Consider the following 63,464-nt stretch of genomic DNA (forward strand, 5'->3'; position numbering starts at 1 on the left):
TTATATGCTCATTATTGCTATTCGGCCAAAATAGGTTAGTCATGGAGAGCACGAGGTTCTCTTACTCACAGTTTTGTTTACAGACCTTTCCAATCCAACAAGTTGGTAGTGAACGGCTGTTTTTACGTTGAGCTCTACTTCAAGGGAAAGAATTTGAGAACTTGTTTAAACTGCTGCATGCTGCACAGGCGTGGTCGAATTTTCTTAGTTCCCCCATCTCCACACACAAACGCAGACGTGGGAGGGTCAAAGCGAGAGAGAAACATGCTCTGATGAAGGAGCTGGAGACAGATTTTCACACTGCCTCTCCCACATTCACACTGTCACACCAGCAGCATGACACAACACACACACAAACACATGCAGCGGCTCACAAATCCAGTGCATTTATGGCAGAACTGTACTGTGGGTTGTCTCCTTATACTGCATCGTGATTTTATTGATTTCGAGTTACCTTTGCCTTCTCTGTATGCTAATAATCTGGAGCTAGGAAAGTCTGCAAATTTTCATATTATGTCAATGTTCTCCTGCCTGTGATAGGAGTACCTTGTTTTCAGGTTAGGGGGTCGTTATGCCTTCCTGCCTGGCTGTGTCAGGAAGGTTGTCAGTTTGAATCTCATGACCAGCAGAATATTCAATATCTCTGGGCCCCTTGGCTGGCCCTGTGCTATGACACAAAGCTCAGTCACCTGTATACAGGCATGCAGGTATTGAATTCCATTGTACTTGGTACCTGTACTATGACTTAAAAAATGCATTCTATTCTATAAAAGTGAACGTATGGTGCCTGAAGGTACTGCGAAGCAGCTCACTGCAAACAATACACTGTACAGAGGGAGGGTGTTTGCGTTTGACTCAATGTTCATTACCTGCGTCACTGGCAAATGCCAGAGTTTGTCAGACCTAGGCGCGCTAAAACTACTTGATGTTGGAGATGCGATGTGAGGAACTATTTTGCATTGCAGATTCAGAAGAGGAAGCAAAGCTGTGGAAGACGACTCATGAGTTAGATCTGGGCGACGCTGGAGAATTTTAAAGCTATATCAGCTGAATAGCCAGTCCCCACTATGGGTGCTGAAGTTCTGTAGCAGGGGTGGGTGGTCTCATCCGCAAAGGGCCCGTGTGTATGCAGGTTTTAAGGGTAATTTTTTGGTCAGCTGTTTGGACCCAGTATGAGATCTCTTCAGCCAATCAGTCCTCTAATTAGTAAACTACTTAAGGAGTAAAAACCTACAATGGCCCTTTCTGGAAAAGACTAGCAAACCCTGGTCTATAGTCACTGAGATGCAGGACTAGAGAGCAGGAACCCCAAACCTCTCTGGGAAATCACTTTCTGCACATTAAATAAGCCAAAAGGGAAAAATGCAGTAAAAAAACAAAAACCCACAAAAAACTTACTACTATGTGAAGGCCCTAGTTCCACCATGCAACCAATGCCAGTGATGATCCACATTTAATTTTAAACAATAGTGTGTCAGGGGTATTTTCCATTAAAGATTATACTATTCATCTGTAAATAAGCACCTTACAGAATAATTAACGCATTTAGATCTATGGATATGAATTCTGAGAGAGAGAGACCCACACACTGGCATTTTTAATACTGAGGGATCCAAGTATTTGGTAATGACCAAAAAGACTTTTGGGTGCCAATTAAAGTATTTATTTTTACAAGGACACATACACATTTCATTGGCCCAGATCAGACATGATACACCCCCCCAGTCACAACTGAGCCTATAAATTACCAACAAGCCACACCCACCCCCCACCCTATGCTCCACACAAAAAAAAGTCACACCAATTAAAATAATAATTAAAACAAAAAAGGAAGAAATGCAAGGGATAACAGAATCCCCCACTGGTGTGACAAAGGATTTCGTTCAAACAGCAAGTCAAACTTGCAAAAGGTCAATGGAAAATGCTTCGCTGATGCTTTCCGTCGATAAGCCATCCATCTAGAGACGGACATTGACAAAGTGCGTGTGTCACTGTCAGTTGAGGTCCCTTTCTTACACGAAAGCCAATGAATCAGCAAATGGCCCCAAATCGATAAGAGTTCTTAACAGTCAGGATTTCTCAGAAACCAGGATGAAGAAAAAAAAAAATAAGTCTTGCAGTTAGGCCATTGATAGCATATAATCACAGGTCACAAACCAAGTCAACATGTAGACAAACCAAAACGTGCTGGTACAGATCTGCCATACTTTATATACTGGAATAGAAAAGAAAAATAAAAAAATATTCCATCGTCCAGGGGGTAGGAAGAAGTTATTTTTGCAAAGTTAATGGGCAAGGTCGGGGGGGGGGGGGGCGTCATCAAGAAGTATGGCACTTCCCACTTTACACAGCTGGGGTTTGGGGGGCCACAGCCTTGCAGCGCTGCTCCATGGAGCCACTGTGGAAACCACGGGTACCATCAGGCCCGCGGGGGAGGCGCAGAACCCCTGGCGGGAGCCCGTCTGCGTTCTGGATCTTGCGGCCTAGCATCGGACTGCCTGATGGGCTGTTCTCCTGGGAAGCCACCTGGCGGCGCCGTTGCACCCAGGGACTGCCGGAGGGAGTCACACTGCTGTCTGAGGAGTAGTCCGCCCACCGACGTCCCGAATCGGGGCTTAGGCGGCCCTCTGCAGCCAGGGGAGACTTGTTAGTGCACAGGGCGCGGCGCTGGGAGCAGGGGCTGGCCCTCGGGCTGGACCAGGGGCTGGTGCGCGGTGACGCCGTGGGGCTCAAGTGGTTCTGCTGATAGCCAGAGCCACCCGTGGGGCTCAGCTTGTTGCCGGAACGTGCCTTCCGGGCCAGCCGGGGCGAGGTGGGGTTGCTCTCCGTCTCGGAGGAGCTGCAGGCCGAGTCGTCACCCTGGTACTGCAGCTCCCGCACGCGGCTGTTCAGGGAGCGGTTCTTGGCGGCGCTGCCCTCGTCCCTCTGCCGTTCCTTGGTCACCTTCTTCTTTGGCGGCTTGGTCCCAATCAGCACCACCTTCACCCCCAGGCTGCCGCCACCCACTGCTTCGTGAGCCCGGATAGCGGCTTCCACCTCCTCGAACTCCACGATGGCGCATTCCTCCGTGCCCAGCTGGGTGTAGCGGCCACTCAGCTTCTTCAGGTCAGGCGCTAGGTCCTTGCCGGGTTTCAGGACGCGCACAGAGGCGATGGGCCCGTAGGTTCCGAAGGCCCGCAGCAGCACCTCCATTGGATGCTCCTGTTGGGTGGTACCACCCCCTTCGGCTCCTCCTCCTCCTCCATTAGCCATGCCCCCTTCCCCTCCCATCAGGGCTGTCCCCAGTTCAGGCCAACGCCGTAGATCATTCAGCAGCAGCATGCGGCTGGGCAGGCTCTCGCTGGCGAACACGGGCACCGCCGAGCGCCGGCGCACCTTGCGGCCCTCCTCATTGAGCTCCAGCAGCGCAGACTGCCGCAGCGCATGCGCCGTCGTCCGCCAGTCGCGCGTCAAGTGCTTCACCTGAAACGAGAGGCCGTGCAGAGAACAGGAGATTGATGCAAACGCAGAAGCATCCTGTTCGGTGAGAACCGTGCTTCCTGAAACAGACACCACACTCTCTCGAGATCAGCAACATCGCCTGCTGGCAAATTCGGGTTTAGGCGACTCGTTCTCGCAGCGACGGACACAGCTGCGCGTGAAATGCCACAGCACTCGTTTCTGCCATTACTGCAGATGGCTTTCTCAGCAGGTTTAAGGCTTTGCACGCTGACATTAAAAAAATATAAAAAAAAAAAAAAGACAAAAACACAGCTAAATGCAGTATTAAAATGACACCGTAACTATGACGCCAGGAAGTATCAAAATAAGTGCCTTTGCTTCAGAGGGACAAAACCAGCCTGCAGTAAATTCCAATGTCATCTAAGGCTTTAGCCCATTGGTCAGTCTCATGACGGGGGCGTGGCTGTCAGGCGGTACCTTCTTAAAGGAGGTCAGCAGCTTGACGCTGACGTAGCCCAGCTTGTTGCGGCGGACGTGTTTCAGCAGAAAAGCATCGTGCTCGAGGTTCTCATCAGACAGGTAGTACTCGATCTGGGCCACCAGCTTCTGCATCAGCTCTGCATCCGGCGGAACCCAACTCTCCTCCTCTTCCTCTTCTTCCTCCATCTCCCCACCACTTGTGCCCACACCGCTTTGAAAAAGCCCATAAACAAAAAGGTTACCTCAGCCACCAATGTGACCCATTATACCCATGAAGTGCCACACACACAGGAAAACTATTGAACTGCAAAGCAGTTCATTTTGAATTTATCTAATGAATCCATCCACAGGTTTACTACCAAAAAACAATCAAGTTCTAAATTGGACTTCAGTGGATGACTCACCATCCCCCCTCCCCCCCCAGGAAGCTCTACTCCAACTGCCTAGATGGATCCAGTGCATTACCGTACGTCACAGCAGAAAGCATGCCACAGTTAAGCTTTTGTAAAATTGTGTATAAAGGGGAAAACCTCATCCACAGCAGACTGCCGGGAGAACTCCCACGCAGATACCTCAAAAGCGGCACCATTCAGGTCAGATCCGTCCAGCCGTGACTCATGATATACTTCCCCTCAGGTACAGGGAAAATACTCAGCAAAATCTAATTACGCTGAATGCATTCTGTCTAAATAGGTTTTTTTCCCCTTGATTCAACTCAAAGCCCTGACCTCGAAGAAAGAAACTGAAAAGATAGGTTGCGTGCCTGAGATGACTACACTACAGAGAAATCGGAAATGTAATACAAAAATACACGCATTGCACGTAGAGTATTTCGGTACCGTCAGCTATTAATACAAAATGCATAGCAGGACATGACGCAAGGCTATTAAGCAACAAGTATAAGAAGGTGAGGCGGCAGACTTAATTCAGCAAGACCGTTTGGTTATTTACGTCAATGAGGTTAATGTTACATATACTTAAGGTTTAACAATACGAGTATTACAAGTTACACAAATCATAGCGGTACCATAATTCTGCTCATTCAATAGCATGATCAAAATAGTTCTGAAACTCAAGCAATAGGGCAACCTAACCTGCGGGGGATTTTTTGCGATGTTAAAAAAAGTTATGCATTGTTTAAATTACCCGTGTTTATCCGATCTTCCAAAGTCGTCCTCGCTGCAGCTGCCTCCGGCTAAGTCCAGGTGGTTCGTCTGCGCGTCCTCCCCGGGATCCTCATCCTCAGCCGCCTGGATGGCCACCGTTATCCGCACCCGAGTGCCCATCTCTTGCAGCTGACTGTCAGTAGAGACGTTTCGGTCACCTGCATCCGGCGTGGGCTCGGCGCAGTCGGGGATGGCAGCCGCCGCCGCTATGGCGCTCATGCTGCCTGCCGTTAACGCTTGTGCCGCAGCTCTGTCCGCTTCCTCTTCGCGGGCGCTTCGCTCGCTCCCCGTCGCCACCGCCGCGCTTCGCCCGATGCCACCCCCGTCAGCGGCCGAGTTGCGAACGGGAGGATACGGGGTGTCCGCCGATCGTCCCTTTCGACAACGCCGCCGGTAGAGGTGGACGGGGACGACCAGGACGCGCTCCGCTGCTCGCCACAGCTCCCAGATCCTGCCCCACGGAGAGCCCCGGGGCGACGCGGGGCCAGCGGCCGGCGAGACGAGACTAGGAGCGGCGGAGGCGAAGGGGAGGGACGTGTCTTGCGCGCTCACTTCCTGATGTGTAAGAGGCTTTTTCCCTTTGAATCGGGCTCTTGGATTGGGCCATGCCGCCCCCCCACACTCATCCCCACGCCACCAGGGGGACGGAGCGAGCAAAGAAAGGCAGCGCAAAAACACGCATATCAGCGCATGCATACTCCTCTGTGTCTTCCTCTTCTTCTTCTTTCTTTTTGGTTCCTTAAAGACCCAGCTGTTGGCTAAGTGGTTTCTTTATAACCAAGTAATGAAGTAAATCCTCCATTTTAAGTGGCATCAATGGAGTGCAATCAGGGGGAAGCGGTGCGCCAATCATTGTTTTCTAAATCTGTAAATTGAATAATAAGCTCTAACATTCGGGACGGACTGGTGGCCGGAAGATTTCTATTTTAAGGACGAGGAACTTGGAACTGCACTTGAATTACTGGTCCGTTTTTATCTGATTGCGCTGTGGTTTATTATATTATGCTCTTATAGTTTTTATTAGTATTGTGTATTTTTTGGTAACAGACAGTCTTAGAGTTGGACATGACTGATCTGATCATTGTGTATGGTTGCCCTCTTCCATGGTGTGAGATGATACATCCCTTATGTCAAGCCCCCACGCAAAGGCTGCCCACCCACCACCAGCTGACACGGAGCCCCAGCAGCATCAGTGTGTTGTAAATGTCCTGCCCCCCGCCCCTTTTTTGATAACACAGATGCGCCTGGTAAGTCACGTGCAAACATGGCCCATTCAGCCCCCCAGGTTACTTTCTCCTTTGCTGTCTGCATGATGACAGATTACAGATCTGCACTTTTCCGTTGCATGTGTTGTGGTTTCTCTGCCTTTTATAGTGCAGTGTAAAAAAATGAATAAACCGCACGTATCCTTCAGTGGCCGGTGACTGAGTCTGGTGGAGATGAAGCGTGTGGGTATTTGGTGGAGGTGTGTCACAAAAATATCGGGTCAGTGGTAGTTTTGAGTCAATCCATAGTGGCGCTGAGAGTAGAAATCACTTCCATTTTAACAAGAGACCACACCTCCCCCCCACCAGGTGTCGATTCAGGAGGGCGGAGAATTCCCTTCCCACTCTCCTCATCGCATGTTTTTTTTTTTTTTTTTTTTTTTTTTTTAAATAATGACTTTCTGTGTTATGTATGTTCGGTTTATCTCCATCTCTTATCTACAGCTCTGTCTCTCACTCCCACATTCCGCAGCTCCTTTCACTGATGCAGTTTTGTTAAATCCCCGTGCTTTGTGAGGCGTGCATTGTGTCTTACTGTCGTTCGCTGAATGCCGCGTTTCACCAGAGGCACTTGTTACGTTTTCCCTCTGAGTCAGATGAGCTATTTATAGATTTCTATATCCAGGATCGCTCAGGCAGGCCGGTTTGCCTATATGTTACACAATGCAACAGACGCAGTTTCGTTCACGCCGGTGTCTTCGCGGCACATGATCTCTTGCATGGTGATTCATATAATATGCTTAAAGTACTGCAAGACCAACGCGTGGAACATGTGAAGCATAACAGATAACATGCTTATAATTCCTGTCAGAGGGAATGATATAATAACTTACGTAAGTTTAGCATACCGGTGTAGAGTCTATTCACTGTAAAAATGGGGAAAACACAGTATTATATCTACATATTCTGGATGACTGATTCCATACATGCATAAAAGTGAATAGGCCTAATTGTCAATCATGCTGCATTTATGAAGAGTGAAGTTGATGAATGAACAATGAGTTGTACACGTAATTTGTAAGAAACAGCCCTTGACGTGGTGGATGTCTTGTTGATTGGCCGGGGAGGGTTTGTGCCACAACTTCTGTTGACACACTGAGAGGCCGTGGGCGATGTGATATGCCTCATCACCTGGTGACTCCATTTTTGCGCGATCATTATATAGAGTCGCAGTTTTTTTTAATAGCACACAGGTCGACAGAAGGTAAAGATAAATGCCAACCCAGTGAAGAGACTATCATATGTTTAAAAAAAAAAAAAAAAAAGATGTGCCAGCTTGAAAACATGTTATCCAATTATTTTGATACTTTTATTTAACGCAAGATGAATAGTCCGTTATATTTGCCATAGGCCTACTTCATGAACCGTCGCGCTGATCTAATTCCACACTGAAATGGATTGTGTACGACCGTTTCAGACAGACACGATTTAAAAATTTGATTAGCTTAATTATGTAAATTTACTTTCTATTTTATCACGTTAAGCAACTGGAAACTTTACCAGAACAACTTATATTAAATTCTTTCATTGCTCAAGGGACCAAGACGCCCCTAGTATAGTTTGACACGTGCATATATATTCTTACCACATGGCCAGCTGTTTTCATTGAACCGTCTCGTTATATAAATTTTAGCTAGAAATGGGTATTGATTCGCCGGTATATGGATTTAAAATTATTTTAAAATGTCTGACATTCACTCCGTTCAGATTTAAGGCGAGTCTAGGAGTTCGGTTATCATTAGGCTACTTATTGATACACATGGAATTAGCTGCCAGAATTAGGTTTGGTTATTCCATTTAACTATCGGGGTTGTGAAAACAGAATTGTTACAGTTCTAAGCCAGATATATAACGTATAATTTACACAGCTAGGTTATGAGCCCATTACCAGCTTTAATGTTTATATAAAGAAAGATAATAGTCCTACGACTTTGCCATTCATTTGTCAAAGGATTGACGATGGGAAAGGTTTTAGCTACAAAATATTTGATTAGAAAATATTTGCTCAAAAATTATTACTGTTTATTGTTGTTTCAATATCGTTTTATTTTGATTAACAAAGTGAAATATAGGTCTAGATATACGTATTCTATTCGATGATCCAACTACAGTACATCCATCTTCCAGCCCGGAACCAACCCAGGCAGCACGTACGAGAGTTTCAGTTTCATTAAAATATTTTTACCTTCTTGATTTAATGATTCCATAATGATTCGTACTCGCGCCGTGTTCATACCGGAAGATGTTGGCGGTGACACAGGATGTCGCGGTAACCAACAACAAAATATCTCCGTTGCTACGGCAATTTAACCCAAATACTGAGACCATATTTATGCTTAAAAGGATTGAGAAGGATTAAAAAGATATAAATGATGGACTGTAAGACCGTGGTAACAGAAATTTCTGAACCTTGGGTATGTAGGTATATCAAAGATTAAACATCTTGCTTGACTTAAAAGAAATAAACAACATAGAAAAGACAGTATTACTTTTAATGTTTTTAAGTCAAGTTTGTAATGCGGCCTTATAAGCATCAGAGCAGTCATGCGGCTCGATTTCTCAATCAAGCGGTAAGTTTTACCATGCATGTTTTTTTAAGTTACGGTGAATAAATAATGATCTGTATCTTGCATTTTATTGTGAACATTTAGTCACATGTCATCACATTTAAATTAATATTTCAGAAGCCTCCCGGAGAAAGAACACACAACGCCTGATAATTCCCAAAGTTTAAATAATTAAATAGCCTATTTTATTAGACAACAACGACATCTATAGCTAGGCGGACTTAAACTCACACATGCATCTACGTGTATCATATATTAAATATGGGGAAAATAAACAGAAATAAAAGCTTGGAAGACACGTATTCGGGTCTGGGGTACATATTAAGTTACAGTTTCCATGTGCAGGCACCAGTTGCATTTACACACAATTTACCTTTTATTCTAATTCAACTTCCTTCACAATTTTTCCAGCAGACAAACAGCTACAAATTACAACTGGCAGCCTTAAATTCACTTTTACCAGAGAGACATGCCCAGAGACAGGTGAATATATTTCAGTGATTGATACTTTTTTTTTTGCAGTTATGTCAATAATGAATAATTTCAAAATGCATTATAATTATTTGGTCTCTGTTAGAATTTACTTTAAAATACTGACTAAATAAAGCCAACAACAGGAAATAAAATGTACTTTCTAAGCAAGTTTCAATATCTCTTATCCGGCAATGAATTGTATTTATTTATCTTTTAGCTGGACTCACGGTTCCCTAAAGACGCTTCCCGAGAACTCTCTATTGACTCATTGAAGGTGACCAATCTGCGGCAAGGTACCATTTCATCAGTCCCTTTTGAGAAGTGTAATGAAATCATGGCACACGTTGTGGTTTATAATCCCTAGTTGCTTCGTTGCAGAAAGCAAGCGCACTGCTCACAGTGACAGAAGGGCCACACGGGTACCTGCGCTGGCATTTGAGTTTGTGGGCTTGGAGCGAGCTTTTTTGCCCCCTCCTGCTGTTACCCCCCGCAGTTACCCGAGGCTGGCAGCGGACGCAGGCCCCCCAGCATACAGAGCCAGGCCAGCCCATGGAGCACACAGCGTGGGGTCCGTTTATACCCCGAACAAAACCCTTCTCTCCCACCCCACAGGTACGCTGACATCACTCTTCTGGCTATGAAGCATTATGAGAGAAAGCACTGCGATACAACTGTAGTCTGAAAAAGACATTTAAGTTGAGAGAATGATCCATAAACCCCTGGAGACTTAAATGTCTGTGCTGCTCCTGTATCAGGTGATATGGCACCTTTACTGGAGACCTCAGTTCCCAGTTTCCCCAAGACCCTCTGTTCCCAGGATGACTGTTCCCACTACCCAGAGCGCCTGGACCTGGACAGGTAAATGAAGGTCCGACGCTCCTTTGCTTATTGATGTTAATCTGCACAGTTTGGATGATTTACGGAGCTTTTCTCTGTGCCAAAAAACCCGCAATACTGTTAAGAAAAGAGAATGAATATTAAAGTCCTATAAAAGATTGTGCCTTATGAGATAAACATTCATAGTTTATAGTTAATCTACAGCAGTGGTTTTCAACCTGTGGGCCGCGGCCCCCTAGTGGGCCGCGACGGTATTGCAAGGGGGCCGCCAATTATTATTAATAGAAATTGTAATATTGTTAATATAATAAAAAATGTCTAGTCAAAATCAAATAAATCATAATTTGATATATAATTAAATAAATTACCAGTTTATTCAATAAAGACAATTAACAGCCTTGCTTCCGAGTACTTAGCTAACCCGACACAAAAAGCGGGATCGTTTAAATTCTTTTGCAGTGGGCCGCGGAAACGTATGTGTTTGGCTGTGTGGGCCGTGAGTTAAAAAAGGTTGGGAACCACTGATCTACAGTATATGAAAGTTTTGGCGAGTGTCTTTATTTAGGCATATATTAAATTCAGTTTTGACGTTTGTATGGGTGAATGTCCACTTTACATCTAGGAATTCAGTGCAATGTCTGTATTTTGCCTGCAGGCAGCAGTAAAACTGTTTTTAAAAGTAGCCATGTTTTCTGGAAGTTGGAACTGCTGTTTATACGCTAAAGCTTCTGAAGGTTCATGTTTCCACTTAAAGTGTAGAACAGCTTTAAACAATAAAGAATGAGATTACTGGCTTTAATGAGCAATTATGATTCCTAAAAATGTACAGTTACATGCCATTCATCTTCAACTCGGTAACACGCGTCACTCTCCACTGTGACCACAAAGGGCTGAGGCTGAAGTTCTAAACGTGTGTTTTTCTGAAATAGGCGTGGCCTGGAGAGGTGCCCCCTAGTGGAAGGTGGGGAGAGGCTGCGTCTCCTCAACCTCCAGCACAACCTCATCTCCCAGATCCGGAACCTGTCGCACCTGCGGTGCCTCGTGATCTTGGACATGTATGACAACCGTGTGGCCGAAATGTCCGGCATCTCTGCCCTCAGCTCTCTGCGGGTGCTCCTGCTGGGCAATAACAGGTGTGAAGGGGGGGAAAGGGGTTCGCCTAGTCCTCGTAATATCTACCCCATAACTAATTAATCGCTTTATGATGGCATATGTATAATTTAGCTGGACGGCTATTAAAAGCTAATTGCACTGCCTGCTGGGAAGTTGTGCATGTAACTGGCGATTATGGGGGATGCAGGTCAGTCACATGCAAACTCTCCCCTAACCTGTGACTAACAATGAATCGCACATATGACCAAATCATTCATCTATCTGTCCGTCTGTCTGTATAAAGTAAATATATATTAAAATAAATGTTGGCCGGCTGTATGTCTGACACTGCAATGTTACGTAGTGCGTGCCGCAGGCTCTACGGTTGTTGCTATGGGGAAGAACTGTACTGTGTTGCCGTGTGACCATCCCAACCTCACATGCACCTCCCAGTCTTATTCTCACACCAAAAAGTCAGTGCGATTATCCTATTCCAACATGCGTCCTTTTCATCGTACAACCTGTCTGTCGGAATGGAACCCGGTTGTAAGTCGAAGGCAGTCTGTACTGGTTATATATTGACATAATATGTAAACTACAATCCCAAAACAGGGGTACAAGGAAACCTGGTCAAAAGTCTTAGATATTGCTAATTATTTTAGGGGGTTCCTAGTTTACTCTAATAGTCTTCTACACATATCCAAGGATGGTCACCTTTGGGCTGTTGATTTTAAGCAAGATTGTGGAATTTTTACCAGCTTAATATATATTTCCGGAATGTAGTGACACCTAACAAGATGTGTAAAAATATTTTGCTTTTGTTACTTATACATATATAAGCCTCCTTGGAAATCCGATCTGGCTTTAAGTCTGAGAGTCAGAACACAAAAGATTAGCAGTCGCTAATCATGGAGGTGGATTCCATGAGGAATGTCCTCAACTCACTTTGGCCTTTTTCCAGATCTATTAAATGTGGAATTTTAGTTTCAGTGCAGTTACCCCAAGCAGTTACTGATGTCTTTCATGAGGCGCATACCGTGGGTTTGGGTTTTGACTGGAACTGTAGCAGGAATGAAACCCCCACCCCCCACCTGCCTGCCTGATGAAGGCGTGGCGCCTTTCCCGGCCCCCTCCCCGCCTGAGAGAACCTCGCACGCACACCGCACACATTCCTCAGCTTGTTTTACACCACCAGTGTTAATTGTAGATGACGGTGAGGAGGGGCTTTGATTGACACGATAAGCTTCGTGAGGATGGATCTCATGGCTTCTAATACATGTTCAGTAGGTTGCTGAGCACCTCCCAGGGAGAATGTGGCTCCTTTCTGCTGTCTGGCCCCTTCACCAGTATCTCTGAGGGGGCCTTGCTCTGTGCAAATGGGGGACACTTGGTAAACAGTCTGCAGGAAGTGCGACAAGCCGGCCCTTTGGTCTTTTATTGCCTTTCTTTCTGACAACAGACGTGGGCCTGCAATCTAAATATACTGTTTAAATGTGAATAGGTGCTTTTATATGGGATGTGAATGTAAATGTGACATTTTACTAATCGCTGTCTCTGTTTTACCAGTTTGGTTCTGATAAATCAGTTCGCTTTACCGGATATATATATATATTTTTTTTTCAGAATCAAGAAGATTTGCAGCTTGGATAATCTCATGAATTTGGATGTTCTGGACTTGCATGGGAACCAGGTTTGTTCAGCTTGCTGTGGTTCTGTTGCACCTTGACGTACATCATACCTGAATATCCATACTGCCATGGTGCATCGCACAGTAAAAGGGCTCCTTCAAAATTAAATATAATGATATAATGGTTAGTGCATATGCAGTATACTTTCGACTCCCTCTTTATCCTCTGAGTTCCTGTTCTTACAGCTCTTAATTCCATGTGGTTTAGTTCCAGCCCAGTGCCCGGCATGTTGTACAAGGCTCCCTTTGAGCTGGATTATTCCGCAGGCATTGCCAGGGTCGAACCCTGGCTTCCTGACACCCCTGAGCTACAGGAGGCCCACTATGCCATCCCAGTGAGGCCTCCCACGCAGGCTAGCCCACCGCAGCTCCATCAGTAAATGCTGGCCAAGCAGTCCCTATTATCCAGTGCTTCTTTGCCAAGCGGGAGTTCCCAGCCACCCATAGTCTACAATGGGTAGAAATCACATCTATTCATTCCCATTGACTGCTATGGAATCTCTTCAGCAGAGCAACTGATCACAGGCCTGATTTCTGGGTTTGCAAGCTTTTCAGCTAAGGAAGGTTTAATTAAGAAACAAACAAAATGGAGGGTAATTGCACATATTCAGAGTTGCACATCTGTATATGTGTGATCAGAAGGTCGTCAGTTCAAGCCCCATGGCTGAGATTTCACCGTTGAGCTCTGGAGCGTGACCCTTATGTCCAGGTGCTCCAAGGGCCCTGTCTGTTCCTGCTCTCTCATCCTCCCTTGTATGTTGCCTTGGGCAAATGCATCTGCTAAACACGTAAATGTATAGTTTTCCACTTCTTCCCACATACAAATTTGTTTCTTCTTTTTGTGCCAATCAACATTTTGCAACCTGACCTGCCCCAGAAGAGAGAGGTGTAATTGAAACAGTCGAGTGCTGAACAGGAAGTTGTGCGAGTGTGGAATTTGTGGGGACTCAGAGGGTCCCTGGCTGCCGGCGGCCGTCCCACATTCAGGGGTCACGTTTGACAGCAGCCTCAGGAGCTTCTCTTTAGGAGAAAGGAATGCATTGAGAAGCCTGTTCCGGCACTTTGTAATGGGATGTCCATCACCCACGGCAACCTCAGACGGAGATCTCCTCCCACACACTCAGAGGATCTCCTTCCCGATTTCATGTCTCCCTTTCAACGTACCTCAGTGACATGAACAAAATTGTTGGTTTGCTCTGCCAGGGGTTCGCTAATACTTTAATCGGCCCAGTGCTGGTGACAGTCCAGCAGCTCTCAGACTGGCTGATGGCTTCTTGCTGACCCTTGCTACTCTTAGTGATGTGATCAGTACAAATGAGAACTGCATGCATACAGCATCTGCAGCCGTGGTCTGCACTGCAAGATGGTAAATGCGTCACTGCCATATGCCTGTTAGATCTTTAGGAATTGCTGGTCTCCTTATTGTTAACCATTCAGAATATTCAGAAGCACGTTGATACAATGGCAATGTGCAAAAGTCTTAGGCAGTCTAAAGAAATGTTGAAAGGTATTTATCTGGGTAGTATGTACACATTTACTCAGAACAAAAAGTACAATATAATATTAGAACATATGCAAATTATGAGTAACAATAAGAACTAGAAAAACGTCTTTCCTTCTTCTTACTAACATCTTGTTGGACGGCTTGAAGAACACGGCTTCAGTTCCTGACCTCAGGGGCACCTCAGCCATTCCATGTATTTAAGTTTTATCACCAGCACACTTAAGTTAATTAGCTTAATTTGTTTAAAAAACTCAATGAAATATTGATTAGCTATTTGAGATGTATTAGTGGTTGAGTCAAATAATTCATGGGTGTATTGTACGGTTGCTGGAAATACTGGGGTGATTTTAGCAGAGGTTTTGAAATCGCTAAACTAACACACTCTGACGGGCGTAAGAGCACAGTTTTACACCAACACAAAGATTGTTTAAACACCACTCACTTTGGCTGCCTAAGACTTTTGCACAGTACTGTATGTGTGTATTACTGTGCTATTGGCTCTTTATTTTAGAATGAGGGTCCTCTTCAAAGACTGTTTTTGGAACTTGAGTGACTTTAGTGGTCATTGTCAACAGGGGTTTGATGTTAATTGGCTGCCTTGCTGTTACTGAGCAGTTAAAGCCAAGCGGAAATAAAAGACACGTCATTTTGTGCCGATGGCCGGACTCACGCCAAAGATGGACAGAGCAGATGTGACCTAGCATTGTGATAGCAGATGTTTCTATCTTTCTACTGTAGAACATCTCGCCACTTTTGCTTGTGTACAATTAGATGGCAGGAAGTTGGGGGGAGGGGAGGGGTTAGTTTGCCCCTGATTTTCCTTTGTGCACAGGTACATGAAAGCAAATTCCGGAATTCTGTTGGAGGCTTCTATAGTCCCAGGTTCCTGTGTTTGATCTGACTGCTGTCCACTGTGCTGAGCTCCAATGAGGGATTTTGAGTTTAGATCCTCTCAGGTTTCCTGTCTTCCTTCATCATGTTCATAAGAGGCCCTGAAATTCTTATCCTCCAGAAAGCCCAGACTCCATCCTGCTCATAGGGGGACTTGTTCATTTTTTACTAATGTCGCTTCCCATTTTTAATGATTATTCCAGGGATGATGCGGGGAAGCAGAACATTCTGTATTATGAATAACCCAGGATCTATAATCAGAGTGCTCATACATTTTAATCAGTTGTCACTGGAAACACGTTCCCCCTTGTAGTCCTGTGAATTCACCAATAATCTTATTTGTTACACGGCAAATTTGGAAAAGTATCTTTTATATAATGGAACCTTTGTACCAGTGGGCTTTTATCTGGGGAGTAATGGACTCACTCAGGTTGTTCATCTGATGCACAAATATACTAGTTTCATAAATACAAGACTGCCCTCACTTTATGGTTTTTGTAAACACAGCCTACTTGCTGTTCAGCATGGGAACTGTTTTAGTGAAACCTTCAGCAGGCGATGCTGCTCTGTTCTGCTTTACTGGGCAACCAGACAACAATAATTCCCCATCCAAGTCATCATGATGTAAATAATGACCTTTCCCTTTTATTCATGTCGGCTGCACTCATCCTGCTCCCTCCATTCTTTCTCCATAATGACTCCTGGTGCCGGCGCTTTCCTGCAGTCTTCCACCTCCGATCTCGTGTTTGATATATCGCTCTCTTTTGCTTGTATTTCTTCTCAGATCACGCTGATCGAGAACGTCTCCCACCTGTCAGAGCTGCGCGTTTTAAACTTGGCAGGGAACTACATCTCCAGGGTGGAGAACCTGCAGGGCCTGGACACCCTGACTGAACTCAACTTGCGGCGGAACTGCATCTCCAGCATGGTGAGGGTGTGGGAGATGTGGCTGGGTTTTGGGGGGGGGGGGGGGGTTTCTGATCAGAGAGGTAGGCAATGGGTGGGGCTAAAATGCAGCAGCTTTGGAAAATATTCACCCCCTTGAACTTTGGCAAATTTTTGTGCATTTGAGCAGTAGGGCTCATCAACAGCCAATGGTTTTGTCTGTGTCCCCTCAGTACATCCACCCAATCTGCTGTTACTTATCTGTACATTATTTATCATACTGTCTAAATTGTCCTTGTTTTGCATGACAGCCAAAGTAACCTCCTTGTATATAAGTACTTGCTAATAAATAAACAATTATAATTCTGATATATTTAAATAGAACACATTTTCATACGCAAACGTATTCACCCTGAAGAGGAAGGAATATTATCCCACAAGAAAACTTGATTAAAATTTATAATGAATGGAGGAAAAAATGAGATTTCTTTATCATGCATAAATCCCATTTGTTACAATACTCACGTTAAAGCTGCAGATCGCCCCAAAAATGAAAAAGATGAGTTTTGGATGGCCTTTAGTGCTATCTACCCATCTAGGGTGTTCTGCTGGGAGTCACCTAGTTTTGGAGATATCCAATTTTGAAATGTCGGCCTTTTCTCGAATATAATGAGAGTAAATATGGCATTCTTAGTGTAGTGATTGAAGCGCCAAAAAAAATACATTTGGAAAAATTCAAATTTCATTATAAGATAATCCACAGACTTCGTAGTAAACAGTTTAATGACGGAACTATTTCCTTGTACCGAACTCCACACACCAATTGAATCACTGCAGAGAAGATACAAGCACAAACATGCCAGCAATAACTTGTGAACGGCGATACCATTGGTGTATGGGGTTCGGTGAAGATGTGCTAAGATGGGAAGGCCTGTCCACAGGTCAGCAATCTCTGCAGAACTGCACAGACGTCGCCTTAAAGGCAGAGGAGTTAGAACTCATGCCTGAGAAAATACCACATGAAAAAGAGCCTGGATTTCGCAACTTGACACATGACAAGGTCTGCAATCATGTGGTGAAAGATTCTGTGGGTTACTGAAACCAAAACTAATTTCTTTGGCTCAAAGGAAAAACCATGGAACAGTTTGGTGGTACCTCAATGTTATGGGGAACCTTTTTAGTGCCAAAGACAGAGGGTGGGAGTATCTGGAATCAAATAAAGGCAAATTCTGGAGGGGAACCTGCTGCACTGTGCAGTTGACCTTTGGCAGCGTTAAACATTCACGTTCCAACAGGACAATGACCCCAAACATGCTACTTAAAGGTACCTGGTTGATCCACTTAAGGCCCACAGATGAATCCTACTGAAAATCTGTGGAAACATGTGAAGGTTGTGGTTCACTGATCTTGATCTTGAGTAAATCTTCAGGGAAGGACAGGCAAACATCCCTAAATCCAGATGTGCAATGTGCATACAGATATAGCCAAAAAGATGCCAAGTCCTGCTTTAGCTGCTTCTTCTACACAGTAATGACTGAAGAGGATTAATACTTATTAAAGCAATGGATTCGAGTTGAGTGAAACTCAATGGGCTACAAGATGTTTGTACTGTATGAGGCATTTATGGTAAGCTGTTTTATTCTGGTATTAGGTTGCCTTTTCAAGAACTGACCAGGCAGGACAGATGAAAATTAGCCTATAGAGCTAACTCTGGCTTATTTAAAGTCTTTTGTTCTGTAGATCAATGATTACTGTCCCTGTTAAATGAATAAATAAATACAGGACATGTGCGTAGTGAGTGCACATTTGCACAGAACAAAAAACACAATATAACCTTAGAACATGTGCAAATTTTGAGTAACAAAATAAAAACTAGTAAAACTTTCCTCTGCTCTCCTAAAAGTTACTGATATCTCGTTGGATAGCAAGATAAACATTGCTTCAGATCCCAAACCTCTCCTCAGGACACCCCAGCCATTCCATGTATTTATAGAATTAGCTCACTTAATTAACTTAATTAGCTAAAGTCAATAAGATATTGATTAGCTATATGAGGTGTGCTAGTGGCCGTGACAAAAAATACATAGGTGTATTGTATGGTTGCTGGAAATACTGAGGTAATTCTAGCAGCGGTTTTGAAATGGCTAAGCTGATACTCCATTATGCTATTATGCCTGTCAAAGTATTACCGCAAGCTGGTTGAATGCACTTTTTAATACCTTTTTGCATATAAATATTTCTGTCTCCTCAAATTAAGTTCATTGTGTGTATAATGCTTCTCTTGATTATAAAATCAGGATTCAATATTAGTAAATTTGTGGAGTAGAGTAACAGTAAGCCACATTGTCGTTGGAAGGGCCTCCTCTGTAGTTCCTGTAACTGAATGAATCTGCTGTACTGTAGTGTGTGATGTATGTTTCTTACAATATGCTTCACTGTCTGCAGTATCAGTTAGGTATACAGTCTGTATTCACATGCAGTTGACAGCTGAATTGCCAGCCTCTTTCTCAGTGTGTTTTACAACCAGCCCACACATCTGTAATGCTTTTTGTAGTTGGTTCCCTGCATTGCATCCAGTAGCTGGCCATCTCCCTTCAGTAATGCTTCCTGTATCTGGCCCAGTCTTCTCTGAAAGGCATCCTGTAGCTCACCCTTTTCTCCTGTATCCTGCCCTCGTGCCTGTGTAATACCTTCTGTAGCTGACCTTCTTCCCCTTCATCCACTGTAATGCCTCTTGTATCCTGCCCACTCTCATGTTGTAGATGTTCTCATCCAATATACTCTGTAATTCTTCCCATAGCTGACCTTCTCCTCCTTTGAAATGCTTCCTGTAGCTAGCCTAGGCTTCCTTTGTAATGCTTCTTATAGCTGTCCGTCTCCTCCTTTGTAATGCTTCTTGTAGCTGGCCTTCTCCTCTTTTGTAATGCTTCCTGTAGCTGCCCTTCTCCTCCCTTGTAATGCTTCCTGTAGCTGCCCTTCTCCTCCCTTGTAATCCTTCCTGTAGCTGGCCATCTCCTCCTCTGTCCTGCCCCCCTGTAGCTGGCCCTTGCCCCTCTTCTCTCTATAATGCCTCCTGTATCCAGTCTCTCCTCTCTTTCACTACTCCTTATCCACATGCTCATGTCTTCTTAAATTAGCATCACTTTCTTTCTCCAGATGTTCTTGGCCTTGGTGAAGTTTTCCACCTACAGCCCTGGCACCTTCTTCACTTGGTTACACTGTTTCTCTGTGGTTTGTTTAAGTTCACGGTGTTTGATATTTCCGCTCTTTTCTTCTCCCTAAAGATAAAATCAAAAGGAACACACAAATTGAAATGGCAGACTTGGTCTCAGGTTTTGTGTGTGGAAGGACAGAGTGACTGTTTTCTTAAATTATTTTATGGAGTGGAAGTGTTGACACCATGACTCTCTGTGTGCAAACATCAGCTCATTTCTGACTAAGTATCTTGGAGATGATCGCTGTAGCGCCTTGTAATAAAGTGCATTCATGAGGGTGAGTATAACTCTTGTATGTATTCCCTGTAAAGACCTCCACCTCTACAAATAGGGTGCGATATTTTGTATAACATTCCATGGAAGGAAATATCTCAGCCCAAAGCTTCTTTCTGTCTCATCTCTCCTTACACAGTAATGCTGCCAGTTTTTTGGGTTGCATGGACAGAAATCCTCATACACTTTTAAAATGTTTTACTTTTCGTACTTGTGAGGTATAAAATGGGTTTTTGGAAGAGTGACTAAAGGAAAAAAATGTTGACATTGACATGCTGTAGAGAAAGAGGTTACAGTCTCTGGTCTGCTAAGATGGAGGGAACATTTTGTGTAGGACAGAAATGATGGAATGCTTTGTTGTGCATTGCATGTGAATTTTGTTTACGGCATAAGAGTGAGCGCTAAATAACATGCCTGTAGTGGGGTAGGGGTTTGTAGGCGGAGCTGTGCTGTCAGTAGGTAATGATTAAATGGTGCTGACAAGCGCCTGGTGTGTGACTGAAGTCAGGAACGAGGTGAGTGACTCTCCCCCTCACAGCCGTGAGCCGAACCGGCCTGACCAGGAGGCACACCCAAACGCCAGCGTGAGACTTTGGCTGAGGTGATGCAGGTTGGGGGTCTGCTTCTGGGGCTAACAGGCCAGCTCATCTGTTCACTGTTTGGTATGTTAGCACGTTAGCTGATGACGTTGTCGTCATTGTGGCAATCAAGAGAAGCTGAAGGAACATTTAGTGTCTATCTTCACGGGCTAGTTTCCTACACATAAAAGCATAATTACTGCTTGCTGCTGCTGTGGATTGATTTGCTTTTCTTACCCTCCTTAATTGGGGCAGGGACCTAAAAAAAAGTTTTTAAATGTGGAAGCAACTGACAAAATCTGGGCTATCTAATCATATGTCTTGAAGGCCACAACATGAGTGGATTCTCCAGCTCTCTTTAAACAACTTGCATTCAGAAGGCATTTTTTATCCATCTAGGAAAAATAATAAGAACAAGTAAAATGCAATGAACTGCTTCATAACCAGACAGGGTGACCAGTCTGCAGTGACTTTGTCTCTCCACAAGGGTTTCTTTTTACATCCTATATGCTGTGATACATTAATAGCTTCTCGTTCTCATTCTGTGTGACCTTTAAAGTATTAGTGGAAACGTGACCCATTAAGAAAGTTCTAATCTCTAGTTACACAGTTAAGGTTGTCATCTTGGAAAAATAAGGATATTTAATAAATAGGTTTTCACTAGTTAAACTCAGAATCAGCATAATTTCTCAACCTGTTCAGACCACGCCACTAATTTACCGAAGAATTGTAAGTTAGCCATATTGGTGGTGCAGTAAACATGTTACATCATAGGCCCCTGGATTGGAACATACAACCTTCAGGTCATGGTTCCAGTTCTGAGCACGGTGCCTACTGGTGCAGTGGCATTTTTATGAGACTGACATAGCAGGGGTGCCTATTTTGTGCCCAGCATGAGCCTTTGAAGCTTCCCGCCCTGGTGGTGGCTTGTTGAGTTCACTGTTCCAAATTGAGGTGGCTAGAGAAGGTATGCACAAGTTTGGGTCTGGTCCAACGTGGGTGCGGAAGCCCCCCCGCCCCTCCACCCCCCACAAAGAGCAGACCGTAACCACTACCTCCTGTGCCTGCCACATTTTATTGTGCTTTTGTTGTGATCTTGCTCCAACACCATTCATTTGCCTTTGGAATTTTCTCCATAGGGTGTCCGGGGTGCGTTTTAGCAAAAGTTAAAACTTGAGTTCACGACAGCTATCCTGAAGCAATTTATATCAGAGGAAAAGAGGTAAAGATTATCATTTTTAAACCCATTGAACTCAATGGATTGAAGATGGATTAATGTGAATGTTTACTGTACTCTTGACTCGTTCTGACAGGCTACTTTACAGCATTGTTATTGCCATTCGACTGTCAGCATAAGTATTGTGTTAAGCACTCACTGAATCATCTGATGACCTGCACTTGGCCGCATACATTTATCTGCTGTCAGTGCCTAATTCAAGACTTTATTCAGTCCTGACTGCAGAACAACTCATTTCTGCTGATTTTCTTTTTATGATGGTTTTTTAAATTTCAGTTTCCAGCTTTTTGTTTTATTTTTTAGTCAGAATAAGCTGTATGTCTTTGTTTGTTTGTTTGCCTGTTTGTTTATTTGTTGAGCATGTCCTTTTGTACTTGTCATTTGGTGAACTGTTAACCTAAGCGGGCTAAACATATAAGTGTTGCCCTTTTCCTAATTTAGTGACAACAGCCATGCGAAACAGAGATTTACGTAACCAGGGCAACCGGCAGGAGTCCGGAAGCTGGCGCAGAGGCTGCCCAGTGAATCGCCACACAATCTCAAAGTTCTGAGCTATTGTTCCCCTGGGGAACGGACTGAAAGGGGAGCCACTGGAGGCATGGCTGTAGGCCCAGTTGGGTCTATGCCGGATGCTTCCTGCATGCTGAGAGGGAACAGTAGCAGGACCGTATGTGTACGCAGTAATAATGGAGAGTTAGCCCACACACCACATCCACATGCCACCGTCTTCCCATGTGGCCCACAACCCCACCCATCTCCCATGTGGCCCACAGCCCCACCCATCTCCCATGTGGCCCACAGCCCCGCCCATCTCCCATGTGGCCCACAGCCCCGCCCATCTCCCATGTGGGCTCCCATGGCATTCGTCAGCATCCTCCTGCCTTCCAGCAAAGGGCCCAGTAATGAAGCACGCTGATTCTCCCGCCTGACAAGTGATCATGTTATCTCCTGCTCTGCAAATGAAACCGACACTTAGTGTCTTTCTGTGTGCGCTGGTACCTTCAGTCCACCTGGCCCAGCTGCAGGCCAGAGTCCCAGAGCTCAGCACAGTTCTTGATCCCCAGGGGGCTGGACTGGCCATCTGGATTACCAGCATTTTCCCCGGTGGGCTGATGGTTACGTTAGCCGGCACCCCAAAGTCCAGGGCTGGATAAAACTGAAGGAAACTGAGAAGCTGGGGGATTTGCTAGAGGTCAGGAGCATCCAGCCTCCACCGGGCAACTTCTCTCACCATCTCCTTCTCACCATAGACGGAGTTGGACCGCCTACCTTCCCTGCAGCGGCTGTTCCTCAGCTGCAACCGAATCGCCAGGTGAGCTTCTGGACGTGAGCTTCTGGACGTGAGCTTCTCCGTGTCAGTGGCGTCACATTTCCACACGCACAACAGCGCTCCTCTCCTGCTAACCCCTGATTTTCAGGACCTATCATTTCCACATTAGTACCATCTTGCATAGTTTTAAGCTGGACACCTTTGCACAGAGCTGCCTTCCACGGGAAGTGAATTATGTTTTATTTAAGTTACTCCCTGTCTTCACTTCTGTCATGTCAATGTACTAGTTAGCTGGGAAATTCTACTTCATCTCAAGCCATTTTAATGATCATCTCACCATCCTTTCCCACAATCTGTGCATTTATACTATGCAGGGTCTCCGGTCTATGATTATTGTTTCAGCTTCCTTTGTTTCAGAAAGAACAGACATGCTTGACTATTAGCCCGAAGGTTAATGTCACATTAACACATCAGCTATGTCGCACGTTGTTACTTCATTTGCATAATCAGCCTAAACTCAGACTCTCGCGCTGAATATGGAGAGTGTGTTTTGTATATCCGGAATCAGGTTCTTGTCTTAGCGACTTAATGTGAATTAATTACCTCCCTGGATTTCAGTGTTGGAGCTCATGTCCTCATGGATGCCTGTCAAAACCCCGAAAACTTCCTACGTCAGTTTAACTTGCTCAAGGCAAATTTCTTTTTTCGGTCCTCACGCTTTTCTGTTGAACGCCCTGCTCGACACCCTGTTCAACAGCCTGTTCTCCACGCAGAAACACGCATATTTTAGCAGGTCTGCTAAATTTGGCATAACGAGCTGCCCGTTTCGCGCTCGCAGTGACAGTGCTAACAGACCCAAGCTGGAGCTCACTGGAGCTCCTTCCATTAGCTCACAGGAGCTCCTTCCATTCACCTGTTTTTCTGCCGGGATCATGCTGAGCGGCCGTCACCCTCATAGGATCAGCCCTAGTTAGGCCTTTGGCTTTAGCTATTTAAATTATGCCTTTCTGGAATCCATGCCAGCAAGGTTTTTGATATATTCATTTGAACCCACCTTCTCTGGTTCTGAAACTCTAAACTGTTCCTTACTTGACCTCTCTACCAATCAGATTTTAGTTTTGTAAGGTCACATTTTTTTTTTTTACTGTTAAGTATTCTATGTTAGAATCATTGACAGAATTTGCAGCATATTTTTGTTTTAAAGATAATCAGACATTAATTGTTGTTTAATTGCTGCAAGATATTGCTTGTGGCAGCAAAGGAATATGAAGACAGACACAAACATGAGGATCGGGGGCAGTGGTGCAGCCCTGGATATAACTTGTTTTTGTGTCCCGGGCTAGTTTTGATGACCTGGCCTGCCTGAGCCGATCCAGCTCCCTCGCTGAGCTTGCCCTGGACGGGAACCCGGTGACGCAGGAGGCCTGTTACAAGCAGACTGCACTGAGATGCCTGCTTCACCTGAGACAGCTGGACATGAAGCGCGTCACGGTAAGGCGTGTGCATACACGCGTGTGCCTGCATATGCTGTCGTACTTCTGGGGCCGCGTGTGCACATAGGACCGTGCATCCTCACATGCGTGCGCGTGCGCGCCCGCATTCGTGCGTATGCATCTCCGTGCACCGACACCCTCGTGGGACCTGTATTCCTGTGCCCGCATCTGTGTAGAAAATCTTTGGGTTGTCAACCGAAAAAATAGATACTTCGAATTCCAAGAGCAGCGAGTTTATTCTTGAACAACGATAATATAGTCTCTTAGTGGTTTAATTTTCCCTATTAATTTCAATGCTTTCACGTGTAACTCTTCGCCTTATGGTGCAATGCAGATTGGGACATCTGAGAGGAAAAACACACCCAGGCCTGACTTTGAGGAATTCATACGGTTGTAGGTTATGCTTCTAATTTATGTCGTTCTGTTGTTACACAGAAAGGAATTTGTGTCACAGGCAGGCAGTACAGGGTGACAGCCGCCCGCAGCTGGCTAGGTGGGGTGCGATCTCCTCTTTGAATCCTGGCCATTTGGCTCTTCACTGATGAATCCGTTACAAAGTAATTTTAGCCATGCTTCACTAAAGTGAAATGCTAGATCCTCTCTCAGCTGCTTGCCTTCCCTACTCAGCCTGATACCTCATGCCTGGGCAGCTTCCTCACTCTCCCTCAGTGATGTTCCTCTTTGTTAGAAGGTGTTACCAGATTCATGGCATTTATGAAGCACTGTGCTGACGTTTAAGATAAATAAGTACCTAGAGAGATGACAGCGGGTCTGTGGCTAAGTTACACTGAGCCAATCTGAGAGTTCGAGAGCTTGGCTTGAGATGACAGTATTAGCAATTCTCATTTTGGCATGAAAAAATAAGTTATGGTAATGAAACTATCCAGAGCTGATGCTGGATTTTTGGGCACTAGGTACATGATTGTATTTCTTTTAATGTCATTATTTTAATGTCAGATTTAAGGTCATTTTTATGAATTAAGGAAAACTCAAAAACCAATGAAATTTTAGGTTGAATTATATTGGTTGGCCATGGAAACACTGCTCAAGATCTCCCTGCTGGTGCAAAACCGTTTTTTCACCGAAGCAAAATAAAAGTGCATCAGAGGAGATAAAAGTGTGCTGGGTCTTTTGTCAGTGAACAAAAACCGGCATGACAATATGCCTATTCTTTTGTAAAATTGCAGTGTGAACCTGGAATCATTGTACATAGACGGACTTCTTCTAGAGAATCGCCTTTGATCGTTCATCTAGGACCCCCGCACCTCACAACAGCTGCTGGCTGAACAATTTAGCCGGCAGGAACATACCCACCCGGGCTCCTTGATTATTCGCAATCAACTGAAAGATGAGTTCCTCAAATAGAAATGGCTGGAGAGGGGGAGAGACTGGGGGCCATTGTTACATCCTGCTAAACGATGCATAGTCAGCCAGTGGGGAACTCAGACCAAAGATATTAAAATATGTGACGTCTGTCAGGCAATCAAGTCATAAGTGGACCACTGGGACTGCTGATGAGCTATCTGAGGTAGCTACAATGGGCCGTGCTTTTCTCTGAGATGCATGTGATGATGTTTAATGAGTACACAGCCCCCCCCCCCCCCCACGTTGATTTACACAACGAAACCTGTACTCCTGTTGGAACCCCGGTGACAGACCGCCAAGATTGAGCAGGAGGCTTAGAGACCCCTATGAATAATTAAGTTCCAGATCTGCAGGAAGAGTCAGCAGGAAAGGTACTAATGGACCAGAAATCAAACCGGCAGTATGATAAGGGCATCCAAGAAATAAAGAGTATCCTGGAAAAAAGGTTTGCCAGTAACAACTGCTTCACTGTCTGGAAGGGCTATCAAACCATCACTAATTAAAAACAAAACTCTTGTGTAAATGGTGACCTACCTACACCTAACAAGCTCTGTTAGGTACATTTGAAACCCAGTGGACCATCAGGAACTGGGACTTTCAAAACCCCACCTCTCATCTTTCCAACAGACTTGTTACCTTCCACCTCCCCTTCTCAAGCATCCATTGGCCGACTGACAACGAATTCGCACCGATTCTTTTATCCTACAGGGGGGCCTTCAGGCTCTAAAAGATACAAACCAGCAGGCAAGCAGCTGGAGCTGATCTGGTCCCCCCTCCCACGCTAACACATAGCACAGTCCAGTCTCAGTCTTTATAGCTATATGCACTCAGGTTTTGGAACAGTAGAGTGTTTCTGCCTGCTTAAGATCTTCCATCATTTTTATTATCATTGCGCTTCAGTCCATACCAGGCAGAATGTGCAACTCCCACCTTCCCAGCGACCTTAGGGCCAGATTTAAAAGCAGGTTGATTGAGCGTGGGGGCACCATCAAGAAAAGGCGACAATGAGACTGATCAGTTCTCGGGGGATCTACTAAAAATGTGCAAGTTTATGAATACAGACACAATTGGTTCTTTTAAATATTGACCAATCCAATCTACCAAGGGCAGCGCAAAATAAGACATGCTTTTTATTCAGCGTTATATAATGCTGCAATTTGCAGTGAATTGTCTCCTGCAAACTATAGTACATCCCACTGCATGAGTCATTTAAGTACTCTCCTCCCCCAAATTTTGTACTTTGAAAGGGAACTCCTTTCAGTCACAAAATTAACTGTCAATGTCTTTCCACTGCAATCTTTTCACTGTACATCTTTAGTAATCCCTACAGTACTACTTTAACTCCAAAAGATGGCTGGCGTTGGCACAGGCTGTTAGTAAATCTGGCCCTTAGTCTTTGCACTGGTGCACCCAAAATTGCATGCTCTATCACCTACTCTGTATGCTAATGACCTGGGTGCACCACATCCTACAGTTTAATAGCATCAAACAGTAGAAATGATGGATATCTTCTGGCCTGGTAGCTCAATAGCTAGCTCTGTGTGTGGGTGTGCATGTGTGAAACTGAAGGGCTGGTATCTTGTCCATAATGTTTCCTGGGATACTGGCATGCTCAGACTGGCCTTGAACTGAATAGGAGATTCTGGAAAATGTACATGTGGAAATACCCCCATTCGCCTATTATCAGAAAAATGAAAGAGGTTTCTGGCAGGATAGTTGAGCCCTTCAGATTACTGGGGACCCCCGTCTTCAACACACTGAACAGGATGAGAGGATCGCATCCACCAGAAAGTGCAGCTGCGCATGTCATATGTACCAGGTGAAGATAAATGAACACAACAAACCCATTTTGGTACAATTCTGTGTAGTCATCAGTGACAGCATCATCACCTCGTACATCAACGTCTGATCGGGTGCGGTATATGCCAAACGCAAATTACAATGTTCACCAAATCTGCACCGCTCCCTCCTCGGAGAACATCCAGGGCGAGGAAGAGGTTCGCTGACCCTCCCATCCAAGGCAACCAGCTGTTCCAAAGTGTTATTTCTGAAAAGTGCATTAAAACCTGAACCATGTCACTTTTAAATTCTTCTTTCTGATCGATAAAGCAGCCTAAAATAGTAACACTTTATCCTTCTATCACATCATTAGGGATTGCTTCTTGGACTGCCCTGCCATTGTTAGGTTACTGCATTTTGTCTGTATTTTTATAGACTTTACACACACTTGGAACGAAAATGTACTGTATTGTCGACATTTGTTATAGCCTGAGTATTTTTACTGTGTGTGTCATGCTTCTATGTGGAATAGCAAAAATACTGTACCAGTACATTGTAACGTACTTGGCAAGTTAAGTTGATTTGAATTGGTGGAACAGAGAGGTATGGTGAGCCAGCCTTACGTCATGCTAAATTAGAGATGAAGTGAGTTTAGCTAAGTTCTGGTTAAGTCTGAAAGGAGCGTGGTTTGACATGTGACGTTGCACTTTGCCGGATCAAAATCGCAGTTGTAGCAGAGGGAAAAAGTAACACTCGGTTAATGGTGTGTAAAAAAGGGATCTGCACTCCGAACGGAAACGCCAGTGATACGCAGGAGTGCCCCATTTGAACTGCACTCCAGGGAACCTCTTACATATCCACTGCCTGCTCTCTGTGGTACCCTGCACTGGATGAGGGGTCAGAAGATGGATTATCGGATGAAATGGATTCATTAGTGGTTTAATATTTTTAAGAAATCTTCATCAGGGAATGAAAATAAAGAGATGATAATGTAATGGTTAAGGGACCCTCTGTTTATTGAAAGTGGAACTTGGATGAATGTGGAAATCTGAATATCACACGTGTCTCACACATGATGGACCAATGGCACTTTACACAGTCATCTGTCACTTGTGTCCCTCTCCATGGTAACATACCAGGGTCACACCGCAGGCGTTTCTCTCGCAAGGGGCCCTGAAGGCTTGTACTGATGACCGCCTTGTGTTTCAGGATGAGGACAGGCGCTTGGCCTGTTTCTTGGCCCGGAAAGATGAGGAAAGAAAGCGAGAGAGTCTCAGGCTGGCTGTACAAAAGGTACCGTGAGTCTGTGTCCATCTTATCATCTCTTTGTATTACTCTGCTCCTTTTCATCTTCAGGGATTGTTTAACAAATTGACTATGTTGCACATCTAAGCTGACTGCTGCTTTTTTGTTGGCCGTTTGATGTTGGGTAATTTTGCAGACAGATCTCTGCACATTATCTGTGAATACTACATCCCAGTGATTTTAGGTTTTAATATTGCGTGAAGATGAAAGGAAGAGACGGAGAGACAGGGAACTGTTCGCTGCTGGGCAGCGTTTCGGTTAGACACACAGAATATTATTTAGCCGTAACTAAAAGTCCAGCGGAGGAAGGATGCTGCTGCTATAGTTACCGATCAGCCACAGTCAAGACAGCCTCAGGAAAGCAGGAGGTGAGCGATCAGAGTGCATAAGGAGATTTCTGAATTAGAAAGCCTGCCCTGTGCCATGCAAAGCTTTCTGCAGCAAAGAGCAGAAAGGAAGAATGATGCATGAGTCAGATGCCCCGATGAGACCGAGATAAACTTGTAGCAAGTCAAGGGAGGTGAAAGTCTGAAGGAGGCTTTGTTTCTCCCAGAGAGTACTACTACAAAGGCCCGTGGAGCTAATGAACTGCCCATACATATTTATCTGTTCTGCAGGCATGAACGTGCAGTGGCATAATGAATTAAGATGTTTATGAGAAGATTTTTGTCTTCTTTCTCTATTTAGATGAGAAACGCGTGCCAGCAGCTTGGTAGCGTGGCAGTTCAAGGCTGCTGGAGTTTGCTGGTTCCATTCGCACGAGGGACCGTGCCTTTCCGGAAAGCGCCTAAAAGTCAATCACTTTGCTAAATAGTGAGAAATATCTCAGTGCTCCCGTCTTCTTGGCCATCATTTCATCGTGAAGTATGACATCCAAGTTCCTCGGGAGACAGGAAAGGAGTGGAAAGTTGCAAAAGAGTCCAAGTCATTTTCAGCATTTAAATCCAATTTTTCATGCATTTCACTTGAAGAAAATGGATCTTGAGAATTCTCTTTACTTTCGATACAGCTACTGTGTTTATGATCTTTCCACTGTTTTTTTTTTTTTTTTTTTTTTTTTTAATTTTAAAAAATTTGGTTTCCCTTCGTTATATTCTGTATGCACCGTAACATGTAACTGATCCCAGCGCTGCTGATGCTGTAACGTGAGCAGACTGGGGCTTTTCGAGCGTCAAATTCAATTCCATCACACGAGAAGCACTTAGCATGTGTTGTCGACTTCATTGCGTGTGTGATAAGGCCAGACGGACCCACATCCAGTGCGATATCGGCTCGCAGATTAGCATTTATCAGTATCTATTCCAGCAAGCGACGCAGTTCTGTGTATTGTGATACACAGCAAAGAAGAAAAACAGGAACTTCTTCAGCGGACTAAGCTCCCGGGCGTGTGTGGAAGGAAGCCAGCGTCCTAGCTGCTGATCGCAGCGTGAGCTAAGAGGCTGCTGGTATTCCATGGCTTGGCTGGCCGTTTTGTTTTGAGAGGCGCCAAATGTCTTTTCATCTGTGCAGAGAAGCTGTTCGCTTTCTTCTGGGGGGGGGGGGTAGAATAGAAATTATGGTTTCGCTTCACTTCTGGGCACAGAGATTTTGCGCCAAGCTGCAGGAAGCTATCAGAACTGGTGTGAAATAAAATTTAAAATATGAGATATACTGAAGATAAACCGTATCTATAGTAACGGGTGACAAAGCCAGTGGGTGCATAAACATTAAAAATTTTATTATGGTTAAGATTGTAAATCGCCTGTTAAAGAGGTGATATATATGATGTCCTTGCAAAGTGCTGCTAGTAGGATGATAGTAATGTGTCTATTAATGTTATCGAGGAGCTCTGCTGTTTTACCATCAACGAGTTTTAGACATAATGGTTAAAATGTAAAGTTTAAACTGTTATGAATGAAACAGGCTTTAATTATTAGTATATTTTTACCATCTGTCTTTTGATGAAGCACGTTTGAGAGCTTTGATGATCAAATTGGTTTTCTTGGTTCAGCACTGATTACCTTTTATACCACTTGTAAGTGAGTGACTGATTATATATATTAGGTTAGTGTTACGTTGCCAGAACTTTCAGTAGTGGCAGCTGCACCTGTTTCAAATGAAACATGCCCAACCCTTATTATTTTGTCATGCAGCAGTTGAATATATACTGCAGCTTTGTATTAACTGATCTGAATTATATTATATTAAAGTTGCCTTGCTATTTTTTTTACTGAATACAACCAATGTAACCATACCTCTCCAGCAAGTACAGGCTACAGGTCCGATGTGTATGTTTGTCATGGTGTGCTAGAGCTAAAAGATCATTTTAGCTTTGTTACAAAGGTCAGCAATCCACAGCTCCACGACAGGCAGCCTGTTTTGTCTTGTTTGAAGCCCAGTCCCAACCTCTGCTCACTATACTTGTCTGTGTGTGCAATGGGAGCAGGAGAAACGGCGCCTGGCCGTCCAGAATGCTGCCCGAAACTGGGAGGACCTCAAGGCTGGGACTAGGGAGGTCTGCCCAGAGAAGGCCAGCTCTGCACAGGACTGTGACCTTCGTCACCTGCAAGAACTTAGGTACGTATGGTACATATTGTATTGGCGACTCTGCAGACCACGGAGACACAAGTATGGCAGATCAACTTCTTTTACTTAATTTTACTGGACACTGGGGGGCAGCGTGTGGCTCAGTGGGCTAAGCCTGTGTGCCTGTAATCAGAAGGTCGCTGGTACAAACCCAGCCTTGGCTTATCTGTGGGTCCTTGAGCAAGGCCCTTAACCCCCAGCTCCCTGGGGGCCCCTACGGGTGGCTGCCCTTCGCAGACAGCTTACTCTACAAAGAGCAAGTTGAGGGAGGTGTAAAGACAATTTCTCCATGGGGATCAATAAAGTATCAAATATTATTATTATTATTATTATTATTATTGTTATTAATTATTGGCAGTGCGCTTGAAGGACCACAGGGGAACAAAGATCGCAAACTACTAAAGCTACCATTTGACAGTCCAAAGTGATGTACAAGTGAGGATCAGATAGCAATTTGGATTAAGGGCTTTGCTCAGGCACCTAATGGTGATATCACTTTACTAGCTAGAGGATTTGAACCAGAAACCTTCCAGTTGCTGCCACAAATGCCTAACCTGCAGAGCCACATACCACCCCAAGGGGCAGGTTATTTTACATGCCATAACCTTGCACAATTCTGGCCTTATTTGTGTAAAACATCAAAAAGAAGGTAGATCAGGTCTTGTGATGCAGTAGGACTGGCAGGACTGACCCATGCATGGCTTATCCAAGCATTAACTCTTCATGTCCTGCTTTGGCATTTCAGTGTTGAGTTTCCAACCTGTCTCCTTTGCTTGTGAGGCTCATATCCTTGACCTTATCCCATCCTGACCTTCTCAATTCCAGTCCTACAGGGAGGGCCTTACCTTAACATAAATGGTCACGAAGTAAATGGAGGATCTATGAAATTTAAAAAAAACCCACAAAAGAAAACATATCAGTAGATTAACCTCTGACAGTGAAAGAAACAGGTCTTTCTAGTGTCACGGTTGGTCGGTCGCAGGTCAGCCCAGACCCGCAAAAGGAGAAAAACGAGCCTTTCAGCCGGCAGCAGGGACGGCGTTGTGTTCCTCGCACATCTGTTTTCGATTGGCCCTTTGGCAGCAGGTCTGCTTTCTGAGTGAAGCGCTCAGACGGGCCATGATCCATCGTTACACGGGTAACAAGGCAGAGTAAAACTGTCACTGTCATCAAAGGCGTCGCCTTCTGCATCGAGGCGGAACGGTGTCCTGTGTCCGGTTTCACCGCAGACGTCCACGGAACCTCAACATTCAACTACAACACACTTGCCACACCTTTAAATAAACTATTACATAATGACACACCAAAGTCGCTTCAGTGTCTCCATATTCAAATGAAATCAAAGCCTGACCTTATTGTTTTACCATTACCATATTTTACCAACATCTTTCCCCATAATTATGGAATGACACTTGGCTGACTTCATGCTATTGTACCTCAACTGTGAGAACAGATACTTCTGGTTGCATAAATGTATTCTTGATCTATGAACCTGAGTTATTGTTCTGCTCAGGCAACATAATACATAGTTTGAGGCTACATAAATTTCTATGATGGTGTTTCAGCTGCCAAGTGAGTGTTCTGAAGACTATATGATAGCGATATTGAATTTGAGGAGGTGTCTATATTTGGATTAGAGGTGAGCAAATTAACTTGCTGGAAGTCCCTTTGGCCTGTAGACACAATCGCCCAGCTGTTTTCCAGGAAAGAGTCAGGAGTCAGGGGAGAGCTTTGCTTTACAGCTGCTGTCCTGCCTCCGTGAGCCTCCCCAGGGTTCAGGGGGCACTGGGGGACAGTGAGCCAGCTTCAAGCAAGTAGATATCCGCACAATGGGGCCTGTCTCCCGAATGCCAGTGTCGCTACCTCCCCGACAATGGAGGAACTGCAAGTGTACTTTCTGCCACTTGGTAGATGGTGCACCCGCAATTTCAAAGGCATCCCAAGCTGACGTGCGTCTGGGCTAGGAACACGCAAGGATAGGCGAACGACTTCTGTACCTGTGAGAAGAGAGATTTCTTCAGCTCCTTTTTTTTTGTGGGGGGGGGGGGGTGATTTATTGCCAAATAGGAGCATGTGGAGACAACAGTTCCACAGAGCTATTTATATATAATCCCTAAGAACACCTAGGACTGAGGCAGCAAGCAGGTGCCATACAGACGTAGATCTCAAGAGTTGTTACCAAGGTGACGGATGAAAAGAAGTTCATAGGCATGCAGAGAAATCGCAGAGTCTCAGAGACGTCCCAGCGGTAACCGCAGGAGAAACACTCCTCAAGGATAAGTACAAATCCTTCCTCCAGCAATCCCCTGTAAGGGTGTTTACCTGAAGGGAAAAGGGAAGATTGCAGGGACACATAGACACCTGGAGCGAGACGTATATGTATATTAATGACTGTTGACAAATATTTGGGAAGAAGTTTGTGTGACATTCCACTGAAGTCCATCTGTGATGATCTGGCACAAGCTTCTATTGCTTAGCCAGGCCTGGGAAACTGTCAGGCTTAAAAACACGTTGCAGCATATTTATCAAGACACAGTGTGACCTGAAAGTTTGTTGCAGGGCCTGTAATGAAAAATCGAGCCTGTTTGTACTCTGAGTTCAGTAAATGCTAAGTCCTTTATACCAGTGAAATGATGCTGCCTCTATATCAGCGCCAGAGGGTTTTTTTTTTTTACCATTAGCATTCATTTTGAGCGCCTATTAGGCTACATTTCTTGGGTTTTGTTCATTCTCCAAGAGGGTCCCGGCTGTCTCTCAAGTGAGATTACAGCAGACAATGAGTGAGACATGTGCGAATGTGGCGATGGCAGGAATCCAGCTCAGCAGAAAACCGAATTGTGTCGCTCCCTGGACGCCGGCCCACTGCCAGAAGCTAATTCTCCATCCGGAGTCAGTTGATTTAGACCCTCGCTGGCCAAATTAGAGGCTGGTTGTGGGGTGCTTACCTATCACCAGCCAGCCCGTTACCCCAGGGCACTGGTGCCTGGAGACACAAGCTTTAAGAAACTGGGTTAGATATTGCAGTGGCCAGCTGAATCCACTTCTATATGACCCCATAATGTCAGAGACAGCTGGTCCCCTAAAGTATGACCTCAACTTTGGGTCGAATGTTTTGTGTCATTAAAACTTTTCCCAGAAATAGTTACATACAGTATGTTACAAACACCCTTAAGCGATGGCTGTCATGCCATAATTCTATTGTTGTCATATGGTGGTATTACCAAGAGAGTCGATGGAAGATGATTTCAATAAACATTTAGTGCTCTAGCACTTGGTCTCCAAGCTTCCCAAGGTCAACTTCTAACCAAATCAAAGGGCCCTGATCTTAAGTAATCTGTGTTGTTGAGATGCTGCTGTTAATTGAATTAAGGAATACTGAAATTATGTTTTGGTTTATTTTTTATGGTATTTAACCTTATATTTTGGTACAGATGATCCTCGCTTTACGGTGGTTCGACTTACAATATTTCGACTTACAATATATCGAGCGATAGCGACGCAAATTCAGTAGCCATCTGGCTTTGAATTTTGATCTGTTCCTGGGCTGGCGATGTACCGTACGATACTTTCTACTGAGGCCGGGGGCGAAGGCAGCATCCACTCTGTAGCGATCATGAGCGTGAACATCTCACAGTGTTTATAGCAAGATACCATCCAGTGCTATGAACATATTCAGCTTACGATGTTTTACATTTATGATGGAACGTAACCCCATGCTAAGTCGAAGAGCACCTTTAAGCTTACCCTAGGGTATTCCATACAGTCTAAGCAAACTGGGACCCCATCCAGTTTAGGTTTCTGTGGGCCTCCACCTTTCCATCTCCTCTTTCAGCGCACCTGTGCCTCCAAATATTGGCATTGCCTTAGTGGCCTCTCTGTGTTCTGTCTCACCTGTTACTTCACCTTGGAACAGAGTCACTCAGCTTCCTCTGTGTGTGTGTGTGGTACAAAGCCTCTTATCTTTTTCCCAGGGAAAATGCGACACTTTGCAGTTTGCATTAGAGTATTACAGGCATCCAGTTGCTCTCAGTCGTCCCACTTTTGTTTTCCTACCATGTAACCAGGGAAGTCTTAGATTAGCTTGAAGGCACTCTGACGATAAGAAGAGGTTCCTCCTCTGCAGCAAGGAGATCAGGTTTGTTGCCTGGTACAACATTTTCCTTGTAAGTGCTTTTGCCGACGTTGTCCAGCCAGATACCCTGGAGAAATGGACCAGCGAATTATCTTCTTGTTATGTTTTCCCACAAGAGCTTGGGATTGTCCGTCTTTCCGTCTGAATATCTATTTCTCTTTCTTTAAATTAGATGTAAGAATGCGAAGACTAATTTGTTGGATATAAAACTCTTTGGTGTCAGTGAATAGTAGTTACTATATCTGCCCTTCTGATAACTCCAGGAAGGGACAAGTGCTATTTTAAAAAAATCTTTTAGGGTGGAGGGGGAGGGGCACAAAGGGGGCCAACCAGTTTTCAGCTATGGCCAGTGGTTCCGCCCCTGTATACTCCCCTGCTGACAGCAGTCAAGGTTTGCGACTGTCATAATATCAGCAGAAGATACGTCCATCTAGAATCAGGTAGCTCTTAGACAACAGTGTTGGGCTCAAGATTGCTGGCCTCTTGTCAGGTGTTAAGCAGGCAACCTGAAGGAACTCTAGCTCAAGGATCCCATGGGAGAGAGATGGAGAATGCCGCTTTTGTCAAAATGACAGGTTGGGTCAAAGGTCACAAAGGTCAAATAAATCAAAAAGTGACAGGCGGTGGGTGCAAGCCGGGTGACGTCATGAGGTAGTGGGAGGGGGGGCTTTTTTTTTTGGCTGTGAGCCAGTTGAGCGTTGGGATAGGGGTTTATTTGTATATAGTTTATTTATTTATTATAATTTAATTATGTATTATTATTTAATTATTTATTATAATGTAATTATTATTTTATATTGAGTAGAGTGCTTATGAGTGTGTTGTTTTGTCTGCATCCACCGGGTGCCGAGCAGGGGGGACTGAGCAGGGGGGGGGTTAAGGTCCCAAACACTGGGTCTGAGTGGGGGTGGGTTACCTGATGGAGTGTGAGCGTACGCTGTACCACCGTGGTAAGGTCCGTGGCTTTGGAGAATCTGTGGAAAAGGGCTCTGAGAGAGCGATGCTGTGTCTGTTGCGGTACCGTGGTAAGGTCCCGTGGCTTTGGATAATCCGCAAAGGACTCGGAGAGAGCGATGCCGGAGAGCTGAGAGTTGTGCTGCGCGAGACTGAAAGAAATCCTGTGAGAATGACCAAGTTGGAGCTAAGAATGAGAGGAGGGTCTGGGTCTGACGTCCAGTAAAAAACGCTTAGCAGTAGTTTGACCGTCTGTGTGTGTATGTGTGTGTGTGTGTGAAAGCCGACACCCCCCTGCAGCAGTAGCAGTTTGGCCTTGTGTTTTTCCTCATGCAACCTATGTACATCCCGATAGGTCAAATCCCGGTCAAACTGTAATTTCGGCCACAGATCAAGTTTGACACTTTGTATTTCAGTAAATTTTGGTTGAAGTTTTGTCTTTTCCCCCCGACTCCCCGCCAGACATCAAGTTTGACATTTTGTATTTCAGTAAATTTTGTCTTTTCCCCCCGACTCCCCCCATACCGTCTACGCAGTTAAAACGTACATCGAAATAGACAACAGATAAAACTTGACAGGACGTATATTTCACCTTAAAGAATCCTAAAAAGTAACCAACCACAGAAATTTTTAGTATGCGGGTTTCACTCCTTTGGTAAAGAGACACAAGTACCCCACACCCAGTATCATCAAGGCCTTGCCCTACTGGAAAGAGAAAACTACTCGGGACCTGCATAGAGTGAGTATATTATTTCTTTTATGCGTGTTTTATGATAAACACCATACAATAAAATAACTTAAAATAATTATTTTATTTTTAGAGATTCAGCTATTTTGGGTTTGTTTTTTTCTCTACGGGAGACGCTGCGGATAGAAAACTCCATATAGTGAGTATATTATTTCTTTTATACGTGTGATAAAAACGCTATTCATTAAAAATAACTTATTCTAATAATAGGTATTCTCTATTATTTTATGTACAAGAGAGACGGTGCGGACCGGTCAAGAGAAAATCTACGCAAGACCTGAATCATCAGATATGGACGGAGCAACACCCCCTCCTCTACCCGAAGCGCTATTAAATGAAATGGACAACATCAACAACGGTAATAATGATGAAAATGATGCGGTTTATCAACACGACTCGCCAGCACCACCACCAGCGCCTATACCCGAAGCGTTATTAAATGAAATAGACATCATCAACAACGCTAATAATGATGAAAATGATGCGGTTTATCAACACGACTCGCCACCCGCGGCATCTGGTGAATCCAGGGTCCAAGAGCCCTGTTTCCTACCGTCCTTAGAGACATTAATAAGCATGTTAAATGAAAGGGGCTCTGAAGCAGAAGCGGTGCTGCCCGACGACGAGGTCGCGTGGTCCCCCGCGGATTCTGAATTGTGGGAAGTCTTGTCAGACGTAGAATTTCTTCTCGATGCCGAGGAGATTGAAAATGACTTGGGACTGGGGCAATTTGAAAATGTTGAACAGGACGGTGGCGGTGGTGACTTGGATCACCAGCCTGACGGGGTCGTGCATCGCCGCAGATTCAATAATGTACAGATTAGGCGGATTCTAAATATTCCGCGACCTAGAAACGAAGGCAATTTCCGCGAGTACTATGAAAATGTAATCGAGGGGTTTCAAAATATTGTGAATGAGGCGATACCTTACGCCGCATGGGGAGCTTATATACAGGTCACCCTGCGCGGTGACTTTTTAAATGACGAGTTGTCGCAAATTGTACGGTATGGGGAAGGGGAGCTGACAAATTTCCAACAATTGTTGGATCGCTTGGTTCAGTCTAATCAAGAGATTTTAAACGATTCCAACCTAGAAGTAATAGTAGACGTAATAAATATCCCACGCGGTGGCGGAAACAAACGTAAACTACAGACCATGTTAGCTTCAGAAATAATTTCTAAAAAAGCCAAACACATGTTTATCATTCAGAACGACAGCAGAGCGTGTTTCGCCATAAATTTGGCTCATCTGCTGCACGAAAACTTCACTGACGCAGAGGCTGAAAAGCTCGGCCTGGAGTTACAGGAGAAAGCGGGTTTCACCCCCGACTACGCAGTCGCTTTGAATGACATTATCAATTTTGAGAAAATCATTGATTGCAAAGCAGTGGTGTATTATCAACAACATTATTCAAACAATCTCCAAATTTACCAGACACCCACACCTACCGACGATAGACGGGTGGTGTATTTCTTTTTACACAAGGAGCATTTTTACGGCATTAAAAGCGCCAAGGGCTTCTTAGGGGCGAGCTACGTTTGCACTAGCTGTTTCAAAGGGTTCGACTCGCCTCATTCTCATCGCTGTAAACATTTTTGCAACGTCTGTCAGACTAATTGTAGAGAAGGTGAAATCACACCGGGGATAGTGTGTGAGCGGTGTAATCTCAGATGCTTAAATAACATGTGCTTCGAGCGTCACCGTACGCCGAGGGTCTGCCCCATTAGGGGGGAGATTGCTAGCCCCTGTGACAAGTTCAAAAAATGCAAAGCTTGCGGGCTCAACTACTACCAAAGTCCCGAGAACCCAAAACCGCACTCGTGTAAAACAGTAAAATGTAATATATGCGACGCTAAGTTGCAGTCAGCAGAATCAGACATATCCACCCCACATCTCTGCTATTTAAATCCAATCGAGAAATCTAACAAAGGGAAAGCGGTCGCCCAAAGCGGCGAGGGCAGTAAAAAGCCCCCCAAATATGTGTTTTTTGACTTTGAAACATCCCAGAGCTCGGGTACCCATATCCCGGTTTACGTGTGCGCCATCTCCGATCAGAATGAGACAATGACCGCCGAGGGGCCAGACTGCGCGCTGCACTTTCTCAGACATTTCAGGACGCCCTACTATACAGGGACGTGTTTCATTAGTCACTATGGAAAGGCGTTTGATAATTACATAATACTGAACGCTATGGTGAAGGAAGGAGTGGAACCGCGTGTGGTGTCACAGGGGAATAAAATCATTCTCATCCTGGACAGCGTGTTTGAGCAAAGGTACATCGACAGTCACTGCTTTCTAAGCATGCCGTTGAGAAAAATCCCCGATGCAATGGGGTGCTCGACTCAGATGCGAAAAGGCTATTTTCCGCATCATTTCACAGACATGGAAAAGTTTAGTTACGTGGGGCCCTACCCTCCTCCCGATCAGTATGGGCCCGAGCAAATGCCCTGCAAAGAACGCGACAAGTTTTATCAATGGTACGACGGTGTAAAGCACCAGACCTTTAATTTTCACAAAGAGATGATCGCTTACTGTAAGAACGACGTGGAGATTCTGAGAGAGGGCTGCTTGCGCTTCCTGCAGGAGTTTGAAACGCTCACAGGTTGCGACCCCTTCTCCACGGCGACCATCGCTTCGGCCGCGTTGCTGGTTTACAGGACAAATTTCCTGCCCAGAGATACGATCGCGATCCCGGACGTCTGGGATTACAGGAGGCAATACAAAAGTTATTCCAACGTCTCGATCCAGTGGCTGGAATTCGTGGGCCGCACGCGCGGCATAGAAATTCGACACGCGCTGCGCGGGGGTGAAGTGCGCGTGGGGCGCTTTCACCTAGACGGATACGCTGAGATAGAGGGAGAGAAATGGGCTTTCGAGTTTCTAGGCTGCCAGTTTCACGGCTGTCCTAAGTGCAACAATGAACACGATGTCTGCCCCCTGACCCGCGAGAGCTTCGGTGCCCTGTACGTTAAAACAAGGGAAAAACTCGAGGTGTTGCGCCAAGAGTTTAATATGAACGTAGAATCCATCTGGGAACACGAATGGGCTCACGCTAAAACTCACGACCCACAAGTGCAGAGTTTCCTGTCAGACTTTCAGCCCCCTGACCCCCTTAGGCCGCGAGAAGCGCTGTTTGGGGGTCGGACGTCGGCGATTCGCCTGCGTTACGACGTCACGGGGGAAGAGCGCGTCCACTACGTGGATTTCACGTCGCTGTACCCGTACACTCTGGCTAAATGTGAATTCCCCGTGGGGCACCCGGAAATCATTCATTCAAATTTTAAACCTCTGAATGAATACTTTGGCCTGATCAAAGCCACTGTGAACACCCCGCGCGAGCTGTTTTTCCCCGTCCTACCCAGCAGACTGCCAAATGGGAAACTCGTGTTTACACTGTGCAGGACGTGCGCGATCGACAACAGGCAAGAGGGGAGCTGTGGTCATTCTGACGCAGAGCGTGCGCTGACCGGCGTGTGGGTCTCTGCGGAGCTCAATCAGGCTTTAGACAGGGGCTATACTGTCGTGAAGGTGCACGAAGTGTGGCATTTTCCCCAGACCAGCGGCGACCTGTTTAGAGAATACATTAAAACCTTTCTCAAAGTGAAGCAGCAGGCTTCGGGCTACCCCGACGACGCGACCGATGACGCGGGTCGCAGGGACTACATTGAAAACTATCTCGAGCGCGAGGGGATCCAATTGGAGCCCGATAAGATCGTGTCTAACGGTGGCAAGAGGCAGGTGGCCAAGCTTCTGCTTAACTCTCTGTGGGGTAAACTGGCGCAGAGGAACAACATGCTCCAGACATGTATAGTGTCTGACCCGGGGGAGTTTTTTAATTTTTTATGCTCGGAGCTGTACGAGATTTCCAGCTTCGCGTTTGTCAACGACGAGGTCGCCCTCATCCGCTGGCGATACAGGTCTTCCTACAAAGTGCCGCCGGGAAAGACCAACATATTCATAGCGTGTCAAACTACCGCGTGGGGGCGGCTGACGCTTTACAAAGAACTGGAAAAATTGGGGCGTAGGGTGCTGTATCACGACACAGACAGCATCGTGTACATAAGCAGGCCGGGTGAATATGAGCCGACCTTAGGCAATTACCTGGGGGAGCTCACGTCCGAATTAGCCCCCGACGAATACATTGCTTCGTGGGGTGCGCTGGGACCAAAAAGTTACTGTTACCGACTCAACAACGGGAAAACACAGTTGAAATGTAAGGGTATAACTCTAAATTATGAAGCCTGTCAAAAGGTAAACCTTGACAGTATGATTGGATTGATTGAAAACTACATCGGTGGATGTAGGAATGATCCCCCTATAATGACGCACTACAACAAAATCGAACGCGACATGAAAAGTTTTCGACTGTTTAATAGGCCTCTAGACAAAAAGGTCAGGGTCGTCTACGACAAACGCAGATTGTTGACTAGCGGGGAAACTCTGCCTTTTGGTTACTGAAATGTAAAATGTTCAAAGATGTTTTAAAATGAAAAGCTTTTCCAAAGATGTTCATTTGTTTTAAAATGAAAAATGTTCATAGTATGATGTTTTAAAAGTTTTTCCAAAGATGTTTTTTTAAAATGTTCATAGTAAGATGTTTTAAAAGTTTTTCCAAAGATGTTTTTTTAAAATGTTCATAGTAAGATGTTTTAAAATGAAAAGTTTTTCCAAAGATGTTTTTTAAAATGTATCATGAAAGTAAAATGTTTTAAAATGAAAGTTTTTTAAAATGTATCATGAAAGTAAGATGTTTTTTAAAGTTGTTTTTTTCAAAGATGTTCATTTGTTTTAAAATGTAACTTGTGTACGAAAATGTTTTGTACATTTTATCACAAGATTTTATAAAAACTTTTATACACGCATTTTGGGTTTGTGTGTGTGTGTGTGTGTGTATGTGTGTGTGTGTGGAAAGGATTTAAAACAATAGGGTAGTGTTTACCGTTTCATCAGTGTTTTTTTGGAAGATGATGGGTAGCGACGTGAGAGAGGTCGACTTTGATCACCGTTTAGAATTGCCGTTTACGGCGATAATCGCCGGGGCGAGTTCTTCGGGGAAAACCTATTTTACTAAAGAATTGCTGTTAAATCAGAGTCACTGTTTCATAGGGGGACCCGTTAAAAAAATTGTGTGGTGTTACGCTTCCCATCAGCCGCTTTATGATGAATTGCGTGATCGGATCAGCGAAATTGAATTTATACAAGGGCTGCCTAAAAGCTGGGAAGATGAGGAGCGTTTCCCCTCCGGCTCCTTGATAATCATCGATGATTTGATGGACAGCGCGTCCGAAAATAAACTCGTGGCAGAAGCGTTCACGAGATTCAGACATCACCGTCAAATCTCGGTCATATACCTAGTGCAGAACGTATTTCACCAGGGCAAGTACAGTAGGACTATAGGCCTAAATACTACTTATTATTGTCTGTTTAAGAATGTGCGGGACAGAATGCAAATCAAAGTTTTAGCTCAGCAAATGTTTCCTTGGCAGAAAAAGTTTTTTCTAGATGCCTATGAAGAGGCCACTCGACCCGCACACGGGTATTTATTGGTCGATTTAAGAGCCACGTGCCCAGAAGAGTTCCGACTCAGGACCGGTTTATTACCGGGGACGCTTCCCGTCCTCTTTCTACCAGCGAGCCATTGATTGATTGATTTAACATTACGGAGCCATGTCCGAGCATCTCAGGAAACAACTGCCGACCCTTAAAGTTTTACAGAGGATGAGGGGGGTGAAACGTAAAAAGATTCTTTCGGACCCATCTAATAACATAATTTTGGCTCTCTCCGAAATCTGTCTCAATCTTATAAGAGGCCGTATACCTTTATCCGTAGCTCAATTTAACAAGCTTAAGAAGCAGAAAAGGCTGATTAAGCTTTTCGCCTGTAAGAAAAACAGCGTCGCGAGGAAACGCAAGGCCGTGCTTCAGAAAGGAGGATTTTTGTTACCGCTGCTGTCAGTGGCTCTGCCATTCATCACAAGCCTGTTCACCAGTAAGACGGCTAACTAGCTTTTGTGTGTTTGTTTTTTCCACCACCGGCATGAGCGAGGTAAAAAAAATGTTCCTGTTGAGCCCCCAACAACTCCGTATGCTGACCCAGAGGGCGACCCCGCATACCACCACCATCGGGGAATCGGCCCTGGGTGAACTTGAAACCCAGATGCACGGTTTATTAAATCAGCCGGGTATGAACTCGCACGAAAAAGTAAAGAGATACAACCAATTGCTACAGAGGTATCTGAATTTAGTCCGAAAAGAGGAAAATCAGGGGCGAGAAATTATCCTTACCGAGCGGAAAGAAAAAACGGATGAGGAAAAGAGAGATGTGCCGGGGGAGGAGGAGGAGGAGAGACAGCCCGGCGGCGCGACTAGGGACAAATCTGTACAGGAAGTTGTCCAGCAAGTGGCGCCCAGGGCTAGAAAGAACGTGGGGTACATCATGCAGAAACTGCTCGATTCCGACGGGGCAGTACGTTGGACCCAGTCGGGTGAACTCATCATCAGAGATAGTCCCATTAAAGGTTCCCATATTTTGGATTTGATGAAAACTTTATCCCAGCCGAAATCCCAGGCCGTCGGATATCCTAAAGGCTGGGAACCCTTTTTAAACGTAATATCCGAATTAAACATCCCCCTCACGACCGTCGGTAACATTCAAGCTAGGAAAGCCCTAAGCCATCTTAAAGATTACGGCGCTGGAAACGCCACGGCGAGGGGTCCCCCACCACCCTCCTCGCCCCCTCCTGCGAAAAAGAAGCGCAAGAGACGTGCAAAATTTAGTACGGACGACTCTCCGCTTGTGGGTACCCCTCACACACCGCGTGATTCCTCCCCTGAATATCGTTTATGGCCTTTAAAGGGTACCCCTTATTCTCCGTGGATAGATTACAGCGATTAAGTGTTTTATGCGTGTGGGGAAAAAAAAGACGCCTGTAACAACGAAAAAAGATGGTTAATAAAATGTTGATTTTATTGAATAAATGGTGTCACGGTGTTTTTTTTTATTTTTCTCTACAATAATCTAACAACTATAACAATCTTTAAATAGTTTTAAGGAACATACATTTTGCGGCTTTGAAAGTTTATCGGCATTAACACGGCTAATACAGTTTGAATATTTCTTGATAAACTTGGATACTAGAGCGTCGTTTTTCCTCAAGTCATCAGAGTACAGCATCATAGTCTCTTGAAATGAAAGTCCCTTGAAGCGCTGGTAGAGGAAAAAGGAGACGTGGGCCCCGCACGTGGAGGAAAAGTCGTGTTGAACTTGACGCGTATTATACCTTATTTCGCTAGCGTGCCTCCCCAAGAAGCGCATAAAACTTTTAGGATAGTAAGGGGAATCGGGGGGATAACCGTAAGAATCAAAGAAGGAGGCTTTCCCCTCTTGGGGCTCCAAAATTATCCCGATCCAGTGTTCACCCTCTCTATTGCTGTCGTGCGTGTTTGCGACCAGAAAAGTGGGCCTCGTCTGTACGCTGGTGGGTAATAAATCGCTAGCCCACACACCTCCAAAAGCATCCCCCAGCAGGGGTTGTAAAAGGCATTCCAGCTGGTGAGTGTTCATGATTAAAAGTCCACCAAAACCTGTCTCTTGGAGTTTATTTCAATCACGGTGTCGAAGCAGGCGTAGACGATGAGACTCATTGTTCGAGGTAGCGGGGCTCTGAACCTTAAATCCAGACGGCACGTGCCGCTGATGACGGGTGACAGGGCACCTCCGTCCAGCTCGTCGTCTCGGGAGAGATTGAGAGCAAATAGCGAGTATCCGTTTTCAAAATCCTCACGGTTAATGCATAGCGCCGAATCCCTTAAATGCCTGTTTGTAGCCAGGAAAAGGTTGTAAAACTCTCTGACCGACTGCCTCGCGTTAAAATCGGGCTGGAACGGTTTGCTGGGTATGTGTCGACCGTTTACAGAGAGACTCAGAAATTCCAGGTCACAATGCTGAAACCTGAATGGGTTTCTGTTTCGCGTGCCCACGAACGCGGCGTGGTCCACGATCCCCAAAACGATGTAGCGCGGTAAGTTGCCCAGGAAAAGATTGTCCTGCGGGCAGACCCGCGACTGCGCGGGCAGCGTGTAATTTTTAACGACTACCCTGCTTATAGGGTACAGGGCGTTTGCTTTCATGAGAGCGGCCGAGTGACCCAGTGACACCGCCGGGGAGACGTCCACTTTTTTCACAAACAGGCTGGCCCTCAGTATTTTCAGCTCATAATCGGCGTCATTTCTACACATGAGACTAAAATCGCTTTTAGCCTTTACAAACTTTAAGCGTATATCCACATTGTTTAACAGCATTCGTTCGCTGAAAAAAATATCAGCGTGTACAGGGCCTATCAGAGAGAATTCCCGAGAGTTTCTACAGAAGGCAGCTCGCTTCTGCAACCCCACGTTAGGGCCCTGGGGGGTGATGTCCACGCTATCCAAGTCGGCTCCGCCGTCTTTGTACCAGAGCCCTGCCGAAAACTGACTCTCTAGCGTATCCGTAGAAAAATTGAGCAGGGTCTCTATGAATGACCTATAGGGGTGCGTGGCCGATGAGGAACTGATCAGGACGTCGTTCAGACTCACGTCCAGCTGAGAGAATATACAGTTTAGTGGGTACTGTATAATACCGCAGGGGTCAGCGTCAACCAGGGGGGCGCCGTCCGCCCTAACGATCTTGAGCCTTAGATATAGCAGTGTAGAGTTGAGGTCCAGATAGAAATTGCCCGACCCCGGTATTAGGAAATCCAAAACATCCTGATCGGTAATGGAATTTAATGGGTTGATTTCTACATAATTGGTCTGATCTATGGATAATTGCGTCATAGGGGCCGCAAACAGGTCCAGCTCAGATTTGGTGCATTCGGCCGAGAGGCGGTGAGCTAGAGCCATTCTTCCTTATGCTCTTAAAATATGTCCCCGGGGGGTTTCCTGTTTCTCTTTGAAGGTCGAGACTTGGGAATCCTGACAGCTCTGCCGCTGCGAGGTTTTTTATGACCGTGCTGCCTGGGTAAAGGCGCTGGGGCTCTCTTCCTACCCCTCTGAGATAGCAACAGCAGACCAGAGCCTTCCTGCTTGGGGTCACCGGTGTTTGTAAAACGGCCGCTGATTACAGAGCTGGCGAGATCCGAAGCTATTCCTTTGGCCGCCGATTTCAAATGAGGTTTCGCTAAATCAACTCCACGCTTAAGAAAGGGTAAAACGAATCTAAAAGCCCTACTGAGCATGGAGCCCAACCCACGCCCGTACATCACGGGGCTCCCCGCAAAACCGGGGAGCCCATGTCCCGCCTGACTGGTGTAATACTGAATAAATCTCTGCGAATTGTGGTACGCCATGCTCTCCCACCCCCCTCAGCTTTCTCTCTTTTTTTTTTTTTAAACGGGGATCTTTGGCACTGGGCGAAAGTGCAGCTTGATGATCGTTTTTCCGTAGGAGAAATTAATCAGAGTATTCTGATCGTTCTTTATCTCAATATGCAAATTCTGGAGGCTCTGCTTGTTCACCGGTACGTAGTGCAGCTTGTGGAACGGCAAAGTGACTACGTCGCCGAACCCACCGTCTATTTTAACGGTTCTCAGGAGCGGCACTACAAATTCCCCCACGTGCTGCGGATCCACAATGTTACAGTAGACGTACAAATTATAGAATCCCGCGTGAATGTCGGACGGGTAGGGTGAGGTTGGCATGGTACCTCCTACGTTATACCAGGCACCGGGCTCAAAGCCCAGCATGTAGGCCAAAGTAGGTTTAAATTTGATCTTGTATTTCTGATTTCCGGTTATATTAACCCTTCGCGTAATCTCGTTGTATGCAAAGAAAACTTCCGTACCTAACTTTTTTAACGAAGCGTTGATTTCTGACACAATCTGTGAAACGGATTCATAATATCCGACTTTAATTTTCCGAGGGTACAGGTAAGGCAAATCCACTAGAGGATCGGCGTCTCTTCTTGCCTGCACCTCCGTATCCCGCAATTCAAAAGTATTTTCGGGGTGTGTAATATTACGCCACGTGTAACAATACATGATTTCAGCCAGTCCTACTTCGTAAGGCCCCCGTAGCTCTATAGGTCGCGAGAGCATCACGGTGTAATCCGAACTCTGGTTATCGGGGAAGATGGAGAGACAAGAGTTTGACGGTAGCGTGAGGTAAAAAGAGGGGCGATCCTCCATTTTTTCCCCTTTTCTTTTAAAAATTAAATCCGTATCAAGTCCGACCGCGGTATCCACGAATCAAACCTCGAGGGCCAACCCTGCCAGCGTACTAAAATCCACTTTTTCCCCTTTTCGTCGGTCTTTGAGCCTATAACCTTCTCGACCTTGAACGCGCGTTTCGGAGATATTTTGACTTTCTGCAGCTCAGCTTCATAGAATGTCCCCTTGAGTATTTCACCGCGCACGTCCCTCAATTTATACACCGGCGGGGATCTGGGTACACGTTCGCATATGACAAAGTACTCGTCAGTAAATGTCTGCTCGTACTTTTTGTCAAATATCTGACTGTGCTTGGAGACTCTCACAGTGTCCCCTATGTTAAACTTAAAACGTGGCCGTCTGCTTTTCTTCTTCTTCTTCAGAGGACCGTATAGATTATCAAATACTAGATGAGCATTATCGGTCGTGACCTCAGAAGGTTTCATTTTAATAGCGCTGTGAAATGACTGGTTGTACCCCTTTATTAGATCGTCCAACACATCCACGTATCGTCGAGTGTTTTTAGCCGTAAAGTACCTGTACATCCTCTCTTTTAACGTTCGGTTAAATCTCTCTACGACTGAAGCTTTAAGTTCACTACCCGTGGTGAAATGGGTGATTTTATGACTTTTTAAAAGTTTCTGAAAAGTCCCATTTAAAAACTCCTTACCGGCATCCGTCTGTAACTTGAGGGGCACACCCCCCTCAGTTAAAATAGAATCAAAGGCCTCCGTTACGGCCACCCCCGTCTTGTTTCTTATGGCACGCGCGTAGGCCTTTTTAGAAAAAACATCAATCACCGTAAGGAGGTATTTTAACCCGTCGTTGTACGTGGCCAGCCCTTGCATGTCGCATAAATCGGCCTGCCACTGATACATGGCTCTCGGTACAAACACTCTGTTCCTGGGGAAATTCTTTTTAGCCGGCTTATGTAAAGTATAACTGTCTTGCGTAGACAGCCACTCTCTGATATCATCGGTAGCCACTTTTTTCCCAGTATCATCCTCCACAGCTCTCTGCAGTCTGGAGACACCCCCGTATGACCCCGGCTGGCTGGGGTCATAGTACGAGCGGCTCAAGACACGAGCTGTAGTCTTGGCAACAGACATGCTTTTCACACAGCGAGAGTGTGGGGGGGTGAGAGCAGGGATGCGGCGTTTTATAGCTGTCTGGGGAGGGGGGGTGAGTGAACACATTAATGAAATTGTGTGTAGAGTTTAGAAAAGAGTTTTAGCTGGGGCGGGATTCGAACCCACGCGGACATACGTCCATTGGATCTTAAGTCCAACGCCTTAAACCACTCGGCCACCCTGCCAAACATGTATATACAAAGACTATTGCAATGTTGTTCAACTCAATTTTATTGCAAGGGCATACATTTTAGTGAAAGATACATTTTCAAAATGCTGGTATACATTTTCTTTGTGAAAGATATAGTTTTAAAAATGCTATTACAAGGGGTACACATTTAGTGAAAGATATAGTTTTAAAAACGTTATTACAAGGGCATACAATTAGTTACAGCCGTGACAGTTGTTGAGGTAGATATAGTTTAAAAACATTATTACAAGGGTACACAATTACAGGTAGTTACAGCCGTGACAGTTGTTGAGGTAGATTAGCGATGTCACATGCAGTAAGGTCCGTATAGAGGCCTTTTCAGCGATGCATGTATGCAGAGTAGAAAGCATCTGATTAACATCGAAAGGCTGCTTATTATGAAATTTAAAGGCAACTACATCTACGATTAAAGCATAAAATATAAAAATGTGATTACAGTCAAATTCATCGTCGGGAATACAAGATAGACACGCGCGTATGAGACTTTCTGACGATTGTCCTTCTCTCTCTGCCATCGGCTGAGTAAGTAAAACTATTCCCCGCTGATAATGTTCTCCGACTTGAGCAATCTCAAATATCAGTCTATGAAAGCAGCAACAAGTATAATCATCCCGACAATCGCTTTTCTTTTTATCGATAGCATGCAACAACAGTGGGCTAACTTTTTCTAAAAAAACATTTAACATAAACCCCCGTAAAACGCTGCCGATACCGTTCCCCATTACAAATTGCGTTTTGTTTTAGTCTTGGGCCTCCCAACGACTCAGAAACTCTTCTTCCAGGATCTGCTTAAGCGCGGGGGTCTGTTCAAACAGATCCTGTTCCAGGCGAGTGATTTCCAGCATTCCGTCGCGGGCCTCGCGTAGATCATACAGGATAGCTTCCACGGCCCCCTCCAACCTGCCGATGGAAGCTCGGATGCCCAGGGTCGTCAGAACGTGGATCAAGGCGGGTGTCAGCCGGCTGGTCCACAGGTCACTCAGCACAGAGTCAAAGTGAATGTAAAAGTAATTCCTGCCAGCGGGAAACAGGCAAGGGTGCTGTCTTTGACTGGGATGATCCACCTCGCAGCCGTAGCAGTTTTTCTGCTGATGCTTCCTGATGACTGAGGCTAAAAGCCCCACTATCATGGCTTTTATGCAGCTGAGCATCCCTATGCACAAAGCCGGTCTGGAGCGAAGCGTGCAGGGGGTCGGAGGGACCTCTCCAGGAACAGAGGCCGGTGTCGGTGGAGGGGTCGGAGGGAGCTCTCCGGCATCAGAGGCCTGTGATGCTGCTGGTGAAGGGGGTGAAAAGGCCTCATTCTCCCCGCTGCTTTCGTCGTCGTCGGAGAACACTTTGTCGCTGTAATTTGCTGCTGCTGCCATGATGATGATGATGATGTTTGTGAAAGGGGGTTGTAAAGGCGTCCAGTTATATACAGGCGGAGGGTGAGGGGAGGGGGGTGATCCTTAGGGCGTAGGTTTTTGCATCTCCTTACTGTATCCGACTCTCCTTGAACAGCGCTTGGAAGTAATCGCTCTTTTCTTCAATCAGCCGCATCCAAATCATGAACGGAATTCTCATTCCACAACAGTCGCATTTAGGCAGCTGCCATATATTCAGCATTCTCTTGTCCAGCTCCCCGGTCGCATCCCACTTCATAAAGGTGCTCCGTTGTTTACCAGTGTCAGCATCTCTATAGTGCATCTCCATTCTAGCAGTCTCTGTCTCAAAGTCGGGGTCGGTGCTCTCCTTCATCAACGGGATAACAACAGTCTTCAAGTTTCCCCATTCCATTTCAGAAAAACATGCCAGATGCGGGTCATCTTTCCCCGGGTCTGCGGCATCTCCGGTGACCTGAAAGATGCGTAGTTCCTCCGCAACATTGTCAAAGAGGCAGACCAATTTATCCCCGTTGGGCAGCTCCCAGGTACCTCTCAGGTCTCCAGACGGCTGCATCAAAAGTACCCGTCTTCGCCTCGTAGGAATCTGCTTCTTGGGAGCCCCCGGAGGCCGCATAACAGCCTCCTCCTGCTCCTGCTGAGTCTTAGGTGGTGGTGAGGCTGAATCGTTCATTTCCATAGTGCCAGACATGTCTGTGTTTCTTAAAAAATCAGTGTTGGCCCTACAGCGCAAAGCTCCCTATATTCTCCACGGCCTGATGGTGGGGGGCGTGGCACGCATGGTAAGGCCATGATGATGATACTGGGTGGGGGTACTTGTGTCTCTTTACCAAAGGAGTGAAACCCTGATCAAGGTAATAAAAATTTCAGCGGTTGCTTACTTTTTAGGATTTATTTAAGGAGAAATATACGGCCTGTCAAGTTTTATCTGTTGTCTATTTCGATGTACGTTTTAACTGCGTAGACGGTATGGGGGGAGTCGGGGGGAAAAGACAAAATTTACTGAAATACAAAATGTCAAACTTGATGTGTGGCGGGGAGACGGGGGGAAAAGACAAAACTTCAACCAAAATTTACTGAAATACAAAGTGTCAAACTTGATCTGTGGCCGAAATTACAGTTTGACCGGGATTTGACCTATCGGGATGTACATAGGTTGCATGAGGAAAAACACAAGGCCAAACTGCTACTGCTGCAGGGGGGTGTCGGCTTTCACACACACACACACACACACACACACACAGACGGTCAAACTACTGCTAAGCGTTTTTTACTGGACGTCAGACCCAGACCCTCCTCTCATTCTTAGCTCCAACTTGGTCATTCTCACAGGATTTCTTTCAGTCTCGCGCAGCACAACTCTCAGCTCTCCGGCATCGCTCTCTCCGAGTCCTTTGCGGATTATCCAAAGCCACGGGACCTTACCACGGTACCGCAACAGACACAGCATCGCTCTCTCAGAGCCCTTTTCCACAGATTCTCCAAAGCCACGGACCTTACCACGGTGGTACAGCGTACGCTCACACTCCATCAGGTAACCCACCCCCACTCAGACCCAGTGTTTGGGACCTTAACCCCCCCCCTGCTCAGTCCCCCCTGCTCGGCACCCGGTGGATGCAGACAAAACAACACACTCATAAGCACTCTACTCAAATTAAAATAATAATAATTACATTATAATAAATAATTAAATAATAATACATAATTAAATTATAATAAATAAATAAACTATATACAAATAAACCCCTATCCCAACGCTCAACTGGCTCACAGCCAAAAAAAAAAGCCCCCCCTCCCACTACCTCATGACGTCACCCGGCTTGCACCCACCGCCTGTCACTTTTTGATTTATTTGACCTTTGTGACCTTTGACCCAACCTGTCATTTTGACAAAAGCGGCATTCTCCATCTCTCTCATGGGCTACCTTGGTATGAACTTTGCAGGTCCCTGGAGACCAGTGGTGGCACCACACAGAGTTTGTCACTGTCAGACAGACACCTGGCGGAGCTGAGCGGAGACACACTGCGGCTATTTGGACTGGGAGCCCTGGACGCCCTGGATCGATCCTGGGCTGCCCAGAGTCCCGACTCCATCACCACCATTGCCTTCCGCTACATCCCATTCAACGCCATTGTGCCGATGCTTCCTCGAGTCCGGGTGAGGTTCCCCAACCTGTCGGTGAGTGCTCACAGCTATGGAGACCCTCGCTACAGCTCACCATGTTGAGACTCAATGAGATAAATGTGCATCTCATTCTGGTCTCAACCTTCACTTCAGCACCTGATTTTCCTGGAGACAGACATCAGCCGGTTCCCACAGCTAGGTGCCCTAGCTAAGCTAAGGCGCTTGAATCAGCTGACCATCCACCCTGAAGGCAATCCGGTACTCAGGCTGATGCTGTGGCGTTCATTCCTCATATATCGCCTCCATCATCTCAACCTGCAAAAGGTCAATAGTAGGGAGGTAGGACACCTAGAGCCGTACCTGCCAAAGGTCACATACAATGTACACGCATGCAGCCACACAAAGTCACAATCAAATGCAATTGTAAAATCTAAATCTGCCTGAAATTTCATTTGATTTCCGGATATATAAGGATTGCTGCACTAAAGATTCAAGTGGGAAGTCGCTAAAAAGAGAGGGAGAGAAGCATCATGCATGCATGTATGTGTATGTATGCAATAGGTGACCATGGAAGACAAGGTTTCTGCAGAGAGGCTTTTTGGCACCTTGGGTCACGTCGCTGCCACTGAAACCCCCCGCTTCTGCCTTCTGCTGCTGTTAGGGGAGCCCAGGTAATCCCCGATGACCACCTTCCCACCATCCACTAATCCCAAACAGAGCATCCATTACCCCTCATCTCTGCACGAGGCCACTGAAGAAGCCTTTTGTTTCACTTGGATGCTTGACAAAGGGAGTTTGAGTTCAAAAGAAGGTCCTCGTGGTTGACTTGTGGTCCAAGAGGAGGGGATCATGGAAACAGTGGTGGCACCTCAGGGCTTAGGTGTTCCCTGGTCATGGAAACAGTGGTGGCACCTCAGGGCTTAGGTGTTCCCTGGTCATGGAAACAGTGGTGGCACCTCAGGGCTTAGGTGTTCCCTGGTCATGGAAACAGTGGTGGCACCTCAGGGCTTAGGTGTTCCCTGGTCATGGAAACAGTGGTGGCACCTCAGGGCTTGGGTGTTCCCTGGTCATGGAAACAGTGGTGGCACCTCAGGGCTTGGGTGTTCCCTGGTCATGGAAACAGTGGTGGCACCTCAGGGCTTAGGTGTTCCCTGGTCATGGAAACAGTGGTGGCACCTCAGGGCTTAGGTGTTCCCTGGCACCCCTGGCTGAGGCTGACAGCTTCTCAGAAACACTTACACAGTCAAAGAGAACAAGCGCAGAACCCTATCAATACACAGCAAGGCCTGAGTCGGGTCGTGCCTCATCCATGACAATGGCCTTGGCCGCTGACAGGAGAGCGTCATGCTGACTAACAAAATGCCTATGGAAGTTTCCCCGACACTGACCTTCCTTTTTGTTTTGTACAGAATGTTTTGCATTTCTTGACATGGGAAAGAGGACGACGGTAATGCAAAACACGATAGCCTCGAGCAGAAAACCTCACAGCGATTTAAGCTCAGTATTCCTCTGCGTTGTTTTGACTTGCTCGAATTTGACCATAGTCACATTTTTGCTGACTGGGTGGAGCTGATTTCCAGCTTTGTCTGTACCTGACAGAAATGACCCTCTGCCTTTGACTTCGACGGCTGATTCCCAGAAGGTTCCGTATTATGAGTTTTTATCTCATTCGTAAATGGAAGCAAAGCAGGAGAAACGTCCACATTGCCAATGAGAAACAGATCCTCTTGGCTCATGCTGGATTTGCTTAACATTTATAATCCACCATGGGTGATTTTTGCATTGGACCATGAGCTGCAGAAGCCATAATGCTCTGGACAAACCTACACTATACAAATGAAGAGTAATTTATTCTAGAATGAAGCAAATGATTTTGTGTGTACAACAAAATGGTGTATAAAGGCATAATTTACATTGTTTGAAACTAGCTTAGCAACAGTAATAAAAATGTAATTTTCTGACCAACACATGCATTTATGACCAAATTTTGTAAGTCTGGCAAAAACGCACACCTGGAGAGAGCGATCTTTGAAGTAGAATGTACAAATTGTTGTTTAAAATAAAAGAAATTGAGTACGAAAGGCTGAAATAAAGCTGTAAGCACAGTCACAGTCATGCCTAGGCTACCGTAATTTTCGTATAATGACTTGAAGCAAAGGTCATTGGAGCAGAACTAAAAGAGGAGTGGATGCATTTTTCTGTTTTCATATATTTAAATTACAGTTACATTACATTATTGCATCATTGTCCAAATTAGTGGCATATTTTTTCCTCATAGAATTCAGTATTCTGCTGAGGCAGCTTTAAGCAACTTCATTCAATGATGCATTAGCTGGTCACTCCTACTTGCCACATTTCAGTCACATGGCTGATTCTCTGCATGGTGTTCCTGGTGAGCATGTGTGTTCCAGGTATGTATGTGTGCAGTGAACAAGTCCACACCTGCACAGGGCTGTCAGGACCTGTATAGTCATCACACATATAAGTGGGTAAACTGACAGACTAAACCTTGTGCAATGCTTGAGTTTTTGGCAGTGGTCTTTGGTCAGTCTGTCTTGTAGACGCCCTTCTTCTTGCCACCAGTACTCAGAGAAGCTAAGACTTGTTTTTTTTTTGCTGTAGAATGTGGAATCTAATTTGTTTCATGCTGTTACCGTAGCAAAGGAATAGGGTCTCAGAATTAAGTTCTCATTGTCAGTGTGTAGCTAAGTTAGCCTTGGGTGTTAGATTCCCCTTGGTGTGCGATCTAGTTAGTCCCGGGTGAGAGATCCCCCTCAGGGGGCGTCACCTGGCTCGTCTCCACACAGATGAATGACATTCTTAGCCCCAGGGTTAAATTTGTATGAGGTGAGCCAAGAGAGTGAGAGATGAAGACATCAGACTCTCCTGGGCTGACATCTATGTGCGGGGAAATCGTTAACATGCTGCGCTGGATGATGAGGGACGGCTTGTGCTTCACACAGGCCGCGTGACTGGCAGGCGTCTTATTGGCTGTCCTCAGAATAAGCGGCTGATGGTAGGCGGTGCCTATTGGTCTATCATGTGGTTGGTGAGAGTTAATTGGTGCCCTGGCTATATCGGCATTGCATGTAGATGCAGGCGCTGTCAGTGCATTGAAACGCAGTAGTACTGAAATTACTGTAGTCGTACCTGTAGTCCTACCCATTGTACTGTTGTAACATCCATACAGCTGTATCAGAGAACACAAGTCCCAGTATAACAACATTAATAACTGTAGCATGACAGCACCATGTTCAGGAGTTCAGACCCCATTCCTGGCTCCACGTGTGGGTGTAACTTGCTTTTTTTTCTCCTATGATTTAGTAAGTTTCTTCTGGGCACTGCAGTTTCCGCCCACAATCCAAAAATATGCTGTTTGGTGAATTGGTGTATTTTTTTTGTGCTGGCTGGGATGGACTCCAGGCTAACACTGTAACCCTGCCTTGAATAAGCAGTTTCGGGAGATAAATGGGTTATGATAGTTGCTCTCTTTGTTGCTGACATTCACTCGCTTGGCCGCACAGCAGCTCTTACCCGTTTTTGCAGCTGCTTGAGGCACTACAGCGGGTCCCTCCTTACAAACCCTCAGCTTACTTTTCATGTCCTAACACTATGATAGCAGGTTTTTCCATTAACTCCACCCATTCCAGCTTAAACGGGGTCTCTCGCTGTGTTTCTGACTCTGTCAGCTCCTCCCTTGCATTTCCTTCCTTACCCAAACTAATCCCATCCGGTATTTTAGCCTACAGCTGGAGCTGGATTGATTGGTTTATCTAATGCCGGCTGTTGGAACGTGTTGGAACAGTACAGTATCTCTTGATTAGTCACGATGAATCGGATACATCCATCGGATGTCACATCCTACAGGAATACCTTCTGTGAATGCAGCTACTGTGATGTGGATCATAACTGATGCTGTAGAGTAGATGCTAAAGATTTTTTTTAAGCTTTTGCCATAATTAAGAGAGCTTTTTCTGCTGTGATAATTGGTGCTGGTGGGTTGTTTAGATATGATTTCTGGAGGCCTGACAGTGTTCAAGAAAATATCTCCCACAGCGTGAGACTTTACTCACAGTCAAAACCAACAATTAAGCTGATTTTTGCATTTTTTTTGTGCAAATGTGGACTCACACTTTCAACCTTCACACTTCCTTTTTCACCTAAGAGACCCGTCTCTCCTCATCATCCTCCATGCTGCAGGAAGCACCAGCTGCAGCTTCTCCTGGAGGGACGTGGCCAGAGGGCGGGGCTTAGACCAGAGCTGCATGAGGCCAGCAAGCTGCTAGGCGAAAGCCTGGGGAAGACCCTGCTCAGCTACCCCTGCCTGGACAGCCCTGTCGAGGGCACAGAGGTCAGATCTCCTGGGGCCCTGTTGCATTAAACCTTTGGTTCACCTCATCTTAGTTTAAGGTGTTAGCCATAGGTGGAAATTAGCGGGAGAACATTTCAAACTGGATTTAAGAAAGCACTTCTTTACACAGCGTGTAGTCAGAGTATGGAATAGTCTTCCTGATAACGTAGTGCAAGCTGAATCCTTGGGTTCCTTTAAATCAGAGCTAGATAAGATTTTAACAACTCTGAGCTATTAGTTAAGTTCTCCCCAAGCGAGCTCGATGGGCCGAATGACCTCCTCTCGTTTGTATAGTTCTTATGTTCTTATGGTCTTAAAAGCAGCCCTATATCGCATTATGATGATAATTCTGAAGCATACAGCTCTGGTCCTCAACACTTAGAACCCTGCCTGTCAAAATGAAGTTAATCTTGATTCAATGTGTTGATACAAATCGCAAATTAAACATACTTGTAAGTGTATCATTTTAGAACAAAAGAACAAGCAGATGAAATAGGATTCTCCTGTAGGGATGCCAGGGTAAGATCTTCAGAGACCTTAAAGTAACTGCTTCTTCAGATCAGTCCGCTGAGGTGGTTCCGGGATTTCACAAGGCTGTTCCTAAGTGAGCTGTTCCTGGCATGTTCCATAGTGGGTCATAGACCCAGGATACACTGGGGGGGGGGGGGGGGGGTTATATCGCCCTGCTAGCTTAGGAGCACCTGGGAATCCCCCAGAAAGAGCCAGAGACTGAAGCCTTGGAGAGCCAGTGGTATAGACCAGTGTTTCTGAACTCGGTCCTCAGGGACTCCAGACGGTCCACATTCTTTACTCTTAGGGAGCTGGGAGGGTGCAAAAATGTGGACCTATGGGTGTTCCTGAGTAGTGGGTTGAGAAACACTGGTATAGACTTACTAGGTGTGCTGCAACCAGAAGATAGTTTGTATGATACACAAGACTGTGAAAGCTAAGCATAAGGACGAAGCACTAGAGACCTGTGGTTCATCAAAATAATGAAAACATTCTCTGGAAAAGGCCTCCTGAAGCTGTTGTGCACCATTCAGAATCTTCTGGGTCCCAGGTTCACCCATCAGTACTATTACGTCAGTTGTTTTGAGTTGGCATCTGTCCTCACAGCGCTGAGGCTGCCAGAACTCACTGTCCTTACAGGCAAGAATTTGAGCCTTGGAAGGGGCTGTAACGGCTGCAGGCCCCCCCCCCCACCGCTGCCGCCACCGCCCCCACCCCCCCCCATAGGGACACCATGGACTCTCCTCTTTCATTTATCCATCTCGTTCTGGATGGTATTTGGAACCCCTCCCAAAATACTTCCCTCATTCCTGTCATGGGTGCCTCTGCTCTGCTGGCAAATAGGTTTTGGGATTTTCACTCCTGGGAGCTTGGTAGCGCCAATCAGGAGGTTCGAATCGCGTGATAATGCTGTTCATGTGACCTACCAAGTACAAGCCAATATGCCGTAGTGTTGTGTCTGTTGTATTCGATCTGAAGCAAAAATAAACCAAGGAATTCTCCTTCCATTGCTTTCCATGCGATAAGAGGGTCACGCTCCTTTAAGAAAAGCAAAGCAGTAAAGAAGTCCCATCAGCGCACTCTCTCCAAACATCCACAAGAGCACTCTCCACAAAAGCACACTCCCCAAGAGCACACTCCCCAGAGCACACTCCCCAAGAGCACACTCCCCAGAGCACACTCCCCAAGAGCACACTCCGCAAGAGCACACTCCCCAAGCGCACACTCCCCAGAGCACACTCCCCAGAGCACACTCCCCAGAGCACACTCCGCAAGAGCACACTCCCCAGAGCACACTCCCCAGAGCACACTCCGCAAGAGCACACTCCCCAGAGCACACTCCCCAAGAGCACACTCCCCAGAGCACACTCCACAAAAGCAGACTCCACATCCAGCTCTGTGACACCCCAAGCTGACGCTTATAAAACACTAACAAGGTGAACATCTTACTCTGGCTCTGCTGCCTTTCATTTCCAAGTGGAGCAAATATGTCTGTCTGATGGATTGCTAATTAGTCAGCATTGAGATGCAGCTGATCAGTTTAACCCAACTTTCTTCTGGTTGATCCTTCTATATATGTGAATTAACATGATAGAAGAATTATAGCTTGCCCTAAGCTGATTTGGTATCATTTAAATTTGGGACACATTTGATCAACATTGACTTAAGAGCTCAGCTAGGACCACATTGCCAACCTGTTTGAGAATATTGCTATGCAAACTTCATTCTGTCCTCTACCACAGGAGGGTGCTGTGGAGTCAGGGGAGAAGACTGCGATAGCCCGGCAGTACCTGCGTGAGCTGGTCCATAGGGTGTCTGAAACCAGCCTGAAGGGTGATTCCCTGCAGAGGCTGTGGCCCTCCCTCTTAAGGGAGATGGTGCAGGATTGTGTGATTAAGATGAAGAACCTCCCTGCTTATCAGCAAGCTTGCCTCAGCAGACTTTCTCATGGCCAATGAGCAGAGAGGACCAACATCTTCAGCGTAGATCACACTCTTTAACCACACCTCCAATCCATCCACCTCCAAGTGGACCAGTTCTTCTAAAATATATTATCTGTTTGCTAAAATGGATCATCTCACCCAACTTTACTTAACAGGCTGATGAATTTGACAATTGCTGAACTGCATACATTAGCAATAGCAATAGTTTCTTATTTTGGATACTTCATATGAAAATAAGTATATATGGGATCGGGTGTATTCTTCTAGGGACAGCAGAAACACTGCAGAATCCAATTCTCATAATTCATTAGAATTTATTTCTCAGAACCTCCTTCCGCAGTACAAAAGTATAAACATTTTAGTTGGCTTGAAAATAATACTATATATCCCCAAAATGTACAAAAATATACATACCCATGAATTAAATGACTCTGTCTGCAATCTTTAATAACAGTTGTTGAATGCCTGTGTTTTTATGGAGCATCTGCATTAGTTATCAGCTATGAGTTGCTATGATGGGTCCCGGTTTAATGGTCCACCTCAGGGGTGATGCTGAAATGTGATGCTGAATGTATAGATTGTATTTTTGGCAAACTGAGGTTCTCTGATGCTATAAAGCAGGCAGTCTAGGTTCTGCTTCTGGCTGACTGGTGTATTTGCAGGTGTTACAGCTCTTTGTGAACCAGTAACAGCCAAGGACAATTTTGGTAGATTGGGAACAAAATGAATTCACTTGAGTGTTGTGGAAGACTTGAGAACAGCTCTTTACTTTTATGGGCTAATCTTGTCAATATTAGTTCTTACATACGGATATAAATTGAGCTGAAAAACAACTGGTCCACGTTGTTAATAAAAAGGCTTATTACCAACTCACCTTGACTTTAAACAGGAAACACATTCAGTTTGCATTAAATCTAATGCACTGCAATATCTCCTTTACATCATAAGAGGGCAGCACCATTAGAGGCAGCACTGGACTAGATAGAGGGGGGATGTATTCTAAACCTGAGGGTGCATGTGATTTATTTTGAACGTTCGGTTAACCCAGTGATTCCCAGTAATGTTTTTTTTACTTGAAATTAGAACTAATGAATTTCTGATAGTGAGTATTTGGTTCATATTGTTTGGTGATTTTTTGCACATAATCATTCATGCAATCAGACATGGTTAGTTTAACCTGTTTTGCACATTAGTGCCTCTTTGACTCTGTAGGACAGCCTGAGAAATGTGTCTCCTTACTGACATTGGCCCCTTGCACACCTTACCACGTCAAAAGGAGGGACTCCCAGTCCTCCCAGATAACATTTATGGTGCATTTCCAGAATTTTCCATTAAGGCCATCTACCCCATATCTCTGCGCCAACCAGTGGAACACCCCCTGCCTTACACACTGGCAGTGAGAGGAGTCTTCATCTTCTGCTGCAGAATTGCAGTGCACCGACTGCTCCCATTCAATCACTTTGCACTGCTTTGGGGATTGCCTACATTTCCAGTAGGGGGTGCTCTGCTATGGGGTGCATTAGCAAAAGTCATTATACTTGTCTACTCTGTTTTCCTTCATGACACAAAGCACACCAGTGTTGCTAATGGAAATGCTAATCTGTTCTCTTCTGAATGTTATTGGGAATTGTTAGAACATGTCAACACTATTTTAAAATCTCATGTCATCTACCTACAGTACTGTGCAAACGTCTTAGGCAGTCAAAGAAAATGATGTTTAAATGATGTTCATTTTGGTGTAAAAGTATGATAATTTGTCTGTCAATGTGTCAGCTTAGACATTTAAAAAACTCTCTTAAAATCCCCCTACTATTTGCAGCAATCATCCAACACACTTGTGTATTTTTTTTACTCGACTATACCCTTGCCTTATTTGGCTAAGCAATACCCCATTAAATTATTTAACTAATTAGGTTAATTAATTAATTGAGCTAGTGGTGAAGTTTAACAAATATATATGATGGCTGAGGTGCCCCCAAGGAGAGCTTTGTGAACCAAAACGGTATTTATCCAACTACCCAACAAATTATCAATAACTTTTTGGAGAACAGAAGAAATTCTTGCTTATTTTTTATTGTGTTACTGATAAATTTTATCTGTTCTAATGTTACTAATTGTTTCTTTTTCTGAGCAAATATACACTTACTACCCAGATAAATAGCCTCAACAACACTTTTGCTCAGTACTGTATTTAATGATGAAACACTGTGTTAGACTCTGAAGTCTAAGTCTAAATGCAACCCGGTGGTGAGTACTGTAAATGGACAAAGCTGAAGATCATCATCAGCGTTGGATTCCTGGTCCGAGATTCCATGTGATGGAAAGGAGGTCAGAGGTTCTCCATCACGGCCATACAAAGCTGTCGCGATGTTCCAAACTACTTCCAATTTCTGCTTATGTCTCTTCTTGACATCAGCAAACACCAGCCCTTCTAAAAGTGGCTCTTCAATGAAAATGACTCTACATTCACCACAGACAAGCACTGAACAGATCTGCTTACTGATGCACAGTGACCTCCATCGAACCAAGATCATCATACCCCTACCCTAACATTACATGCTAAAACCATCATTTACATGCCCCATCCTCTTTATGTCATTTTACCACCCCTCCAACCCTTGTCACAACGTTGTTTGGTTTCAGCACCTGTCTATTGAAGGGATGGATGCCAAGGAATGTTTCTGGAAAGAAACTACATTCCATTTCTTTGGGAAACACATACTATCTGTCATAGACACAGATTAATTAAAATCAGTTGACTTCACTGCCTTATGCAGTGTAGGCAGTGACAGTGAGTAGCACCATCCCTAATCCCCCAAATCCCCTCACGGCATCGGAGGAAGAACAGCCCTCAGGTGAGACGGCGCTATTTAAATAAAGGAACTGCTCACGTTCCAGTTGGGTACCCCTGTTTAAACGAATCCCAAGCAGAGGTGGTGTATTGATTTTCATAAAGTAAAAATTCAAATGAAAATTTTGTTTAAACTAACCAGTTGAGTCCTCTGTGACTCTGACTCTTCATACTCAACTGGTTGGATGAAACAAAATCCTGATCTGGATTTTTACTTTCTGAAAATGAACTATCCACCTCTGGTCACAAGCAACATTTTAGACCCCTATTCATGTAACAGTGGTATGTTTTATGGTCTGATATACAGTGTTGTTTTGAGCCAATCCATTGTGTGCTAGCTCTGCTCCTCAGTGCTGGAAACAAACATCAAAGCAGACCAATGTGTGATGCTTTACAGACTCAAAAAGGACAATGTGTCCATTCTTCTGGTCTTGTGTATCTGACAGTGCTAAGAAAATATGTATAGACAACAGGGGTAGGCAGCCCTGTTCCTGGAGTGTCAGTATCCAGGTTTTCTGTCCTCCCTGATGAGTTACTATCTGCCTGAGATCAGGTGTGGTTCACCAGAGACCAGGTAGGACAGAAAACCAGCTGGATGCCCCCAATAGCAAGTTTAAGACTAGAATTAGTGACCATTAAATGACATGATGCTGTGCAGCTAGATAATGTGCAAGTTTATATTATATTATGAACCATTTTGTTCTACATGTTTTGTGCTACTTGCTTTATATAAATCAGCTATAAACATTTACTTCATGAAATAACTCCTGTGTTTACAACTGTGCCTGTTTATGGGTCTGCGAACTACCAGAATGTATAAAGGTTTGAATGGTTTTAGATATATAATCCATATGTTTTAAGAAGTTTGGATTTATTACGGCCATTTAAAATGCTACATGTTTTTGGCAGCTGAGGTGTTCGTAGCCTCCTGTGAGGTCATGTACTGTAAAACTGTGAAGCTTATTTATAGCCTGGCAGAGTGCTGTTGAAGGTGCTAACTTATAGCTAATGAGCATGTATCTGCTGTTCATTGGTGTGTTAGAGGTGGACCTGGGGCAGCTGTGGACTACTGTTGATGTAGAGCAGCGTTTGCCAGTCCGGTCCTCGGGGACCCACTGCCAGTCCATGTTTTTGCTCCCTGGGAGGGAATAAAATCACAGACTGTCTGTGGGTCCCTGAGGACTAGATTGGGAAACGCTGATGTAGAATACTAGAGTCCTGCTGAAGAGAACTATAGAAGAGCACCTTCTAGGGCTGGAACCTGGAACCTTCGATATACAAGCCTGTGATGCTATCGCCTTCAAGCCCAAACTATCCCTGCTGCTTCTCTTTGGTATTCATGTTGTTGTCCAGGGTGCTGCACCAATTAAACTAGCTGTCAGGCTCATCTATAACTGCTTTGGCTGGGTAGGATTTACAGAACAACTCATGGGAAAGTTGCTTTTTCAGTTCTTATCTTATAATAAATAACGCTGATGTATCTGATGGGATGAAATATGAAATCAGTTAAGACTCATTGTTCCCTTGGTCTCTTTGGCCGAATTGCAACAGTCAATGGGCAGACCATTGTT

At 45.2% G+C, this 63,464-nt stretch overlaps 3 protein-coding genes and 1 non-coding gene across 8 annotated transcripts; 2 read left to right on the forward strand and 2 right to left on the reverse strand.

The window, feature by feature from the left end:
- Positions 1–1,624: 1,624 nt before the first annotated feature.
- larp6a (La ribonucleoprotein 6, translational regulator a) lies at positions 1,625–5,844 on the reverse strand. Its single transcript, XM_023819711.2, has 3 exons — positions 5,068–5,844; positions 3,919–4,132; positions 1,625–3,462 (listed from the first exon to the last, which is right to left on the reverse strand). Exons 1-3 carry the CDS (start codon positions 5,781–5,783, stop codon positions 2,344–2,346), a joined length of 2,049 nt encoding a protein of 682 aa, XP_023675479.1. The 5' UTR covers positions 5,784–5,844; the 3' UTR covers positions 1,625–2,343.
- Positions 5,845–8,538: 2,694 nt separating this feature from the next.
- Positions 8,539–59,923, forward strand: LOC111848021 (leucine-rich repeat-containing protein 49). 4 transcript variants are annotated; one of them, XM_072718346.1, is made up of 18 exons: positions 8,539–8,766; positions 8,858–8,922; positions 9,331–9,402; positions 9,611–9,686; positions 9,772–10,005; positions 10,149–10,251; positions 11,160–11,363; positions 12,946–13,012; positions 16,189–16,332; positions 22,843–22,904; positions 24,206–24,353; positions 28,709–28,792; positions 31,230–31,360; positions 52,058–52,292; positions 52,392–52,577; positions 52,800–52,909; positions 56,439–56,589; positions 58,842–59,923. In XM_072718346.1, the coding sequence occupies exons 2-18, from the start codon at positions 8,869–8,871 to the stop codon at positions 59,055–59,057; spliced, it is 2,277 nt and encodes a 758-aa protein (XP_072574447.1). In that variant the 5' UTR covers positions 8,539–8,766; positions 8,858–8,868; the 3' UTR covers positions 59,058–59,923. The 4 variants fall into 4 exon arrangements, with proteins under 4 accessions (XP_072574447.1, XP_072574449.1, XP_072574446.1 ...); XM_072718348.1 differs by having other exon boundaries at positions 9,334–9,402; XM_072718345.1 differs by having other exon boundaries at positions 8,539–8,922.
- Positions 36,174–42,065, forward strand: LOC140593463 (uncharacterized). 2 transcript variants are annotated; one of them, XM_072718344.1, is made up of 3 exons: positions 36,174–37,194; positions 37,277–37,342; positions 37,414–42,065. In XM_072718344.1, exon 3 carries the CDS (start codon positions 37,495–37,497, stop codon positions 41,659–41,661), a length of 4,167 nt encoding a protein of 1,388 aa, XP_072574445.1. In that variant the 5' UTR covers positions 36,174–37,194; positions 37,277–37,342; positions 37,414–37,494; the 3' UTR covers positions 41,662–42,065. The 2 variants fall into 2 exon arrangements, with proteins under 2 accessions (XP_072574445.1, XP_072574444.1); XM_072718343.1 differs by having other exon boundaries at positions 37,440–42,065.
- trnal-uaa (transfer RNA leucine (anticodon UAA)) lies at positions 48,619–48,702 on the reverse strand. Its single transcript has one exon. It is a non-coding gene; the product is annotated as a tRNA-Leu (tRNA).
- Positions 59,924–63,464: the final 3,541 nt, after the last annotated feature.

This window comes from Paramormyrops kingsleyae, chromosome 11, assembly GCF_048594095.1.
Source record: "Paramormyrops kingsleyae isolate MSU_618 chromosome 11, PKINGS_0.4, whole genome shotgun sequence".
Lineage (NCBI taxonomy): Eukaryota > Metazoa > Chordata > Actinopteri > Osteoglossiformes > Mormyridae > Paramormyrops > Paramormyrops kingsleyae.

Coding starts and splice junctions, on each gene's coding strand:
- LOC111848021 (XM_072718345.1), top strand. CDS start 8,869: ATGCGGCCTTATAAGCATCAGAGCAGTCATGCGGCTCGATTTCTCAAT. Junction 16,333..22,842: donor GGAACTGCATCTCCAGCATG/GTGAGGGTGTGG, acceptor TTCTCACCATAG/ACGGAGTTGGACCGCCTACC. Junction 52,293..52,391: donor TGAGGTTCCCCAACCTGTCG/GTGAGTGCTCAC, acceptor CCTTCACTTCAG/CACCTGATTTTCCTGGAGAC.
- LOC140593463 (XM_072718344.1), top strand. CDS start 37,495: ATGGACGGAGCAACACCCCCTCCTCTACCCGAAGCGCTATTAAATGAA.
- larp6a (XM_023819711.2), bottom strand. CDS start 5,783: ATGCATGCGCTGATATGCGTGTTTTTGCGCTGCCTTTCTTTGCTCGCT. Junction 4,133..5,067: donor GGAAGATCGGATAAACACGG/GTAATTTAAACA, acceptor GCTTTTTCAAAG/CGGTGTGGGCACAAGTGGTG. Junction 3,463..3,918: donor TGCTGACCTCCTTTAAGAAG/GTACCGCCTGAC, acceptor CTCTCGTTTCAG/GTGAAGCACTTGACGCGCGA.